The sequence below is a fragment of the Rhineura floridana genome, chromosome 3, assembly GCF_030035675.1.
Source record: "Rhineura floridana isolate rRhiFlo1 chromosome 3, rRhiFlo1.hap2, whole genome shotgun sequence".
Lineage (NCBI taxonomy): Eukaryota > Metazoa > Chordata > Lepidosauria > Squamata > Rhineuridae > Rhineura > Rhineura floridana.
In genome coordinates, this window is record NC_084482.1 from 20,947,443 (window position 1) to 21,019,531 (window position 72,089).

The 72,089-nt window shown below is 44.3% G+C and overlaps 1 protein-coding gene across 1 annotated transcript; it reads left to right on the plus strand.

Moving 5' to 3' along the window:
• Positions 1 to 31,515: 31,515 nt before the first annotated feature.
• Positions 31,516 to 54,328, plus strand: LOC133379497 (keratin, type II cytoskeletal 6A-like). Its single transcript, XM_061614900.1, has 9 exons — positions 31,516 to 32,111; positions 34,435 to 34,649; positions 41,094 to 41,154; positions 42,157 to 42,252; positions 43,286 to 43,444; positions 45,196 to 45,321; positions 46,601 to 46,821; positions 51,991 to 52,025; positions 53,990 to 54,328. Exons 1-9 carry the CDS (start codon positions 31,608 to 31,610, stop codon positions 54,313 to 54,315), a joined length of 1,743 nt encoding a protein of 580 aa, XP_061470884.1. The 5' UTR covers positions 31,516 to 31,607; the 3' UTR covers positions 54,316 to 54,328.
• The last annotated feature ends 17,761 nt before the right edge of the window (positions 54,329 to 72,089 follow it).

Below are 72,089 nucleotides of genomic sequence, written 5' to 3' on the forward strand. Positions count from 1 at the left end.
GTTACTGTGAAATCTCACCATTTTTATTTTGGCATCTTAGTCACCAGTCTATACGTTACTTTTCTAGACTTAGCTAGACAAAGGGCGTAAGCCACATTCACAGACCTGGCATCGATGCACTATGGACAGTGAGGTGAGAAAGAGTCTATGGCTCACACACAACCTCCATTCCCTTCCACACAGAACAGGGATGGGGATTGGACTTCCTGATGTAGTGGGACTACAACTCCCATCATCCACAACCATTGGCTATGTTGTCTGGGGCTAATGGGAGTTAGAGTCTAGCAATATCGGGGGGCAGGTCCCCCATCCTTGACACACAGCTCAGTGATAGAGCACCTGCTTTACATGCATGTCCCACACTGAACCCCGGCATCTCCAATTAAATAAAGAAGGTACAGGTAGCATGTGATGTGAAAGACCTCTGCTTAAGCAACTGCTGAGTCACTGCCAGCCAGAGTAGACAATACTGGGCTAGATGGACAAATTATTTGACCTCATACAGGGTAGCTTCTTATGTCCCTATAGTGTCTGATGTGAGATCTGCTTATACCCAGTGATTTTTTGGGGATAGTACTCACTGGTTCAGAGCACATGACAGCTGTTTTGTGCTGGCAACCATGGCACTTTTATCGAGTTATGAGTATTGACACCTCCTTGTTTTGGAGGATGGATGGAAACTGCACACATGCAAAAGCACGAGAGTGGACATCAAATCCCTCTTGTGCCTTACATGCTCCTTACATGCATACAACTTCAGTGCCAGAGTTGTGTGTAAGCCAGCCTCCTCCTCCTCATTATTTACATTACAACCTCCAAGGAGTTCAAGGTGGCATACAAACATGGTTCTCCCTCTCCCAATTTTATCCTCACAACCACCCTGTGGGGTAGGTTAGGCTAAGAGACAGTGTGTGGCCCAAGGTTACCTTCTGAGCTTCACAGCTGAGTGGTCACTGGCCAACACTCTAACTAACCACTACACCACACTGGCTCTGTCACATCCATTGTCCATTTATTGAGTCTCACCTCCCACTTTCCTGGAATTCCTTATAGAATTCAAGAAGATAATTCGTGCCATGCTTTGTAAAAAAAAAAAAGGCATGTGGTTCTCTGGACTGATAACAGCATGAATCATCCACCGTAAAGGTTCACAAAAGGACAGTGATGGATAGAATGGTAAAACGTATTGGCACATGTGCCAACATTATGAGAGGATATTTGCAAAACAATTATTTTATGATTGCTTGAGAAAAGTTGGAAATACATGCCAATCTTGAACTGAGCTGAGGGGAATTAGTCCATTACTAGGTGTTCCTGCTCAAGTCTTTGGTGTGCGAATTTAAGAATTACCAATACGATTTCTCAGAATTACCAGTATACTTTCATAGTGACTAACAAATCATCATCATCATCAAGTGAATTATGTTTAGTTCATCTCTGATCATAAAGCAAGGCACTCGGCTTCTTCAAGTATCTTCCTCACAGATATTTGCTCACATTAGCTACTCTGGTTCTTTCAGAGATCTTGAGAAGGTGCTGTTTATTTTTATTTATTTATTTATTTGCCTTCTTACTAGGGTTGGGATCCGCTAGCTGGGCCCAATCCATTCGCAGTCCATTGAAATAGAATAGAATAATATTCCTTCCAGAGTTGCTTCCCCCCCGCAGTGCAGGCTCTCCTGAATCCCGATTCCATGGTAGGGTTGCCAGGCTCAGGGCCTGAGAATGATTCTGTATCTTTAAGAGAAGAGACAATTCAGCCAAGTGCAGGTTTTCTTGCAACACTGTAATGGGAAAAACCACAAGGTGAAATTCTGCCTTCCCCCTGCACAACTTTTAAAGATACAGAAGACCTCTTGGTTGCCTTGAATGGGTGCCAGAACAGGTGGAGGACCCTGTAGCCTCAGCTGGGGAGGCGATCGCCCTCAATGGGCAATCTGGCTTCCCTCACTGTCATCTGAGGAGTTTGCAGAGAGGCCCAGTGAGGCCATGCAGCTTCTCTCCCCGCTTTCTAAATTTTTTTTTTAGGAGAATTTTTTAGGAGGAAGGAAGGTTGATACTAGAGATTAACAGGGAATCCTAGAGTGTCTCCTTAATGTCAGTGAGGTGCTCTATGATTCCTTGTTAATCTCTGTAGCATTAACCCTTTACGGATATTCATTTTTTTAAAAATCCGGCATCAGAATATACAGTAGGGCCCCGCTTCGCAGCGCTCCGCTTTCCAGCATCCCACCAATACAGCGGTTGTCAATTGCAGAAAGGCCCTGCTCCTACGGCCCTTGTTCCACTATGACGGCATTTTTCAGGTGTCGGGTGCAATTTTAGACAATGTTAGTCAATGTGTTCCACTTTACGGCAGATTTCGCTTTATAGAGGTGGTCCGGAACGGAACGTGCCGTATGAGTGGGGCCCTGCTGTAAAGAGTAAATCATTGGTCCACAAAGAGAGCATACGGGTGAATTTTAAAAACAAATTGGCCCCAAGTCCGATTTGGGCAGACTTCTTGCCCATCCTTACCTCATACTGAGGGCAAACTTACATTTTTTTAAAAAAGCACATAGTTGTATTCTCTGGAAATTGTATCACTTCCGATTAGGGCATATTTGAATGCTTCCCCACATAAAAACTCCCTTTTCATTAAAAAGCCACCATGCCACTTTCCAATTCTACAGCCTTAACCCCAGATTTTATATTAGCAGGGAATTCTTCTTGTATCACATTGGAGAGAATTCCCACATGATACGTGTTTATATGTCTTTACTGTATTCTTGCTCCCTCTCATCCTCCAGAAATAGAATGTGTGCTCCCTCCAGAGGGAGCCCTCCTTAACATTAGCAAGACGAATGCTATCTTTACACACGCACACACCACACTATAGTCATGAAGAAAAGGTAGAAATGACTGGTAGTTGGCAATGGGGCTTGGTAACAAGCAAACAAAGAACCAGGCCATGAAGCATTCCCTCCCCCCATCTCAAATAAGATTTTTAAATAAGCTCCTGCCTCTTTACTACCTCAGGCACATAGCAGTTTGAAGCAACTCCAGCTTGGAACACTTAAAACAATAAGCCTCCAGGAATTGATTCTGGATGAACACGCTGACCTGGCGTGTATTACAAAGACCTGGTTGGATGAGGCTGGGGGGGTTAATCTCTCCTAGCTCTGTCCTCCTGGGTTCTCTGTATATCAGCAGGCTAGACCCGGGGGTCGGGGAGGCGGAGTCGCAGTGGTCTTTCGAGATACCATTCACCTGGCCAGGTATCCTCTCCCACAGTCCTCAGGATTCGAATGCGTTTATTTGAAGTTGGGTGCCTGGGACAGAATAGGGATTCTGTTGGTGTACCGCCCACCCTGCTGCCCAACTATCTCCCTTCCTGAGCTAACCGGGATAATCTCGGAGTTGGTATTGGAGTCCCCTAGGCTTGTAGTATTGGGCGACTTCAATATCCATGCCGATGTTGCCCTTTCTGGAGTGGCTCAGGATTTCATGGCCTCCATGACAACCATGGGTCTGTCCCAAGTAATATCAGGCCCCACTCACGCTGCTGGTCATACCTTGGACCTTGTCTTCTGTGTTGGATGGGATATTTGTGATCTGGGGGTGGAGGAACTCTCATTAGTTCCGTTGTCATGGACAGACCACTACCTGGTCAGGTTCAGACTTACTGGGACTCAGAACCTCAGCAGGGGTGGGGGACCGATTAAAATGGTCTGCCCCAGGAGACTGATGGATCCAGATGGTTTCCTGACGTCTCTTGGGGACTTTCCTGTCACCTCAGCAGGTGATTCTGTCGAAGCCTTGGCCGACCTCTGGAATGAGGAAATGACCAGGGCAGTAGACACAATCGCTCCTAAGCGTCTCCTTCCGCGGATCGGAGCTAAATCTGCCCCTTGGTTTACTGGAGAGCTGACGGCAATGAAACGCGAAAGAAGGAGACTAGAGCGACGTTGGCAGAAAACTCTGAGCGAATCTGACCGAAAACGGGCTAGAAGCTATTTAAAGACCTATTCCGCAGCAATGCGGGCTCAGAAGAAATCTTTCTTCTCCGCCACCATTGCATCTGCTAGCTCTCGTCCTGCGGAACTGTTTCGAGTGATCAAGAGTCTTCTAAGTTCTGACCCACATGAATATGATGCTGACCACTCAACAGCCCGCTGTCACGAGTTTGCTCGATATTTTGCAGATAAAGTCGCTCAGATTCGCTCTGACTTAGACGCCAAAATTAATACAGTCTCTGTGGATGTAACTTCGGCCTTTACTTGTATAATTAGAATGGATTCCTTTCAACTTGCTCAACCCGAGGATGTGGACAAAATCCTACCACCTGTATGTTAGATCCTTGCCCATCCTGGCTTATAAAAAATGCCAGAAAGGGACTGGTCGAGTGGGTCAAGGAAGTGATCAACGCCTCTCTACAACAGGGCAGACTACCACCCTGTCTAAAGGAGGCTGTAATAAGACCTTTGCTGAAAAAATCCTCCCTTGACCCCTCATTATTAGGTAATTATCATCCAGTCTCCAATATTCCTTTCTTGGGCAAGATAATAGAACGAGTGGTAACCGCCCAGCTCCAGAGATTTTTGGATGAGACGGATTATCTAGATCCATTTCAATCTGGTTTCAGGCCCGGCTATGGGACTGAGACGGCTTTGGTTCCCTTGGTGGATGACCTACGCAGGGAACTGGACAGGGGGAGTGTGTCCCTGTTGGTTCTACTGGATCTCTCAGCTGCTTTCTATACCATCGACCATGGTATCCTTCTGGGTCACCTTGCTGGGATGGGACTTGGAGGCATGGTGCTACGGTGGCTCCGATCCTTCTTAGAGGGGCGAACCCAGAAGGTGGTTATGGGGGATACCTGCTTGACCCCTTGGCCATTGACCTATGGGGTCCCCCAGGGTTCAGTCCTGTCCCCCATACTATTTAATATCTACATGAAACCTCTGGGAGAGGTTATCCGGAGTTTTGGGGTTCGGTGTCACCAATATGCGGATGACACCCAATTCTATTCCTCCTTTCCACCTAATGAAACCAAGGAAGCCCTCCAGGTCCCAAACCGCTGCCTGGTATCAGTGATGGACTGGATGGGGACGAACAAGCTGAAACTAAATCCTGACAAGACAGAGGTGCTCCTTGTCAGTCAGAGGGCGGATCAGGGAATAGGGATTCAACTTGTGCTGGACGGGGTTACACTCCCCCTGAAATCTCAAGTTCGCAGCTTGGGAGTACTCCTGGACTCGACTTTGAGCCTGGAGGCGCAAGTCTCTGCTGTGGCCGGGAGTGCCTTCGCTCAATTAAGATTAGTGCGCCAGCTGCACCCGTTCCTTGACCTGTCAGACTTGACTACGGTAACACATGCCTTAGTTACATCCCGATTAGACTACTGTAACGCGCTCTACGTAGGGCTGCCCTTGAAGACTGCTCGGAAACTTAAATTGGTACAAAGAGCAGCAGCCAGAATGTTAACTGGAGCTGGGTTCAAAGAACATACTACTCCTTTGCTTTACCAGCTCCACTGGCTGCCAATCTGTTTCCGGGCACAATTCAAAGTGCTGGTTTTGACCTATAAAGCCTTATACGGCTTAGGTCCAGGCTATCTGTTAGACCGTGTCTCCCTCTATGAACCTGTCCGGATTTTAAGATCATCCGGTGAGGCCCTCCTTACTATTCCATCTTTCTCGCAAGTTGTTCTTGCCGAGACACAGAATAGGGCCTTTTTGATGGCTGCCCCTAGATTGTGGAATTCCCTCCCTAGCGAGGTTCGGTTGGCTTCCTCGCTATCGTCCTTTCGCGCCCAGGTGAAGACTGTTTTATTTAGGCGGGCTTTGAAAATGTTACAGTTTTAATCTATTTGATTTAATTTATTTTTAATTGTTTTTAATATGCATATTGGTTGTTCTGATTGTTTACTGTTTTAATTGTGAGCCGCCCTGAATTCCTTGGAAGAAGGGCGGGGTATAAGTATTTTAAATAAATAAATAAATAAATAAATAAATAAATAAATAAATGGTATTTGCTAGGACCCACCTGCGTTGGATCCCATCCCTCATGTGCTTTTGACTGATTGTGTGCCGGGCTGCAGCATGACTGCCTACTGAAATCAAGCATCCCTTCATGCCGGGGTAGATTCTGCCAAGGAATGAGATTAATTAATATCCTCTCAAGGAGTGTGTTTTCTGCCAGGTGGTTTAGTCCCACTGGCACTGTGGCATTTGCTTGTTTCTTGCCTGCTACCAGGAGGCAAATGTGCAGTGCCATCCCTTCTCATTAACTCATCCTGCATGATGGAATCAGACTTCCCTTAACGGGCAGACCTTTGCCAGGCAACAGGTCCCATCATGGTCCTGTGGTGCAAGGGAATGGAGCTGAGCAGCTCAAACCCTGGGGATCTTAGGGGCAAACTGCACATTACGGGCAAATGCATACAAGCAATGATTTGGTGAAATGAAAAGCACCCTCAGGAGACTAATCCTGAGCAGTGAAGCAGAAGGGAAGACAGAGCGTCAAACACTTCCCATCCTTTCTCACTCTGAATCACTCGTCAATAGCCATTCTCCCAGGGAAATGCCAGGTGTGTGTTTACAAAGAAACCTTGTGGGGCACATGAGAAACACCTTGACTGAATGTTTGTGGGTGGGACAATGGCTGGCAGTGAAAATGACTACCTACCCTTCTTCACTTGGAATCTCAGCCTCCTGATGCTGCTTTTCATTTAAACAAGCATTCACTGGGGTTTCCTTATAGGTATTTACATTTTACATTAAAGGCAAATTTTGAATGACATGTTTCTAGTGCTTATGGCTGTGTTAGGAAAGCTTCAGAAATTCCATCCAATATGAGCTAGCAGTTCATTATACTTAAGCATGCATTAGAAAAATGCTTTATGTTTACATTAGGCGGGTTGCATTAGGCTGTTGCTATAGAATCTAGTCCACTACAACAAAATAAATGAAAAGGCCAGGCTGGGAGAGATAGTCAAAGAGGTGACTCAAATCACCCCATCCCCGTTAAAATATGGAGGTTGCCAACAGGATATTGAGGAACGTTATTTCTTCCAAGTCATTGATCAGCATTGGCATAACAACTGCCTTATCTGTGATGTATGTGGGTGTAAACAAGGAGAAGTAGGAAACTGATTATATTATAAATTGGGCAGAAAACTGTCGCAGAGACTATCTTATACTTTTTGGCCAAATACTTCCTAGCCTGAACGGCCTCTGTGCCTCCTGCAACCAATGAATCTGGGCCTATGAGATGGTCATGTGGGTAAAAGACAAAATATACCATCCGGAATGTTTTAAGTGTGCTGCTTGTCAAAGACACCTTCGTGTCGGGGACAAATTTCGTCTCTATAAATCAGACATAGTATGTATACAGGAAGAATGGGCTAAGAACTAAAACTAATAGTCACCTATGTGGCATACCTAAGGGGAAAGCACAACAAAATATATAGACATGGTATTAAGGAAGAAGAATGTATTGAATGTATTCTGTTTAAAAATAAAGAATTATTTATTTATTTATTTATTAAATTTTTATACCGCCCCATAGCCGAAGCTCTCTGGGTGGTTCACAACATCAAAACATCAACATACAATTTAAAACCATACATTAAACAATTTAAAACATGGCTCATTGAATTTCCAAAAAAACTATACTAAAACTAAAATACTGAAATACTAAAAATGCTAAAATGCTAAATGCTACAATACTGAAATACTAAAATGCTAAAATGCCTGGGAGAAGAGGTAGGTCTTAACCTGGCACCGAAAAGATAACAATGTTGGCGCCAGGCGTACCTCATCAGGGAGATTGTTCCACAATTCGGGGGCCACCACTGAGAAGGCCCTGTTTCTTGTTACCATCCTCCGGGCTTCCCTCTGAGTAGGCACCCGGAGAAGGGCCTTCGATGTTGAGCGCAGTGTACGGGTAGGTTCATATCGGGAGAGGTGTTCCATCAAGTATCGTGGTCCTGAGCCGTGTAAGGCTTTATAGGTTAAAACCAGCACCTTGAATCGAGCCCGGAAACATATAGGCAGCCAATGAAAGCAGGCCAGAACCGGTGTAATATGTTCGGACTGCCTGGTCCGTGTTAACAATCTGGCCGCTGCATTTTGCACGAGCTGCAGTTTCCGAACCGTCTTCAAAGGCAGCCCCACGTAGAGCGCATTGCAGTAATCTAGTCTAGAGGTTACCAGAGCGTGGACAACTGAAGCAAGGTTGTCCCTGTCCAGATAGGGGCGTAGCTGGGCCACCAACCGAAGTTGGTAGAAAGCACTCCGTGCCACCGAGGCTACTTGAGCCTCAAGTGACAGGGATGGTTCTAAAAGTACTCCCAAGCTACGAACCTGTTCCTTCAGGGGGAGTGCAACCCCATCCAGGACAGGTTGAACATCCACCATCTGGTCAGAGGAACCACCCACTAACAGCATCTCAGTCTTGTCTGGATTGAGCCTCAGTTTGTTAGCTCTCATCCAGTCCATTGTCGCAGCCAGGCATCAGTTCAGCACATTGACAGCCTCACCTGAAAAAGATGAAAAGGAGAAGTAGAGCTGCGTGTCATCAGCATACTGGTGGTAACACACTCCAAAACTCCTGATGACCACACCCAGCGGCTTCATATAGATGTTAAAGAGCATGGGGGACAGAACTGACACCTGCGGAACCAGGTTAAGAATAGCATGGTCTAAAGATGGTTGTAAGGAAGGGACGTTGGAACCAATATCTTTCTATTGATGAAGGGTTGTAAAATAATGAGCATCTCAACCATGGGGGCCAAAGAAGTCCAAGCCCAAATCAAATCCACCTCTGAGACCTGTGGTTGTTACCTAAATACCATAGGATTTAATGCTAAGGATGATTGGGGTTTTTAGATATGACTGACTCCGACACATTAGCATTAAAATGTGTGGTGTTTATTTCTTAAGGTGGTATGGACAATTGGTTACTGTAGGTTTCAATCTACCTCGAGTGACAACAGATCGAATAAGTCCCCATAGTGAAATTACTGAAGGCATTGATGAAGTATAAATAACCCGGTTTGTTCTGGTGGATGGAAGCGTATTGACCAAATTAAGAGACTTCGATCTTTTTAAAAGAAACCTGGCTGGCTGGGAACTTCCCAGAATGTTGTCAAATAAAATGGCCTTGAGGGGGGTTATCCTATGAAATGAGGAACGGAAATGAAGGCCGTTCCGACGGACAGGAAGAAAGTGGTTACTACAAGAGAGGATATGGACTCAGGGGGGCGAATGGAAGGCCTCTGGAAATGATAGAATCCAACAGACATGTCCAGAGTCCTTGCATTTGATCTTCCTCTTCCTCCCCTGCATCTTGGTTAATCACTATGGGATGAGGCATCACTTGCAACCGGGCGCCCCCATGAGAGGCGCCATCCTTAATACTGCTATTCTTGCATTTCAAAGCTTTACATGTCAAGGTTTATAGGGCAATAGCGGAACAGTAATATTTCTTTCATGTTACACTTTGCAACTATATGCGAGCCATTACATTGGGATATGAAACAAGATAAAGGAAGAAAGGGAAGTTTCCAGCTTAAACCGGCTTTTATTCATATAGCCTCTGGAATGTTAAAAGGTCAGGTCACCAGGAAATAAACCGATGTGATCAAAATCAATTTAATATAACTTTTTCGGCTCAACACATCTAACCACAAAGACATTTCTGAAGTAAGCAAACATACCCTCGGGGAGGAGCAACAGAATGGAAAGTTACTAAAAGCATGACTCCTAGGCTGCATGTATCTGTAGATAAAGCTATAAAAAGGGTGCCTGTTTCCGCCCAAGCTCAGACCCCTGCTCTGATAGAAATCGGGTAGATGGTATCCTGTGCACACAGTATTTGCTAATAAATGTGTGTTGGATTCAACTCATGGTCCCGGTCATTTCTCTGGTCAGCAAATAGGAGAAATGGGTATATTTACGTAACAGCTGTGGAGGAAAACTCAAAAACAATGTGTCTGGCAAAGTTTCAGAAACCCATAGAAGTACAGTAGGGCCCCACTCATATGGCGGGTTATGTTCCGGACCCCTGCTGTAAAGCAAAAAACGCCGAAAAGCGGAACTCATTGAAAAGAATGGTGCGCGATGCCCGAAAACTGCCGTAAAAGTGGAACAAGAGTTGTATGAGTGGGGCTTTAGTCTAATTGAGTCTAACTGAGACCGCCGCATTAGCGAATCACCATAAAGCAAAGCACTGTAAAGCGGGGCCCTACTGTAAAGCAGGATTTGCATTGTAGGGAGAAGAGTTTTTGTATGAAATGCCAAGTCTGAAGTGGTACAGTCCAGCTTTGCCACCTTGTTTGCTGTTTGTGAGAACTAGGCCTTTGAGCAAGGATTAGGAACCTCTGATCCCCCAGATATCCAAACTCCCATGAGCAGGCCCGGCACCAGACTGCAGTAGGCCCAAACTACAGCTGCTGAGGGCTTAAATAAGCCTGGCTGCATCAGCACATGTTGACGCCTCTGCAACCATCTTGGGTGATGGCAGGCAGAGCAGACTACAGTAGGGCCCTGCTTTATGGTGCTTTGCTTTACAGCGATTTGCTAATACAATGGTCTCAATTAGATGCAATTAGACTAAAGCCCCACTCATACGGCACTCGTTCTGCTTTTACAGCGGTTTTCGGGCATTGTGCGCCATTCTATTCAATGAGTTCTGCTTTTCAGCGGTTTTTGCTTTACAGCGGGGGTCCAGAACGTAACCCGCTGTATGAGTGGGGCCCTACTGTACTGTGCTGACACAGTGGCACAGGAAGTGGCATGGCCAGGCCTATTTTAAGCCCAAGCCAGCAGCTGCGGGTATGTGTGTGTGTTGCCTGGGAGTCTCCCACTCCACAATCCTTGCCAGCAGTGGGTCATGGGATACACACTCTGTGACCTGATGCTGGTGCAGGTTGTGGAATGGGAGCTACACCTGCCCAGCCCCAGCAGCAGGGCCTCTCTCAGCGATAGGGCCCTTGGCCAGTGCCCAACTTGGCCACCTGCTGGTGCCGGGCTCCCCGTGAGCCCCAGTCAGCATAGCTAATGGTCAGGGATAATAGAAGGAGGTATCCAGCAACATATGGAGGGTGACAGGCCCCACCCTCCTGCATGAGAGAGATACTGGGAGAATCATAGAATGTGCTTCTGTGCAGCACTGGATTATATGATATTGGGGGATTTTGTTTTACTCCTAGATCAGAAGCCCATGGGGATAACTAGATGTTGCTAGAGCTCCCATCACCCCTGGCCATCATCCCCAACCTTACTGGTCCTGGGGCTGATGGGAGTTAGACTCCAACAACAATGTTGGCTACCACATCTCACAGTAGTAATTTTCAACCTTTTGACCTTGAAGTAACCAAAAGGATCCATATAATAAAATAATAAAATTTATCTGGCCGAATTAACGGCCACTCTAGGCGATGTACATTTCCAATAAAATCCAATATAAAACCAATAAAAACATACTCAACCATTAAAAACACCACTCTTTCAAGTGGTCAGCAACATAAAAAACCTAACCCTCCCCAGAAGTGCCATAGGCCTGTCTGAACAACCAGGTTTTTAAGGCTCGACGAAAGCCTATCAAGGAGGGGGCATGGCGGAGATCGAAAGGAAGGGAGTTCCAGAGGGTGGGAGCCACAATTGAAAATGCCCTCTCTCTGGTTCGCCCCAGCCTAGCTTTTTCAGCTGCGGGAATCGAGAGAAGGTCTTGTGTGGCTGATCTTGTTAGGTGGCCTAATTGGTGATGCTGGAGGCGCTCCCTAAGATAAACTGGGCCGAAACCGTATAGGGCTTTAAAGGTCAGTACCAGCACCTTGAATTGGGCCCGGTAAACAATCGGTAACCAGTGTAGATCTATTAACACTGGTGTGATGTGATCACGGCGACGACAGTTCCCAATTAAATGAGCCGCCGCATTCTGTATCAGCTGTAATTTCCGGATCATCTTCAAGGGCAGCCCCACGTAGAGCGCATTACAGTTGTCTAAGCGAGAGGAGACCAGGGCATGTACCACTCGTGGGAGCAGGTGGACAGGAAGGTAGGGCCACAGCTTCTGTATCAGATGAAGTTGATACCAAGCTGCCTGGCTCACTGCCAAAACCTGGGCCTCCATGGACAATTGGGAGTCGAGAATGACCCCGAGGCTGCGGACCTAGTCTTTCAGGGGTAGGGTTGCCAGGTCTCCGGTTTTCTGCCGGAGTCTCCAGCAAAAGTGGGCCGTCTCCGGCCTCCAGCCATATTTGGTGTGAAGAGGCTGATCTCAGGCTTTTGGTTGTCCCCCTCAGGCACGCATGCGTGATTGACACGCATGGCTGCTGGGTGGGAGGAGCAGCCGCGATGGGCGTTTCTGGCTGCGGTTTGCATCGCGGCCGATAGAGCAGTTTGGAATCTCGTTTGGAAGCAGAAGGCTGCAGGTGGCAGGAGCTGGAGCAGGTTGGACTGCGGCTGATTGCAGAGAGAGAGAGAGGCCTGAGAGAGAGAGAGGCCTGAGAGAGAGAGAGAGAGAGGCCTGAGAGAGAGAGAGAGAGAGAGAGAGAGAGGCATGAGAGAGAGAGAGAGAGGCCTGAGAGAGAGGGGGGGCTGAGAGAGAGAGAGAGAGAGAGGCCTGAGAGAAGAGAGGCCTGAGAGAGAGAGAGAGAGGCCTGAGAGGCCAGAGAGAGAGGCCAGAGAGAGAGAGAGAGAGGCCTGAGAGGCCAGAGAGAGAGAGAGAGAGAGGCCTGAGAGATGGGGCTCAGCAGTCTCTGGCCATCACCACACCTTGGGGGAGGAAATTCCATCACACACACACACTCTCACACCCTGGGCCCCCCCTCTTCCTTTTCTGATTGTGGAAAGCTGGTGGTTCCATGTCTGCCACTGCTCCTTGGATTGTTGAAAACCAAATGTTTAAATAAGCAAAATGTATAGCAGGATGAGGTTGCCATGTGATTTTTCCAGCTGGGTTTGTGTGTGTATGGAACTTCAGCAGGTGAACAGGCCCGTCCCCTCATCTCTGTGACAATGAAAGTTCTACGTCTTGAATTTCTGGCTGCCACCCAAAGAAAGCTGGCAGCCCCGGGAACAGGTGGGTGCAGAGTGGGTCTTAAAATAAAGAAAGAATCTTGCAGATGGAAGGCAGGGAAAACCAGGCCAGGTTCCCCAGGAACAATGTCTGTTTCCTAATCCCTGTCCCTGATAAATCACAGTTTCCATTTTAAGCATCACTTGTGTTGGAATTGTGGAAATGCAACTCGATTTGCGTGTTTCCATGTCTGGAGGGAGACAGAGAGGAGACCTCCAGGTTGCTAGGCTGTGCCTTTCCTTTGGTCATATGCTCATCTTCCTTCCTGAAAACTGATACGTCTTAGGAATGCTGACCACACCTTCCAACTCTCTCCTTCCTGCTTCTTCGCTGTCTCTTGAAGAGAAGAGATGTCTTTGCTTTGTCTCTCTCACCTGCAGCATGAGGGCAAAGGCCATGTCAGGTCCATGAACCTCCAATGCAGGTAGTTTACTAGAACTAGAATCCCTTTCCTATCTATTGTGTATTTCCTTCAATGAAGCAAGCTGTTCCTTATTTTACTAAGTCTGAATCCTCAGTTATTGCTGCAGCGTAAAAGTCTGCTACTTCACAGGGAAAGTCTCTCTCTCTCACTCACTCTCTCTCACACACACACATACACACACACACACACACACACACATCAGCGCTGGGTCTGCTCTTGATCCCAAACCTAACTCTGCTAACAAGTTTCTAGTCTTTTTTCAGCATTGAGTTGCCTCCACTCAAGACTCTGGAAGTTAAACCTCTCAGTGTGCGTGCAAAGCCCCCCGCAGCAGAGTAGGAAGCCTCTTTTTGTCTGTCAAGAGCCATTGACCACCAGCAGTCAAATCAACCTGAGGCCCCAGCTGGCTTTGTCTGTGGGTCAGTGGCCTGAGGAGATGCCTTGGGTCAGCTGCCAGCTTGCCCAATGTGCACTTTCAAAATTCTCCTCAAGCAGAGACTGCCCAGTGCTGAACACCCTCCCGCCTGAGAAGAGCCTGTGGAGCAGGTGATATTGGGGGACCTGCAGGCCAGAGCCCGTCCCCCCCTTTTAAATCAAGGGAAGATGGCCGTAACTCAGTGGTAGAGAACATGGACAGTCGCTGCCAGTCGCTGTAGACAGTGCTGATGCTGAACCAGATGGACCAATGGCCTAACTCAGTATAAAGCAGCTCCCTGTTTAAATCACCCTTCATTCAGAACCATAAGGACTAGAATCTTACTTTATTTTTAGGGAAACTGTTGCACATGCAGAAGGGCCCAGGTTCAGTCCTCAGCGGCATCTCCAGGTAGGGCTGAGAGACACCCCTGCCTGAAGCCCTGAGAGCCGCTGCCAGTGCAGACAGCACTGGGCTAGAGAGCACCCATGGGTCTGCATCCAACATTCCTGGGTAAATGAAGCGGATCCTCGCATCTGGTCCAATCCTGCCTCAGGCCAGGGCTCGGAGTCTTAGTTTGCCTTGGCCACCCTGCTTCATCCGCCCGTGCTGGGAGCTGCACAGCAGGAGTTGGGCCCATCTGTTCTCCTGGTACCTTTCAGTAGTTTTCAGGTTCCCTTAAGGACATAAGAACATCTAGTTCCTCACCCCAACCGTAATAGGAAGCCTGCAAGCAGGACCCTTCAGGGAGGAAGGGCGGGATATCAGTTTAATAGATAAATAAAATAAATAAGCGCAACTGGCCTTCAGAGGCATATTGCCTCCAAATGTTAATGCAGCTTCAAATAGCATTTGCCTTTTTTGCAGCCACATCACACTGTTGGCTCATATTCAGTTTGTGATCAACAACAATCCCAAGATCCTTGTTGCATGTAGTATTGCTGAGCCAAGTATCCCCCATCTTAATAACTGCATTTGGTTTCTTTTTCCTAGGTGTAGAACTTTACACTTATCCCTGTTAAATTTCATTCTGCTGTTTTTAGCCCAATGCTCCAGCCTAAGATCCCTTTGAATTTTGTTTCTGTCTTCCAGGGAATTAGGTATTCCTCCAAATTTTGCATCATCTACAAGTTTGATAAGCATTCCCTGCCCCTCCTCATCCAAGTCATTAATAAAAATGTTGAAGAGCACTGGGTCCAAGACAAAGCCCTATAGTAGCCCGCTACTTACCCCCCCCCAGGTTGAGAAGAAACCATTGATTAGCACTCTGAATATGATTGTGTAGCCAACTGTGGATCCACCCAATAGCTGTTCCATCCAGTCCACATTCAGCTAGCTTGCTAATCAGAATATCATGTGGCATTTTGTCAAAAGCTTTGCTAAAGTTGAAATATATTGTGTCCACAGCATTCCCACAGTCTATCAGGGAGGTTTGTTGTTGTTGTTATGTGCCTTCAAGTCGATTATAACTTATAGCGACCCTATGAATCAGTGACCTCCAAGAGCATCTGTCATGAACCACCCTGTTCACATCTTGTAAGTTCAGGTGTGTGGCTTCCTGTATGGAATCAATCCATCTCTTGTTTGGCCTTCCTCTTTTTCTATTCCCTTCTGTTTTTCGCAGCGTTATTGTCTTTTCTAGTGAATCATGTCTTCTCATGATGTGTCCAAAGTATGATAACCTCAGTTTCATCATTTTAGCTTCTGTGATAGTGATAGTGATAGTTCTGGTTTAATTTGTTCTGACACCCAATTATTTGTCTGTTTTGCCTAGAATGCCCTCCCTTGTCCTTAACATGGCTGCAACCATATCTACTCAGAAGTAAGTCCTATTGAGTTCTATGGGGCTTAGTTCCTTAATAAGCATGCTTACAGTTGCTGCCTTCAGGGGCATCTATCTGTGCTCCCATCTAACGTCTCTGCAACACTAAGCTCCTTTCTTCCAATAATGGGCTGGCCCGAGGGCACGTAAACCCTTCTTCCCAGAAGCAAGTAAGCTAGATTAAATGTTCCCTAAAGGCGTTGAACTGTGACCTGGCAGACCAGGGTTTGAATCCCCACCCAGCCATGAAGCTCCCTGGGTGACCTTGGGCCAGTCACTGCCTCTCAGACTCAGAGGAAGGCAATAGTAAACCACCTCTGTCTGAGTACTGCTTACCATGAAGACCCTATCTGGGATCAACTTGAAGGCAGTCCATTTCCATTTTGCATCACCCTAAGCTTGTGAGAAAGAATGACCTTGTCACTTCAGATGGACCTAGGAACACCCTATTTTAGGTAAGATTTCTATTTTAATCTCCAGAGAATTTTTTTTGAATGGTATGCTCCAAGCAACTGTGGTTGATACAATGTATCATGTTTAATGATATCACTAGGGCCCGCCCCCTGACATCACTAGGGCCCACCCCCTGACATCACTAGGGCCCGCCCCCATTTTCTCAGGTTTTTGGATGGTTCCGACCTGGCAACCCTATTCAGGGGTAATTTTACTCCATTAAGTACCAGGTCTATATCTCCCAACTTATTCTTATCTCCTTCCCATCCATTCACTAACGGATTCCAGGCACTTGGACATGGTATCTACAGCCAACCTTGGTGAGGACTTAAACGAGAGATAGAGCTGAGTGTCATCCGCATATTGGTGACACTGCAGCCCAAATTCACTTGTCCAATGTTAGAAATAAGACATTTCCTGTAATTGCCCCTACTTTATGGAATAATCTACCACAAGAAATACGTCTGTCTTCTTCCCTTTTAATTTTTCGTTGGCAGCTTAAAACCTTTTTATTCTCTTTAGCTTTTAAATTGTGAGATATTGTTTTACTTTGTGATTTGATATTAATTGTTTATAACTGTTTTGTTATGCCGCTCTGAATTTCTCTGGAAAGAGAGCAGGATAGAAATTTTTTAAATAAATAAATAAATAAATCTCCTGATGATGGCCCCCAGCGGTTTTACATAGATGTTGAATAGCATGGGGGAGAGGATAGAACCCTGTGGCACTCCACAATTGAGAGGCCAAGGGTCTGAGACCTCATCCCCTAAAGCCACCCGTTGGTGCCTGTCAGAAAGATAGGAACGAAGCCACCATAAAACGGTGCCCCCTATTCCTAATCCTTCTAGGCGATCTAAAAGGATACTGTGGTCAACAGTATCGAAAGCCGCTGAGAAGTCCAGGAGGACGAGGAGGGTATGTTCTCCCCTATCCAACGCCCTCCTCATATCATCCACCAGGGCGACCAAGGCTGTTTCAGTTCCATGTCCAGTCCTGAAACCCGACTGGAATGGATCCAAATAATTTGTTTCATCCAAGTGTGCCTGCAATTGTTTGGCCACCACTCGCTCAATCACCTTGCCCAAGAATGGTAAGTTAGAGACTGGGCGGAAGTTGTTTAACTCTTGAGGATCCAAGGAGGACTTTTTCAAGATGGGATTGATTATTGCCTCCTTGAGGGCTGATGGCATTGCACCCTCTTCCAAGGATGCATTTACCACTGCCTTGATCCTTTCACCCAGCCTCACTTTACAGTTCATAATGAGCCATGATGGGCAAGGATCTAATAGACAAGTGGTTGGCTTCACAGTCGAGAGCACCTTGTCCACTTCCTCAGAAGGAAGAGGCTGAAAACGATCCCATCGGACCGGAATGCAACTGGCCGACTCTAGCTCACTTCCTGTATCCACAGCATACTGAATCATACTTTTCAGGCGCTCAATTTTATCCGCAAAGTGTTTAGCAAATATGTCACAGGAGGCTTTGGAGTGTTCTATGGGTTCCTGGGCAACTGGACCGACCAGGCTTCGGACCACTTGGAACAACCTCCTGGGACAACACTCTGCGGATGCAATAGAGGCATAGCTCCCTTAATGCATCCTCCTCCACATGATCATAACTGTATGGAGGGGAGAGACTGGATCAGGTCTGTCTGTGCCCACTGGTTCTGCCATCAAGTCCCCACTAACCCTAACCCTCCCCTCCCCCATGCACACACTGGGTGGGGGGAATGCTATGTCTCTAGATGGGAGAGTGCTCTTTGCATGTGAGCTCCCCCTTCCCAAAATATGGGTTTGTACACAGTATAGTGCTAAGTCAGGGTCCCATTTGTGCAAGGATTACCAGTAACACAATGGGACTTCCCCCTCCCCTCCCCTAAATCTGATCTATGGGTTCCCCCAATCCTCTGGAGCAGATATTGGGAGGGCATGAACAGAAGGAGGAGAGGAGGGAAAGTCCCGTTGTGTGAACACTTATCTTTGCGCTAACGGGACGAGTTAGTTTCATACCTCCCATAAGACCCTGGCAGGGCAAGGTTCTGCCACGTGGTGAGGGAAGCCTACATGTATACAGCAGGGTTCCTTCTACAGATGTGACCCCACAATGTGCAGATGGTGGGCAGGGCCATCAGGCACTGCCTCGCTCTCTCCCTCCACACAATTGTGTTCAGGTCTCCTGTGGAACCACATGTTGGGGTGGATTCTGTGCATGTTGCAGGGAGCAATGTTGGCTCAGGCAGAGTGCTGGCTTAGATCTGTTGGGCTCCTCATTGCCCCTGCATAAACTAAGGGTGTACTCAAGAGCAGACCCAATCTCTCCCGTGGCTGCACTTGTAGGGGGACAGATAATGTTGTTGATGATGATTTAAATTTATATTCACTAATAGGCAAAAAACCTTGCGGTTTAAGAATGTACCTATAGCCCACAGATATTTCTACCAAACTTTAAAAAGCAGGGAAATTGGGCAGCTATAGTGAATGCACCAGGGGACCAGGACACCTGAACTCCTCTCTGAGTTATTGTACTGCCCTACAAAGTTGTCAAAATGCAAACACGATTTGGGTTGGTCTTTCACAGTCCAATCCACTTGCTGCGTAGCTTGGAAGAATTTGGTAACATGTGCCTCTGAGTATATGGTGAGTGGTGGCAACACTTGCCATCTCCAAAGATGGAGAATTATATTTTTGTATGTTTGTTGGTGTTCTTCTTACTTTGCTTCTTTCTTGTGTTGCTAATGTTTCTACAGAGAATCTAAACTAGAAAATTTTATTTCCCTCATTATTCATCCTAGAAATCTGTGTCAAATTTATTTTTATTAATTTCAAAGCCTTTTTATTGGTCAATGTCATATGATGGTGAAGATAGCCTTTTTTGTTTCAAACTGGAGGTTATGGTCTATTTCTATTTTGGGTGCATTAACAGTTGGACCTGAAACTGCAGTTTAATGTAAAATCAGACTGATTACAATATGCTGCTACTTTAGCAATGACTCTAGTTGTTGGAAAAAAGAGGATGCATGTTTTCAGCCTGCTATGTTTAAACCACTTTATTTAAGGCAAGGTGTTCACGATCAATTAAAAACATGGAGCACACCTAGAATTTGGTAGAATATATTTCACCTCCCACTGTTTTATCTTGTGCAAATTGAGACACTTCTCAGGTCTACTGGAGACTATTTTGCAGAAGTCAGTGCCATTATTCCACAGTTATGTTTGGAGTTTTTTTAGTATAAATTTTGCAAAGTGTTGCTGTACTTCACATATTCATAGAAACAAAAGTAAAAGAAAATGATTTCCTATAGAAAATTTCACTAAAATTGCAAAGTAAATCAGACATATTTAAAGTGACCATCTGAACTATATCAACTGTCTTAATAATGTTGCTTCCTCCCGGCTAAAACAAGATCAGCACAGGACATATCTTCTTTCTATTATTTGGGCTGATTACAGGTGTTGCCTCCACTCATCATATGCTCAGAGGCACATGTTACCAAATTCTTCCAAGCTACACAGCAAGTGGATTGGACTGTGAAAGACCAACCCAAATTGTGTTTGCATTTTGACAACTTTGTAGGGCAGTACAATATCTCAGAGAGGAGTTCAGGTCTCCTGCTCCCCTGGTGCATTCACTATAGCTGCCCAATTTCCCTGCTTTTTAAAGTTTGGTAGAAATATCTGTGGGCTATAGGTACATTCTTAAACCGTAAGGTTTTTTGCCTATTAGTGAATTTCCCTGCTTTTTAATCCGGGAGGTAAGAAATGGGATCCTGTGCAAGTTTGCTGAGAATGGATTGATCATTTGCATGCTTATTGAGTTAAGTGGGATTTACACACACACACATGGCAATCATGCTTAGGATAGGTGAAACTGACCACAGGGGATGGGGAAGGGAGGAGGGGGAGGAGGGGGGGTGGAAAGGCAGAGGGGAAGATTGGGATGGGAGCAGGCAGGAGGGGAGAAGAAGGACAGATGTGGTCGTTTGCATGTTTATTGAGTTCAGTAGGATTTACTCCCGTGCAATCATGCTTAGGATAGGTAAAACACTGGGGGGGAGAGACGGAGGGCTGGAGTGGGCAGGGAAGGCGGAAGAAGGAAGAGGGGAGGAGAAAGGGACAGGAAAGGGGAAGGAGGGAAAAGGCAGGTCTGATCATTTGTATGATTATTGAGTTGAATCGGATATACTCCTATGCAATCATGATTTGGATAGGCAAAACTGACCAGGCTGTGCCTGCTAACCAAGACGTCTTCTGTATCTTTCACAGTTGGGCAGGGGGAAGGGACAATTCTACCTTGTGGTTTTTCCCATTACAGTGTTGCAAAAACACCGGCACTTGGCTGACTTTCTCTTCTCCTAAAGATACAGGATCAGTCTCAGGCCCTGAACCTGGCAACCCTACCTCCCACCCAAATTTAAAACAAAGCTGTCCCTGGCCACATCCACACCAGGCCTCGATTACACTTTGGACAATCATTATTTATTTATCTATTTATTTAATGTGTCTATATACCACACCATAGCCGAAGCTCTCTGGGCGGTTTACAATAACTAAAAACATTAAAAACAAATATACAAATGTAAAAACACATCTTTTAAAAACAATTTAAAACAATTTATCGTGGTTTCTCTCAAAGCCATGGTTCAAAGCCAATCATGGCTTCTCTCAAAGAATCCTGGGAAGTGTAGTTAGTGAAGGGTGCTGAGAGTTGCTAGGAGACGCCCTGTTCCTCTCACAGACCTTTAATCAGAGTGGCTGACTGTTAACCATTCTCTCAGGGGAATAGGAGTCTCCTCTCAGCACCCTTCACAAACTACACTTCCCAGGATTCTTAGAGGGAAGCCATGACTGTCTCAAGTGAAATCAAGTCTGGTGTGGGTGTGGCCCTCAGATTAGCCAAGCCCAGCAGCTGTGAGGCTTTTAGAACACTGACAGTTGGTCCTTACTGAGCATGCCCTGTGTTATAATAGGCTTCCAGCCAAAATTTCTTAAATTAATTAAAAATCAACCAGGCATTTTTTTAACTTTTAAACTGCAGTAGATGAAGGTCAGAGTATGGGGCAAGGTCAGTATTAGGATTACAGGTACTCTGTGAACATGGCTGATTTTAAATGTATTTCAACAGATTATGAGAACTTGCAGAAAAAAGTCCAAAAGGGCTCTGGAGGGTTGCCTGTGGGACAAACTTTCCCTGACCAAGACCCAGGATGGAATTGCAGGACAGGAATACCTCAAGCCCTGCAAAATTATAAGCACCTAATCCTCCATGGTCTAAGGAATGCTATCCCAAAGACTGTGAATGTAAATAAATTATATGAGGTCCGGCAAGGACCCACAGAGGACCCACCATCCTTCCTAAATAGACTTTATATTGCCTTCCGGCAGTATAGTGAAATGGACCCAATGACCCCCGATAACGCCCGGCTGGTGGCCACAATGTTTATTGGGCAAGCCGCCCCAGACATAAGAAGGAAGCTTCAGAAGTTACCGGGCGCACAGGCTTTGCCAATAGTTCAACTGGTGGAGGTAGCTTACAAGGTGTATGTAAACCGGGAGCAAGTTGACAGGAAGGAGAGGGAGAAGAGATGGAAACGAGAATGCATGGTATTGGCTGTAGCCATGGGAGCGCGACCAAAAGAAGGGCAACCGAAAGTCTGAGGAGAAAAAGAGAGAGTGCACGATTTTTGGAAGAGTAAAGGAAGGTTTAAAAGACTGGAAATGGGGGGGCAATATGGAAAAAGCACTTAGAGAATTAAAATCAGCCCTGAGTCAACCCCCAGAGCTTGCCTTGCCTAACGACCAGAAGCCCTATAGACTCTATGTTAATGAGAACAATGGAGTGGCTTCAGAAGTATTGGCTCAAAAGTGGGGCGACGGGTGGAGACCCTTGGGATTTTACTCGAAGATTTTGGACCCAGTAGCAAAAGGCTGGCCGTCCTGTTTACGCGCAGTAGCCGCAACAGCAGTATTACTGAAAAAGGCTGAGAAAAATTGTTTTGGGAGCCCCCTTAAACATTCAGGGACCCCACGATGTTGCAAAAATCCTAGGATCAAAGGCAGATAAAGTATTGAATCCTTCCAGGCAAACAGCATACGAGCAAACCTCGAGGGGAAGGCGAGGTTTGACACTTTCGGTTTGTAATACTTTGAATCCAGCTATGCTGATGCCAGAGCCTGGCGACCTCCTACATGACTGTTTAGAAGTTTTGGAGCAGGATATTTCCATTAGACCAGGGCTGTCAGACGTTCCACTATTAGAAGCTGACCAAGTGTTTGTAGATGGCTCAAGCCGCATCTATGCTGGAAAACGCCTTACAGGAGCAGCAGTAGTAAAAGCAAATTCAGTAGTTTGGACAGGAAGACTTCCTGGACACTGGTTTGCCCAGCAAGCAGAACTATTTGCAGCAACAAAAGCCTTGAAATTATGGAGAGGGAGGAGAATAAATGTATACACTGACTCAAAATATGTGTTCGGGACAGCCCATGCTTTTGGAGTTTTGTGGTAAAGATCAGCAGAGAAACCAAGTTAAAATGGCCTGAGGCTTTGCCATTAGCTTTGACTCGACTACGATCTACACCAAGGGGTGAGACTAAATTAACACCTTATGAGATGTTGTATGGCAGACCTCCTGATTTGGGTATAAACAAGGGGCAAGGAGTATCTTTGATAATAGGGGAAGCACAGTTACGAGAATATGTAATTGCCCTGCAGTCTATTTTACATGATCTCCATAGGTACGCCAGAAAGCTCCAGAGGTTGCCATTGGAGACGCCAGTCCATTCTTTTCAGCTGGGAGACCAGGTGTCAAGTCGTGGATCCACTACACCCAAGTGAAGGCAGCTCCACCCGAATGAGAAGAACTCCCTGAGAGTGACGCACCGGAAGCCGTCACACAAGGACAGAGGTGGACAGTAAAGCCTGTGAAGGACTTAAAGTTCCTGTTAAAAAACAAGCATGAGCCGAAGGTTTCAGTATGTTATCAGGTTGGTTCCTTGTATGTGGAAGTCAAGTGTTTTCTTATATACCAGCAAATTGCACTGGAGGACCCTGTGCTATAGGGAGGCTGTCCCTAGCCTTGCCCACAAAGGAACAAGGAGAGGTTCATAAACAAGAAATACTGACCCCTAAAGAAAAGGAGCGAAGAAAGAGATCAGTAATACAGCTAACCCCAGAATGTGATTCAAATGTTAACCTGAAATCTGATAGTGAAATGATTGCAGCAGCATTTTTTACTCCAGGGGTAGCGGCAGCCATGAATTTTAACATGATAAAAAAAATTGGCATGTGCAATGGCTAAAGGTTTGAATTTTACTTCACAAGCACTTAAGGATCTAGCCTCAGATGTTAAAAGCCTTAGAGAAGGAACCCTAGAAAATCGAGCTGCACTTGATTATTTGTTCCTGACACTGAACATAGGGTGTGAAGCTGTCAAAGGGATGTGTTGCTTTAATCTGTCAGATCATTCTAAACAAATAGAAGAAGACATTCAAGGGCTACAGCACTTGGCACGGAATATTGGGCAAGACAAGGGAATGGATTTTTCGTGGTTAACGTCATGGCTTCCAAGTTGGGGTTGGATAAGACATGCGTTTGTGATTCTTTGTATAATACTATTAATTTTGTTGCTTCTTCCATGTATCTTGCCATGTTCCATCATACATCTGACACATGGCAATCTGACACATGGCAATGCGATGAAGAATTTAGTGCAAAGGCAAATGATGGTCAGGTATCAGAAACTAACCCTAGGGGATTGTATGATTTAAATTCTCTAAACGCTTTTTGAGGGAGGACTGTTAGAATGGCAAATTTTGAATTTATTTCCATGTGAAATAGATCTTTAGTAGAAGCCAATGTTAAGTTGTCTGACATGCAAGGGTTAAGGGATGAAGGTCGACACTGGAACAACAAGTGAGATTCACATACAACTGTATCATCTTGTGTGCTGTGTGTAACTATGCCAGGCTAAGACTCCCAAGACTCCCACCTATGTGCTTTGTGCAATCTGCCTAGTGATAGAAGAATATATCTATGCTTGTGAGAACTGTAATTTTAGACCTCACTGGACTGGCAAGAGCTGCCCGTGAGTCTCCGTTTGCAAACGAAATAAAGAAAGCTTTGGTTTGAAACCTCAAGTCTCACGTTGTTTGAGTATTGGGATCTCATCCAGCAGTACGAACCTCGGAATTGTGTGTAACATTATGAGAGAGGGAGAAGAACTTTTCTCTATCCACTTTCTCAATGCCACGCATAATTTTATACATAGAGTATAAGTACACGCATAGAGTGTCCTTATTTGCCCTGGCAGCTCAAAAACTACGAGCAAACTATATATCGAACTGACACCTCTGGGGGCCCTATGTGGTAACAGTAATCTCCATAAGGTCTTTTTTTAATCTATAAGGATCCTTTACCGTGAACTGTATTACTCTTTCTTAATTTTTTTTTTAATAATTCTTTTTATTCAATTTTTTTCAAAAGACAAACAAAACAAAGTCAAAAAACATAACAATACAACAAAAAAATAAAAATAAAATAGTTGACTTCCGATTTGTCGCAGATCAGCTATAAGTATATAATATGCATCAAACCTGTCCCTTAATGTATACATACAGAATCACTTTTCTCCATAGGCTGTCTTAGTTAATCGTCAAATCCCAATATCATCATTTTATTTTGATCTTTCAACAAAAAGTCCAAGAGAGGCTTCCATTCCTTAAGAAATGTATCTGTCAATTTTTCTCTAAGTAAACATGTTAATTTATCCATCTCAACTAAGTCCATTAATTTCAATAGCCATTCTTCCGTTGTTGGTGTTGATTCCATTTTCCACTTTTGTGCATATAATAATCTTGCTGCCGTAATCATATATAATATTATTCTTCCATATTTCTTTTCTATTTGTTTATCCATAAAACCCAATAAAAAAAATTCTGGTTTTGACTGAATATTTATCTTTAGAATTTTTTGCATCATCCTACCTATCTGTGCCCAAAATGATTTTGCCTTTTTACACAGCCACCACATATGATAAAATGATCCTTCTTGTTGTTTACATTTCCAACAAACATTAGAAACATTACTATACATTTTTGACAACTTTTCTGGAGTCATGTACCAACGGTACATCATTTTATAGAAATTTTCTTTAAGATTATAGCATAGTGTAAATCTCAAGCCTTTTTTCCACATATTTTCCCATTGATCCATTTGTATGTTATAACCAAAATTTTTTGCCCACTTTACCATACGCTCTTTTACTTGTTCTTCCTCCATATCCATTTTCAGTAAGAGTTTATACATTTTCGCAATTATATTTTCATCATTTGTACACAAACCTATTTCAAAATCAGATTTACTTATTTCAAACCCATACATTTTCTTGTCCATTTTATATCTTTCTAACAATTGTAAATAGGCAAACCATTGAGAACTATATCCTTCCTTTGTCAGTTGTTCTCTCTCTTTCATTATATATTCCCCATGTACATTTTCTAATAGTTCTTGATAAGTTAACCATTTCTCTTTTCCAGCCATCTCTCTTCTGTAAAACGCTTCTTGACTTGAGACACATAATGGTATTTTCGAATAAAACCTTGGTTTATATCTATTCCATATTTTCAACAGAGGACGTCTTATAAAATGATTATTAAAGTCTACATTTACTTTTACTTTGTCATACCATAGATACCCATGCCATCCCCACTTCAGATTATGACCCTCCAAATCCAATAGTCTTTTATTCCTCAATAAAATCCATTCCTTTATCCAGACTAGGCAGCAGGCAGCAAAATAAAGTCTCAGATTTGGTAATCCCAGTCCTCCTCTTTCTTTGGCGTCTTGTAGTAGTTTAAATTTAACTCTTGGTTTTTTTCCTTGCCATACAAATTTAGAGATATCTTTTTGCCATTGTTTAAAAGGTAAATCAGAGGATATTACAGGTATTGTTTGAAACAAAAACATCATTCTCGGTAATACATTCATTTTTATCACAGATATTCTACCCATTAATGACAATTGTAGTTTATCCCATTTTAGCAGATCTTTCTTAATCTCTGTCCATAATTTTTCATAATTATTATGAAACAACTTTGAATTTTTATTTGTCATAATGATACCTAAACATTTCAACTTTTTCTCTATTGTAAAATCTGTCTTGTCCATTAACTCTTTCTGTTCCCTTAAAGTTAAATTTTTCACCAACATCTTTGTTTTTTGATTGTTGATCTTAAATCCTGCTAACGGTCCAAATTCTTTTAATTTGTCCATCAATACATTAATTCCTTCCAAAGGGTTTTCTAATACAATTATCAAATCATCAGCAAATGCTCTCAATTTATATTCTTCCCGGAAGTGAGTGCTCAGCTGATGATTGTCTCTGAGAGATCTCTGCCTCAGAGGAAGCTTTTTTCAGTTAAAAGCCAGCCAAGAGGAAACTTTGACTGGCTTAAATGTTCTCCAAGGTATAGGAGAACCGATCAGATCTTCCACAGGACTTCGTTGAGCTGTCGGCGGCTGGAATTGATCAGGAAATCCCTGAGATAAGAAGGCATGCCGAGCGGCTGAAGACGGAGTCAGGACTTCCATGCAAGCTGTACTGGAAAAAAGCGAAGCGTTTTTTCTTCTTCTTAAAAACGTTCTTAACCAGCGAGCCTACTTCTGTCTAAATCTTATCATTTGGCTTAAATTACTACAATAAAAGGGATTTGTTTACGAATCAGCAATTGAGAAATCTGGGTGAGTCATACTTTTTCTCTTTTAAATATAATTAAGGAAGAAAGAAAATGTAAACAATTTATATTTTTTTACGACAAAAAGCTGGCCTGAATTTGGACTTTTAAAGCTTAAAAACGGATGAGAGGTATTTATTATTTGATGGAAATATATTTTGGACTATTTTTCTCCTTGGACTATTTCTTTTTGGACGAATCTGCTGTTCATATATGTTACTAATCGCTTGGTGTTGTGAACCAGAATTGTTTTGCATTCCTGGATGTAGATAAGAACTGTGCTGGCCGGACAATAATAACAGGCCTGGAATATTAACTCTTTTGTTGGTGGAGGAAAAAAAAAGAAATAGACTGCATCTAGGTTTTGGAACAGTGGTTAATATCAGAAATTAAAGGCTTCTTATGAGAATGATAACTAGAAAAACAGCTAAGGCTCAGGAACGAAGAGGTTCAATTGATCCACAGGAAGGGGCTATACCCCCAGATATGTTTCAAAAAATAATGGAAGGGATTAGTGATCTAAAACAGGAAATGAAAACTGAATTGATAAATATAAAAGACTATATTAAAACACAAGTGGATGAGATTAAAGGGACAATTGGGCAAATAAAGGATGCAAAAAATACTAAAGAAAAGGTACAAATCTTGGAGAATAGAACAGATATATTAAATTGACTTAGAAAAAAATTTGGACTACATGGCTGTGATTGACATGAGAAATAAAGAACATTGTTTGAGATTCCGTGCAATCCCTGAGGAAACAGGTGAAGACATCAGAGATAAAATTGTTAATGCTTTAGTAAAATTTCTGGATTTGAATGAAGATCAGATGAAATTTGAAATAGATAAAGTTTATAGAATTAATTCCAGATATGCAACAATGAAAAAAATTCCAAGAGATGTGCTTGTTCACTTTATAAAGAAGATGACCAGAGATATGGTATTACAACAACATTTTAACAATACCTTTAAAATTGATGGTAAGGAAATACTGGTGATGAAAGAAATTCCTATTAGACTTTTACGAAAGAGAAAAGAATATGCTTTCCTTACAGAAAAACTTAAGCAATGCAAAATTCAATTTAGATGGGATGTTCCAGAAGGAGTGATTTTTACATTCAGACAACAGAAATATCGATTGAATACTGTTCAAAAAGCAAGGGACTTCTTGAGAAAAGCTTCAAAAGACATGGAAGAAGATAAACTTAAAGATGTGGATATAATTCCTGGGAAACAAAGTCAACAAGAACATGCAGAGGAGGGGAAGGAAGATGATGGATTAAAAGGAGCATCAGGCACATTTTAAAATACACGCTTAAAGATGGATTACAAATATCTAACTTGGAATATAAATGGAGCCAACACGGCGCAGAAGAGAAAGAAAGTGTTTCATTATTTGAAAAAATTAAAATTGGATATAATTTGTTTACAAGAAACTCATATTAAGAAGAAAGATTCCAAATATTTGATTTGTAAAAATTTGGGTGAAGAATTTATTTCGGCTGGACCAAAAAAAAAAAATGGAGTTGTTCTTTACATTAACCCACAATTGCTTCCTAAATTGGTATTACTGGATGATAGTGGTAGATTTGTGGGGGTTGAAATTACTTTACAGGGCACAAACATTTTGATAGTGGGTATTTATGCCCCCAATGAAGATAAAACAAGGTTTTACACAGGACTTATGGAAAAATTGTCAGAGTTTTCATATGATCATTGGTGCGTCATGGGTGATTGGAATGGGGTAATCTCACCAAAAATTGATAGACTTTCTGAAAAAAATATTAAAGAGACACAGGGTAAATTACCGAAGATTTGCTTTGAACTGATGGAAAATTTAGAATTGGTGGATACCTGGAGATATATAAATGATAACGCAAAGGAATTTACTTATTTTTCAGAAAGACATAAAACATTCTCGAGGATTGATATGATTTGGATGTCTAAAATTCTAGCGAAGGATATTTTTAAAATGGATATATTACCAAAAACTTTTTCGGACCACAATCCTGTGATATTAACTTTAAAAAAAAAAAATCTTGGATTTAGATGGAGACTAAATGAATCTTTATTACAGAATGACAAAGTAGTACAAGAATGTAAGAAGAAATTAAAAGAGTTTTTTGAACATAATTTACATAAAGGAACAGATGAAAATATTGTTTGGGATACAAGTAAGGCATTTATGAGGGGATATTTTATTAAATGTAACTCTGAATTAAAAAAAAAGAAACAACAGAAAATGCAATTAATTTTGGAAGAAATAAAACAAAAAGAGGAAGAATTGAAAAAGAATCCAACTAAAGTTTCTATTGTAAATCAAATTAAAATGTTACAGAATCAAGTATCAATGCTGACAGTTAGAGAAATTGAAAGGAAACTAAATTTTGCTAAACAAAGGACTTTTGAATTTGCAAATAAACCAGGGAAATGGTTAGCATATAAATTAAGAAAAGAACGTCAAAAAAATCTTATATTAAAGATACAAGAAGGAGATGAGATGCTGACAGATAATGTAAAAATCAAAAAGATTTTTCATCAATATTATTCAACATTGTACAAGTGTCAGGAAATCCCATCTGAAAAAATAGAAGAGTATATATCTAAACAGAATTTGCCTAAAATTACAGACTTTCAGAGACAAGCTATTAATGGCCCTATCACGTCAAGAGAGATATCTGAAGCTATAAACAAAATTAAATTAGGAAAGGCGCCAGGACCAGATGGGTTATCTGCAATGTACTATAAATGTTTGGAGGAAGAACTCTTGCTACCTTTACAGTATACAATGAATTCTATTCTGCAAGAGGGAAAGATACCGGATAGTTGGAAAAATGCTAACATAACATTAATACCTAAAGAGGAGGAAGATTTAACTAAAACAAAAAATTATCGGCCAATATCTCTATTGAATAATGACTATAAAATTTTTACAATGATCTTGGCAGAAAGAATGAAAATAATATTGCAACAATTTATCCAGGAAGATCAATCAGGGTTTTTACCTAAAAGACAATTACGTGACAACGTCAGGAATGTCTTGAATGTGTTGGAATATTTAGAACAACGAAATGATAAACAAGCAGCTTTGATTTTTTTAGATGCTGAAAAAGCATTTGATAACTTGAATTGGAAATTTATGTTTCAGGTTTTGGAGCAAATGGATTTTGGAGACAATTTTATAAAATGGATCAGATCGATTTATACATCTCAGAAGGCTCAGATAATTGTTAACGGAGATTTAACGGATTCATGTGAAATACAAAAGGGTACAAGACAGGGATGTCCATTATCTCCCCTTTTATTTATTCTGGTCTTAGAAGTGCTGCTGAGAGATATAAGGCAAGACAAAAGGATTCCGGGATTAAAGATAAAAAAAAAAAGACTCTTTCTTAATTTTAAATGGACTGTTTTGGCCTTTTAATATTAACTGTTTTAGCTCTGTTCATTTTAAAACTGAATGTGTGTTGGACTTGTGCGATGGCCTACGGCTCTGCAAATAAAGTGAAATGCAATGCATAGTTTTGAAATGAGCTTATGGGAAGCCTCAGAATGGCATGGGGGGATATTTTCCATTTAACATTGCGGAATGTGAAAAATCCCCGCTTGACTATAGTATACAGCCACTCTCGTGGCTGTATAATTTAATTCATTAGATTTATATCCCACTCTTTCAAGCTACCTTTCAAGGACCACTTGATCTGCTTATTAAGGATCCTCCGATGGATGGTAAAAGTCCTGCTTGCTGTAGTGCTCAGGTTCTGCTTGTGGGCTTCTCTTTAGGGGATACGGATGGTCACTGTGAGAACAGAATCCTTGCCTAGATGGGCCATAGGTCTGATCCAGCAGAGCACTTCTCATGTTCTTAAACCGCTGCTCCATAGCATCGTTTTAGGCCTTCCTTGACTTCCGCTGTTCCTAAGCAGAAGGAAGAAGCACAGGTCTCAAGGTAGTACTCGGAAAAGACAGTCTTTTCAACTACAGCAGCAGAAGCAGCAAATGCTCTTGCCCAAGGCAGCTGCTGGGACTGGCCTGGAGCCTGGAGCAATGTACTGTGGGTTTTCAAAGAGAAGATGAATGCTGTTCCATGCTTGCTTTGAAGAGAAAGCAAGGAAGAGTACCACTGAACCAAAATTACCCTCGAGGCCTCTCACGATTCATGACATCTCTCAGAGGCACTATGGATTATTTCAAGCCAATAAGTGGGGAGGGGGAAAGGGGGGGTTCTCTTATATCTAACTTTTAAGTAAGATAGTGAAGAATGATCGTCCGCAATTAAAGCAACACTTTTTAAAAAGAGAAATTTTAAAAACCACTTTGTTGGAATTTGTTGATTTTTGCTGAGGTGTGGAGGCGGTGGTGGGAATGTTAATTAGTGTACATGAGTTTTGTGCCATTAAAGTCTGCAAGCCAAGCATTTTTTGTGCCTTGCTTCACTTCAAAGGAACACTGAAAGGATGTTAAAAAGTTTTTGTTGCTGCCAGAGATAACCCAGCCCACTAACGAGCTTATTCTTAATTAATTACCTAATTCTAGCCAAGCCCATCATCACATACATATGTATATATAGAGAGGGGGGACCAAATTTCTGCCTCAGAGAGGGGTCTGGTCTCTCTCTCTTTCTCTCTCTCTCTCTCTCTCTCTCTGTATCATAACCCACTGGCTACGTTTCCTTCTGTATTCTTCGAATCAGACACAATGAGTAGGCAATTCAGTTCTAGGTCCGGGGGTGGGGTCAGGACCTCCCGTGGCCACTCTTCCTCCACTCTGGTCATTCCCGGTGGGACACAAGGCAGCTTCAGCTCGGTTTCTTTATCCCGAGGTGGGAGAAGCAGTGTAGGGCTAGGAGGTGGCTTTGGGAGCAGAAGCCTCTACAGCCTAAGGGGTACCAAGAGCATTTCCATTGGCCCTGGTATGGGTGTAGGTGGAAGCTACTGGAGTAGTGGGCTTAGCAGCGGTGGTGGAGGATTTGGAGCCGGGGGTTATGGCACTGGGGGTTATGCACTGGGAGTGGGGGGCTTTGGTGGTGGAGGAAGGATAGGCCCTATTGTTCCTCCTGGGGGTATCCAGCAAGTGACCATCAATCCCAGCCTCCTGTCACCACTCCACCTAGAAATTGACCCAGAGATCCAGAAAGTACGTGTGCAGGAAAGGGAGCAGATCAAGACCCTCAACAACAAGTTTGCATCATTCATTGACAAGGTGAGTCAGTTACAGCAATGTTCATTATGAGGAACTGTGGAGGTTTGTGGTAGAGTTTTTAGGAAATGAATGAATGAATGAATGATTTATTTATTGCACTTGTATACCGCCCCATAGCCGAAGCTCTCTGGGCAGTTTACAGCAACCAAAAACATTAAAACAAATATACAATTTAAAACACATATTTTAAAAATGATTTAAAACACAATTTAAAAATTTAAAACAATATAAACAATTTAAAATAATTTAAAAAAAGCTATTCAAGGGTATTCTGGATTAAAGTGAAATCCAGGCATTATTCTGTCTGACCAAGCTTTTAGTTTCTCTTCCTCTGTGGTTTCCTACAGCATGTTTGGAACTGTAGTTCGTTAGATAGCCACAATCTCTTTCAGAGGACTACAGTTCCCAGATTTCCATGGGAAGAGGGAATGACTATTAAACCATGGTGTGGATTTGCCTATTGGTTGTTGTTGCTGCTGCTGCTGCTGTTTGCCGTAGTAAAGCAGTTGCCATGCCCCATTCCAAGAATCTTCCAGCAAATTATAGCATGTTTTATGTTTAGTAGACAGAAGAAAATGTTTTGAAACCAGTCACAGTTATGTGCAAGATCATTTATTTTCTGATTCATAGATGTTATGGGTTTAGATCTGGGGTCGCCAATATAGTGTCCTCCAGATGTTGTGGACTACAACTCTCATCATACCTGAGCCCTGAACATTGGCTATTCTGGTTGAGGCTGATAGGAGTTGAGAGGGCAGTGCGTTGGCTATCTCTGATTTAGATGATTGATTAAATGATTTAGATGAGTTGTTAGTGTGGTGTAGTGGTTAGAGAGTTGGACTGGGAACTGGGAGAACAGGGTTCAAATTCCCACTCAGCCTTGAAGCTCACTGGGTGACCTAGGACCAGTCACTGCCTCTCAGCCTAACCTACCTCACTGGGGTTGGGAGGATAAAATAGAGAGGGGAAAACCACGTACACCGCTTTGAGCTCCTTGGAGGAAAGGTGGTATATAAATGTAGTAGCAGTAGCAATAGCAATAGCAATAGTATTTGCAGCAGGGAAGCAGAATGGTCTGTGAGCCTCACTATGAGCAGGTGTGGGGCATCTTTGACCCTCTAGATGTTGCAGAACTACAACTCCCATCAGCCCCAGCAAGCATGGCCAATGGCCAGGGTTGATGGGAATTTTAGTTCAGCAAAAATTATAAAAATCTGGAGAGTCAAAGATGCCCCACACCTGATACAGAGGCTGGCCTACATTCTTGCTTGAATCTCCCATGTTGTGCTGCTGCTTACCCTCCTGCTCAGTAGACTAGAGCACTGTTCTTCAAGCTTGGGTCTGCAGATGTTCTTGGACTACAGCTCCCATCATCCCCAGCCAGCTTAGCCACTGGTCAAAGGATTATGGGAGTTGTCGCCCAAAACATCTGGGGACCCAACATTGAAGAACACTGGACTAGAGGCAACAAATGGCAGAAGGGTGGCATAATGTACTATAGTACACACAATTATCAAGTTATGTAATACTTTGGACTTTACCTCTGGGTAGGATTGAATTTTTTTTCCCAACTAGCCACAGCTGCTGTACCTAACAGGACCTTAATGTGAGACTTTGGCTGGTGAAAATGTTTTTTCTCTATGCCAGTGATTCTCAAACGCTGCACCGCAGCACACTGATGTGCCGCAAGAGGTGGCTAGGTGTGCCACGAATATTATGAAAGTATATTTTAAAAATGAGAAGAAACCCATTTGTAGAGATTTATTACATCTATGATCAATAACCATGCTTAATTTATTAAAATAAGGTAAATAATAGTTTTCTATAGTTTAAGTTATTTTTATTCATAGTTTAAAATATATTAATATTAATTAATTAATATTAATTTTGTACACAAAGTGCGCTGGAAAATGTTTATGTGTTTTACAGTGCGCCGCAAACCAAAAAAGTTTGAGAACCACTGCTGTATGCTGTGAAAACCCAGTTTCTGCATGCAAGCTGCTGTTAAATGCACAAGAACAAGCATACCTGTTTTTCCATTGTCAGTTGGCAACCTGACCTGCTCAATGCTCCCAGAAATGTAGCTGTTATAAGGTTAGGTGGTGTAGAGTGCCATGAAAATGGCAGAGGGATTGACTGCTCATAATAATAATAACAACAACAACAACAACAACAACAACAACAATAATAAATAATAATAATAAATTTTTATTATGTGTAATTTATTATGGCTGATGTGTAATATGGAGGAGGCTCTCATTCTAGGAGGCCTTTGACTCAGAGTTTTCAGGCTCTACCATTACATGTCTCTAATGGGTTTCAGGTACGGTTTCTGGAGCAGCAGAATAAGGTTCTGGAGACCAAATGGAACCTACTGCTGGAACATGGAAGCACAGCTCCTAAGATCAGCCTTAAGCCACTGTTTGAGTCTTACATCAATAATCTCAGGAGGCGAGCAGACTCCCTGATGGGTGATCAGGGGAGACTGAATGGAGAACTCAGAAATGTGCAGGATCAAGTGGAAGACTATAGAAAGAAGTAAGTGAGCCTTGGGGGCCTGCATGGGGAGGACACAGCATCCACATCAATACATGCAGCAGAATGAAAGGTGCAAACTCTGGAAAAAGTGGCCTGAATGGTAGCATTTCAGGCCATTTCCCCCTTAGTAAAAACAAAACAAATCTTCCTGTAAGTAGAAAATGAGCATATGCTGTAAGTGGGAAAAGTAGTAAAGCCCAGCTCCCTACCTGCTGCACTCATGTTCTACTTGCAAGCATGGATGTTGTTGTTTTTCATGGAGGTGTCTCGGAGCATTCAAAAATGCAATTCTACACCTGCTGTCCGAAGTGGGGAGAGTGCCCTGCAGGTGGGGAATGCACTGCTGTGCTCAGGTTCTGCTTTGGGGTTTTCCATGGGCATCTAGTTGCCCACCATGAGAACAGGATGCCAGACTAGATGGGCCACTGGCCTGATCCAGCAGTTCCTCTTAAATTCTGAAGTAGTGCATTCCATTCTACTGCCATTTCAGGACTCTGACCAGCTCCATGTGCTGTTGTGTGTTGATCCAGCATTGTGAATGAGCTATGTCCAGATGCTTTCTTGCCACACAGCTGTACTGTATTTTTTATTTTCTTCTTTTTGGCATGGATTCCACCTTGTGGTTTTGGCTAGAGAAATTTTCATTGCATATTAAAGAAATGAGAGCAATTTAAGCAAGCATTTACAGGATCGTAAAAATGCAGCTTGGCTTACAAAATAAGACAAAAAAGAGAGGCAGGCTCTGGTGCTTGGTAGATTTATTGAGGCTCAACGCATTTTGGAGTAATCCTTCCTCAGGAGCAATGGAGATCTGTTTCTTTTTCTCTGCCTGCGCAGTTCAAATTCTTTATCCAGCTCCACACAAAACGAACACCACAGACCGAATTCTAGGGCTGAGGCACTTGAGACAGACTTTTAGAAGCCCTACATAAATGGGGTAGTCATTAGTCTCTAACTTGGGGTTTTTGAAAAATGGTATTGCATGCGCTCCTTCTTATGTGTGTCCAGGGTCGACACCAGAGGGCGACCAGGTTGGGCCCTGGCCAAGGGCCCCCAAAGGGTGCCTCTTTAGGGTGGGAGCGTAAAGCTCCTCTTCCGTGATCCTGGTCAACTCCCAACCCTCCTGCAGATCGCAGAGAGGGAACTCCCAAGCACCCCCCCATCCAGACTGCGCGGGCTTCAATAAGCCTGCCCACACATGTGCATATCTACCATCACCCAAGATTGCGGCAGAGATAGCGTAGCACCCATCTGGTCCATCAACTAAGATGGCAGCGGGGGCTTCAGTCCCTTAGGGAAGCCCCAGCTACCATCCTGGGTAATGGTAGGCATGCGCGCGCAGCGCATATGGCATTCACATGAGGCAAAGGGAGAGGTAGGCAGGGTGTGCGGGCACCATGGGCCCAGGAAAGGCTGGTGCCCAAGGGCCCGGTCATGCCTCGTGCCAGCCCTGTGTATGCCATACACACACAGATACACATGCATGCTGCCTGTATCATGCCCCCCAGCAGGACCCACCAAATGTGATCTGTTTTGATGCAGCTACTTGACCCTACCTTTTCATCCTATCTCATCTCAAGAGAATTTCAGCACTAGGTTCAAATTAAATTAGGAGGATGGGTGTGCACGAACCTGATGAGTCTCAATTGGATGGCCTGGGAATAGTAGTGTGAAACCTGAGTAGAACTGCAGTATCCCAGAGAAAGGTGTTTCAAGGACGAGGCAGGAGAAGGGGGAAAGTTTATTACTATAAAGACATTTATGTTGCGCACATTACAGGTGTGCATATGATAACAAAGCTGGCTAAGTAACTGCGGTTACCTATCACCACTGATAATAAACAGTTGACCATAGAAGGCAATGATCAGACAAAGGCTGTGAACCTGCACACAGAAAGTCTGCTTAACTTCCGCCAGAGTTTATGTAGCTAGCTGTGTGCATGAAGTACTGTAGCCAGAGAGAGACAGATGGTCCCAGAAGAGACAAACCAACTGTATTCAAGCTCTGTGTTCTTTAGATGTGGTATGGAACGTAGTCCCAGCGCCTTCAGTGGAACTTATTTCTAAGTCATGCATTTAAGAGTAGTATGTAAGGTTGCAAACTAGATTTGTAAGTAGCCACTTACCTACTTATCTGGGCCACAAGAATTGTCTCTAGATGAACTGGCACAGGCTTTTCTGCAAATAGGATGAGAGGTCCCCCCCCTTTCCTTTTGGATTATTGATGTGTCACATCACAAATGATTTACACTGGCATCTGTGGACAGCTGAGTGAGTCTTACCCCCACCCCGAGCTCATAACTTCCGTGGATTTATTTGAAAGGCTTTTATAATCTACTGAATGGCTTATCTTTGACACCAAGGCTAAATAAAATGAATAGTGTCAAAACATAACATCACAGGAGGGAACTTCTTCTTCTTCTCATCCTTGTTCTTGGAAGAACAAGATCCAGGGTGTGGATCCAGGGTGTGGTCAATGCATCACTGCGGGAGGGAGTGGTTCCAGCTGCCTTGAAAGAGATGGTGATCCAACCACTCCTGAAAAAGCCCACCTTGGACCCACTGGTTTGTGACAACTACCGACCAGTTGCAAATACCCCCTCTGAAGGTGATTCAGAGGATTGTGGCGCAGCAGTTGCAGGTACTCTTGGATGAAACAGGTTGTCTTAACCCATCTCAGTCTGGGTTCAGGCTTGGTTATGGGACTGAATCGGCCTTGGTCACCCTGATGGATGATCTTTACCAGGAGAAGGACAGGGGGAGTGCATCCCTGTTGTTCTTACTTGATCTCTCAGTAGCTTTTGATACCATTGACCATGGCATCCTTCTGGGCCAACTTGGTGAGATGGGTATTGGAGGCACTGTTTTACAGTGGTTCTGATCCTATCTCCAAGGTTGCTCTCAGAAAATAGCATTGGGTGACTGTATTTTGGCCTCCTGGCAGTTGTGCTGTGGGGTGCCACAGGGTACCATCTTGTCCCCCATGCTGTTTAACATCTATATGAGGCCCTTCAGAGTGGTCATCAGGAGCTTTGGTGCAAGGTGTCAGCAGCATGCTGACGATACCTAGCTCTATTTCTCCATAACATCTGAATCAGGAGAGGCCGTGCAAGACCGCTGCCTGGACTCGGTGAAGGGCTGGATGAGGGCCAATAAACCCAGTCTGAATCCTAGCAAGATGGAGGCACTGTGGGTTGGTGGTTCCCGAGTTCAGATAATTGGTCAGTTGCCTGCTTTGGATGAGGTCGTACTTCCTCTGAAAGAGCAGGTCCGTAGTCTGGGGGTGCTCCTGGGTCCATCTTTGTTGCTAGAGGCCCAGGTGACCTCCGTGGCTAGGAGTGCCTTTTTCCAGCTTCGGCTGATAAGACAGCTGTGGCCGTTTCTGGACCGGGATAGCCTGACCACTGTTGTCCATGCACTGGTAACCTCCAGGCTGGATTATTGTAATGCGCTCTATGTGGGGCTGCCCTCGAGGTTGGTCCAGAAGCTGCAGCTGGTGCAAAATGCAGCAGCGAGACTTCTCACTGGGGCAGGGTATCGCCAACATGTCACCCCGTTGCTGAAAGAATTGCACTGGCTGCCCATTTGCTACTGGGCCAAGTTCAAGTTTCTAGTTTTGGTGTACAAAGCCCTATACAGCTGGGGACCAGGATACCTGAAAGACCGTCTTACCCCTTATATGCCCAGTCAATCACTGTGCTCTGCAGGTGAGGGCCTCCTGCAGATACCATCTTATCAGGAGGTTCGTTCTGCACAATATTGGAAACAGACCTTTAGTGTGGCAGCACCTACCCTGTGGAATTCCTTCCCCTTGAATATTAGGCAGGCGCCATCTCTGCTATCTTTTCGGCGCCTTTTGAAGACTTTCCTCTTTCAACAAGCCTTTTAAGTTGAGACCTATCCCAGTCTGCATATGTGTTAGAATTGCTTGTTAATATGTGTTTTTTAAATATGTTTTTAACCTTTTTAAAAAACATGTTTTTAAAGCTTTTTTTAAAAAATGTTTTGAATGTTGTTTTGTTTTAATATATTTTAAGGTCTGTTTTTATGATGTTTTAAATTGTTTTTAGTGTTTCTGTTTGCTGCCCTGGGCTCCTGCTGGGAGGAAGGGCGGGATATAAATCAAATGATGTTGAGATGATGTTGTTGATGATGATTTAAATTTATATTCACTAATAGGCAAAAAACCTTGCGGTTTAAGAATGTACCTATAGCCCACAGATATTTCTACCAAACTTTATAAAGCAGGGAAATTGGGCAGCTATAGTGAATGCACCAGGGGAGCAGGACACCTGAACTCCTCTCTGAGACATTGGACTGCCCTACAAAGTTGTCAAAATGCAAACACAATTTGGGTTGGTCTTTCACAGTCCAATCCACTTGCTGTGTAGCTTGGAAGAATTTGGTAACATGTGCCTCTGAGCATATGGTGAGTGGTGGCAACACCTGCCATCTCCAAAGATGGAGAATTATATGTTTGCATGTTTGTTGGTGTTCTTCTTACTTTGCTTCTTTCCTGTCTTACTAATGTTTCTACAGAGAATCTAAACTAGAAAATTTTATTTCCCTCATTATTCATCCTAGAAATCTGTGAAATTTATTTTTATTAATTTCAAAGCCTTTTTATTGGTCAATGTCATATGATGGTGCAGATAGCCTTTTTTGTTTCAAACTGGAGGTTATGGTCTATTTCTATTTTGGGTGCATTAGTAGTTGGACCTGAAACTGCAGTTTAATGTAAAATCAGACTGATTACAATATGCTGCTACTTTAGCAATGACTCTAGTTGTTGGAAAAAAGAGGATGCATGTTTTCATCCTGCTATGTTTAAACCACTTTATTTAAGGCAAGGTGTTCACGATCAATTAAAAACATAGAACATACCTAGAATTTTGCTAGAATATATTTCACCTCCCACTGTTTTATCTTGTGCAAATTGAGACACTTCTCAGGTCCACTGGAGACTATTTTGCAGAAGTCAGTGCCATTATTCCACAATTATGTTTGGAGTTTTTTTAGTATAAATTTTGCAAAGTGTTGCTGTACTTCACATATTCATAGAAACAAAAGTAAAAGAAAATGATTTCCTATAGAAAATTTCACTAAAATTGCAAAGTAAATCAGACATATTTAAAGTGACCATCTGAACTATATCAACTGTCTTAATAATGTTGCTTCCTCCCGGCTAAAACAAGATCAGCACAGGACATATCTTCTTTCTATTATTTGGGCTGATTACAGGTGTTACCACCGCTCATCGTATGCTCAGAGGCACATGTTACTGAATTCTTCCAAGCTACACAGCAAGTGGATTGGACTGTGAAAGACCAACCCAAATTGTGTTTGCATTTTGACAACTTTGTAGGGCAGTACAATATCTCAGAGAGGAGTTCAGGTCTCCTGCTTCCCTGGTGCATTCACTATAGCTGCTTAATTTCCCTGCTTTTTAAAGTTTGGTAGAAATATCTGTGGGCTATAGGTACATTCTTAAACCGTAAGGTTTTTTGCCTATTAGTGAATTTCCCTGCTTTTTAATCCGGGAGGTAAGAAATGGGATCCTGTGCAAGTTTGCTGAGAATGGATTGATCATTTACATGCTTATTGAGTTAAGTGGGATTTACACACACACACACACACACGGCAATCATGGTTAGGATAGGTGAAACTGACCACAGAGGATGGGGAAGGGAGGAGGGGGAGGAGGGAGGGGTGGAAAGGCAGAAGGGAAGATTGGGACGGGAGTGGCTGACTGTTAACCATTCTCTCAGGGGAATAGGAGTCTCCTCTCAGCACCCTTCACAAACTACACTTCCCAGGATTCTTAGAGGGAAGCCATGACTGTCTCAAGTGAAATCAAGTCTGGTGTGGGTGTGGCCCTCTGATTAGCCAAGCCCAGCAGCTGTGAGGCTTTTAGAACACTGACAGTTGGTCCTTACTGAGCATGCCCTGTGTTATAATAGGCTTCCAGCCAAAATTTCTTAAATTAATTAAAAATCAACCAGGCATTTTTTTAACTTTTAAACTGCAGTAGATGAAGGTCAGAGTATGGGGCAAGGTCAGTATTAGGATTACAGGTACTTTGTGAACATGGCTGATTTTAAATGTATTTCAACAGATTATGAGAACTTGCAGAAAAAAGTCCAAAAGGGCTCTGAGTTTTTTTCTCTTTTTAACTTTGAACTCTCGATTCTCTCTGACTGTTTTGTGTATCCCCATGAAAATTGAAAGGGTTGTTAAGCAAGCGTTTCTGAGTTCAGAACTATAAGTTTTGTAAGGTTTTGTTTTGAAATGAGCTTATGGGAAGCCTCAGAATGGCATGGGGGGATATTTTCCATTTAACATTGAGGAATGTGAAAAATCCCCGCTGACTACTATAGTATACAGCCACTCTTGTGGGTTTATAATAAGAAGAGCTAAAATCCAAATGCATTTTTTTCCTTAATAGATATGAAGATGAAATCAACAAGCACACCGCTGCTGAAAATAATTTCGTTGGCCTCAAGAAGGTGACTTTTTTTAAAACAACCACAACAAACATTTGCATTGTTAAGCAGAAAATGCTTTAATCAGTACGAAGCTATTTTCAAGGGGAAATGTCCCTTTGTCCCAGCAGTTAGAGGTATCAAAAATTAAATGGAATCCAAATTCCAGCTCAGCTGGCTATTCTCAAAATACTTGTCTATTGACCTTCACATTGGAGGAGCAAAGGCTATATCTGCTGTCAATCACAAATCTAAAGTTCTAGCAACTACCACAACAGGAGCCAGAAAAAATGCTCCACAGTTAACATCAGTGAAAGGAAGATCTTATCCGTTATCTTTTGACATATAGTGCACTGATTAAAGCTACAATCCTACACCCACTTCCCCTGAAGCAATCACCGTAGAACTCAATTGGGATTGGCTTCTGGATAGGCATGTATAGCATTGCACTGTAAGATACTCTTCTGTCAACCAAAAGGCCCTTGGTTCAAACCTTCTGTCTTGTCAAGAGCTCATGAGGTGGCCTACAGCCAGCTGCTATCGCTCTGCCTTCACTGCCCCTCATCTGCAATATAAGAATAGTTATACTGACCTACCTTACAGGTTTGTTGTGAAGACTGGTGAAGTAATACATGTAAAGCTCAGTATATACAGCTTTTCAGAGAGTTGTTGCACAATAGCTAATGGGACAAATAACGGGGAAAGACCATTGCCTTCTTCATTGTTCACTTTATGAGCTTCCAGAGGCATGCTGGAAAATGATGCTGAACTAGGAGGGTTTACAGTTCAATGGTAAAGCACATGTTTTGCATGTAGAAAGTTCCATGTTCAATGTCTGGTATCTCTAGTTTAAAAAAACCACTGCTGCCAGGAAAGACCTGTGTCTAATATCCTGGAGAGCTGCTGCCTGTTAAAGTGGACAATATTGGGCTGAAAAGACCAATAGTCTAACTAGGTACAAGGCAGCTGTCTCTTGGTTGGCTCTTCTTGTGGGTTTAACAGGATATGAATTCTACACTCTTTCAGAATGTAGATAGTTCCTTCTTGGGCAACGTAGAGCTGAAAGCAAAGGCCGATAGCCTGCAAGATGAGATCAACTTCTTGAGACATATCTTTAAGGAGGTAAGTTCTTAACTTTCTTGATCCATGGAAATCAGAGAGATGCAGAACTAGGTGAAATCATTATAAGCTGGAATCGGATAGGATACAGTAATCTCAGGGCTGAAAGTTGTGTTAACTTTTGCAGGAAAATGTGGCCTGACTGCAGGTGTGCATAGAATTCCGTTGTGAGTCACTTTTCATTATATGTCTGCCACAAGGGTATACCTAAAACTAGTGGCTGCTCCATGTGCCAAAGTGGTTAAGAAATTATCCCAGAATTAATTTGGAATCTGCTACGCTTCTAGTATACATTCTAGATTCTATTTCAGATCCCAGAATTGTCATACTGGGCTCTCAAATAAACACTGCAACAGATGCCAGGCTTTGCCATGAATGTGTAAAGGCTTCCTGCACTTGGTTTGAGCCAGTGATGTCATTTATCTCACTCTCAGTGATGTCATTGACCCATGTCAGTGCAAGAGTCACGACTTGCACATAAGCAGAGGCCTCTGACTCCATGTAGGAACAGTGAGTCTAAAATGGTGTGTGTGTGTGTGTGTGTGTGTGTGTGTTCCCAGAATGCACCAGGTAGTGCTGAACTCTGCTAAGACTCTTGTGCCATTTTCTGGACAATTTTCCTAGTGGACCAGAGAATCTGCTCCTGAATCCATTTTGCTCCACCAGAAATTCTGCAAGATCTCTAGCAGCAAGCTATATGGCCTGGGTCAGCAAGTGCATGGTCTCTTATTGTGTGCATCAGCACGCCACTGCAAACCAACTCCAGGAATGTTTTGCAGCAGGATGGGAGCCCAATCACACAGTGAGGAGAGGGATCTGCTCTGTGTTTTGAACTGGTGCTCTACACATATACAAACATTTTCTATGTGCAGAGGTAGTTTAGGATGACCTCCATGTGGTGGTCCTATTGCAGGTAGACACCCTCATTCAATGCTCCTTAATCATTATGTTTTCATGAGGTAATCCTTAATTCCCTGAACTATCCTTTTGTGGACGGACAGATGGGTGAATGCTAAGATCTTACTTTCCCATGCAGAACATACAGATACTCCGAGAACGCAACACCAGTGTTGTCCTACAAATGGACAACAACCGAGATCTAGACCTCAACAGCATCATTGCTGAAGTAAAAAAACAGTATGAAGAAATTGCTAACAGGAGCCGGGCTGAGGCAGAATCCTGGTATCAAAGCAAGGTGAGAACTTGTGTGGCTTTACCATTGCTACTTGCTGAGTAAGGACAGGCCTGTGATCCATGCCTGGCCCTATTTTTTATTTCAGCCAATAGGGAAGCCTAAAGCAAGTGTGAACAAGTTTGCGCTTATCTTCTCAGTCTGCATTATGAGACCCCTGAGAGACTTCCTAAGGCATTACGCTCAAGGAACTTTGCATAATGGCTACTCTCAGTCTCTCTAGGTGCTGGGATCTTTCCCAGTACTGCTCCCAGAAATCAATTAACTGAACTGAACATGGGCTCACAGATCCCCTTATAATAGGCTGTAACAAGCGCTGCCCTTTAGACAGCTAGGGAGGAATGTATTTTATTTCTGTTTCATAGTAATTATTTCTGTGTGAATCTAGGCATATTAGCAGCACGTGCATATTTTATGCATCTATGTGTCCACGTTTGTCTCTTCTTCCTGGTGAGGCATTTCCATACTCTCCCTCCCTCCTTCCCTCTTTCTCTTTTGCAATGTGTAAGTGGCCAACCTGGGGAACAAATCGTAGTGGGTGTCCACATCTCTCTTGGGTCACATTTACATCCACGCTGTTGCTCTCACTCCCAATCCCCCTGAGCTCTGCAATTTCATTCTTTCTTTGGCTCTACATAGCACACCACACATTTAAAGCAGATTTACTGCACAGGGCTGCCCCCCAAGAATCCTGGGAAGTGTAGTTTACAGGTTAAACTACACTTCCCAGGATTCTTGGGGGGAAGTCATGTGCTTTGAATGTATGGTGTGGATATGACCTAGGAGAGCCAAAGAAAGAATGTACTGGTGGAACTCAGGGGGAAGTGAGAGCAACAGGAAGGTAAGGATGGGCAAGGAGCAGGGGGTCTAACAGGAAGACTGCTAAGAAATAATGTGACAAAGAATTCTAAAGCCACCATTCTGAATGTGATGTTTCAATGCACACTGAACTTCTTATGAAAAACAACCGGAAACCTCACTGGTTCGATCTGCAGACCAAAAGATTTTCAATCAAAAATGTTTCATTTTAGTGTGGATATTTGTATAAACTGGATCCCAATTCCTAATTTTGAAATCGGGATTGGATACAGAGGATCTGGTGGATCCCAGATAGGCAAAGGGTCCACCACTCACACAGCATGGCCATCCAGACATCACTTTGTATGGAACATCCGAGAAGATCATAGGGCTCCCCCCAGATGGCCTGGAGCTCCAGATCGGGGTGGGGCAGTTAGATGCAATCACATTTTCAATATGGTTTGTGCCTGGAGAAAGTTTCAGGGCGGTGGACATACTGCTTCGGTTCCAATTGGTGCATGCTCCATAACGTCCTGCTGAAGCCCCATAACCTTTTATACCAAACATTTGTTGCACTATAGTGCAAGAGTGCCCCTTCAGGCAATAATGCAATAAAGCTGGGGAAGCATCACAGAACAACTAACACAGCAGAATGATGTGTGGGTGGTCCAGTATAGATCCACAATTAATGCACAATTATTGCATCAATGACATGTTGCAGAATATTACTAATTAAATTTATATCCTGCCCTTCCTCCCAGAATACTTCTGCAGACCCCTCCCCTCCTAGTCTGGAGGGGCCCATAGAGGGAGGCAGTGCAGGAGAGTTCTCATTTTGCCTCTTCCAGGTGAAGGTGGCCCACTTCGCTCACCTTTCCTAAGAAAGGCCCCCTTCCCCAAATCCTAAAGTTTCAAATACTAGCTCCATTACTAAGGAATGTGTTTCTGCATTGCAGTTTCAGGAACTTCAGACTACAGCCATTGGTCATGGTGATGACCTGAAGAACACCAAGAATGAGATTGCAGAGCTGACTCGAGTCACCCACAGACTGGAAGCAGAAATTGATAATGTGAAGAAACAGGTGGGGGGGCCGTTTTAATATAGCAACGACTGCATCTGTTGCATGTGTGTGCTTCATTTTTTCCTGCCTCCTTGTTTGCAAGTTTCGGCTGGGAGGAACCTTTGCTCAATGGCAGAACATGCAGGCTGTATGCATCGAGGTTGCAGGTTCAATCTCTGGCATCTAAATGCTCTCAGGCAGCAGGGCTGGGGCAGACCTCTGCTTGAAACCTTAACAAGCCACTGCCTGTCAGCAGCCCAGACAATACTGGGCTCAATAGGCCAATTGTTTGCCGTAATAAATTAATTTCCTCAGTCTAGCGCTCAGCCTCCACTTCTCCCGCCTTCCCCTCCAGAGCTCAACATTCCCACTTCCTTTAGTTTTATCTTATAGCAGGGGTCCCCAGACTTTGGTTCATGGACCGCCAGGGAACCACAAGCTTTATTCAGGTGGCCTTTGGCGTGTGTATGGATTTGCAGTTCAAGACAGGAGACAGCACGTTCAATAGTCGTGTTGATTTTTAACGCTTCTTTTATTTCTTATATTGTATTTTATTGTATTGCAATTCTATGGAATTCAGATTGTAACACACAATAAAATACACTATATAAGAAATAAAAGAAGCAATAAAAGTGCAACTAGAAGCCATGCAGCATCTAGCACAGCTGGGGGGTAAAGAAAGGCCAGGGAAGGAACTGGCAATCCCACCCCATATATACGGTCTGCCAGAGCTTGGAAAAGTTACTTTTTTGAACTACAACTCCCATCAGCCCCAGCCAGCATGGACACTGGATTGGGCTGATGGAAGTTGTAGTTCAAAAAAGTAACTTTTCCAAGCTCACCGTCTGCCTAGTAAATGTCGCAAGACGTCACCCTAAGAGTTGGAAATGACTCACACTACAAGTGCGGGGACACCTTTACCTTTACCTGTTCCACGAACATACTGCCTACTCCTTCATCCCTCACCACTGAGGAAAATATTTGAACAGTAACGGTTCCAACTGTTTGCTGAGGCCTGCAAAACACCACCAGCTAACTCTTTGCCTTCTGACGCCAACATGAGAGCCAATGCATAACAATGTGATCATGTGGTTACTGCAGTCACCTGGTTGAAACAGGGTCCGGTGAGTGTGCCTTCTGCAGCAGTTGTCTGAAAGTGCTGATTCTTGGCCAGTGGATGCTTGACTAATCTATAAGTAACGTTGCACAAGGGAATATTGCATATTGTGGCATATGTAAAATAAGCACCCTTGAAAGGAGGAACCTACTGAACAGATGACTTTTCTAAACCTTGCTGCAGATTGCCCAGCTCCAGACAGCTACTGCTGATGCTGAACAACGAGGGGAGTTGGCTCTGAAAGATGCCAGAGTGAAACTCGCTGATCTGCAGCATGCCCTTCAAAGTGCCAAGGATGAGCTGGCACACCTACTGCGGGATTATCATGAGCTGTTGAATGTCAAATTGACCCTAGATATCGAGATTGCTACATACAGGACTCTGCTAGAAGGAGAAGAATGCAGGTGTGTGCCATCTTGCGATGGTTTGCTTCATACCATTTGCTGTAGCCTATGCATTTGAAGGAAATAGGCATGTTTAGTTCAATATGGCTAAGCCTGCATATTTGGTATGTATGTATTCATACTGAAATCTATACATATTCTAAAACCATCCCCCCTCCCCATATTTGGTTTTCTGTAACCTTCAGCAAGAAATTTGCCTGGCTTGTTTGCTTACTTCAGGATGTGAAATGCAGCCTACCCACCCATTGCTCCTTCTCCCAGGAAACTGATATTTCCTCTCTGCTTCCTCCAACCATTGTTCACAGGCCCATCTTACTTAGCATGCGGTATTCCTGCTGCCATCCTGTCTCTGGATTCCCTACTCTTTGGCTGCTTCATCTCCATCGCTTGGGCTCTCTGCTCCTTACTTGCCCTCTCTGACCTTCTATTTCCCCTTCCCAGCATCAACGAACCCTTCTTCTTGTCTGGAGTAACCAAACCCACAGACAGAGTTCCTGTGCATTTAAAAGTAGTGTCAGGGAGGGTAATTCAGCAGGTGAATATTTGCTCTTCTGCATGACTGTCAAAGGTACAAGAAACCTGCCTGTCTTTGCATCTGCTGACCCTACTGTTGTCTCTAAAATCTACATGATGCATTTTGCAGCCAAATTGATGTTCCACTTCCAACATAGAAATGTGTGCTATCTGTCAACATAGACTGATCCTTCCTCCACACTCCACTGTACCATGCAGAACTCATAAACATACTATGCCTTCATGGTAGCTTCGCCAATAGTTAGAGGGGGATTTCAAGTAATAGGCAACAGGCAGTTTATACACAGAAAACGTGGCATAATTTGCTCTGTGGGATTATGCAAGAGAATAATTTAGGTGGTGGTGCACATTGTGTCTACTTTTTATTACATTTAGTCATGAGTGCACTTATGCACAGAGATTCTATTATATATATTTGCATGGCATATTTCTGATAATATAGAAATGACTCATGTTTAATAGAGATATTAGGGCTCAGGCAATATCTCTGTGCATACTTAAGAAGTATTGCATGCTGTTATATATCGTAAGTAACACTGCGTGCATATGTCATAGAATCTGATGTTTCCACATATATTTTATTTGCATTCATATTAGCTGAAGAAGCTTATAACATAGGGTGGGTTATTTTTTAAAAATGCAAATGAATAATACATGCACAAATATTTTATATGCATATAAGTAACTCCATGTTTGTTTATTAGTTGATATATATCTGATACATTTATTCCATAATACTACTTAGGGACTATTCACAATAGGAATTCTGAAAGTTCTGCTTCCATAAATCCTTGCCCCTCCTATAAGGCAGTTGGGTATAAATATTCAGCAGAAAAGCTTTTTGCACATGCACAGAGACACTTTTAAAAATTTCTTTATAGCTAATAAATAAAATGCATAAACCCTAGGGATGCCTTCTGGCACAGAACTCTACTGAGTCATGCCCAAAACTGAAGTCTGGTTCTCCATTTCTCCTGTGACTCTTTCAGTTAAGATTCAGTTAACCTGCAGCTCAATCTTATGTGGTGTCTGCTCAGGTGAATGGGATTTACTCCCAAGTAAGTACATCTTCATGAGCTACTTTTGACATCCCAGCTCATTAGGCCAGGTGTAAGGAGGGTGCAGATGTAGCTCCTCCTAGCTGTGGCTTCACCAAGCCACTTTCTCCACCTGCTGTGCGGCCTTGCGTTGTGTGTGTGTTTTTAACCCCACAGCAAGTAGAAGAAGATGATGGGCACGAGAGGTAGAGATCCAACGGGGTGGGAACTGCACAGTGGTTGCATGTGGGGCACTGCCTTGAGAGATCTCTGGGCAAGGCCCTAGCAATGTCAATTAGGCCACTTTGGGACCAAACTAGATGTGTTGTGGGAGTTCCATGACTGGAGTGCTTGACATCTGTTTCAACCAACCGGCCCCCAAATACAGCTGCAGGACTTTCTGATTCAGACTGAGGCTATAAAGCAAGGAGAGAGTCTTATACCGAGTCAGACCATTGGTCCATCTAGCTCAGTATTGTCTACACCAGATGTGGGGAACCTTTGTCCCTCCAGATGTTGCTGAACTACAACTCCCATCATTCCCGATCACTGGCCATGCTTACGGGGGCTGATGGGAGTTGCAGTTCAACAACATCTGGAGGGACAAAGGTCCCCCACATCTGCACTGACCTGCAACGGTTCTTCAGAGGCATTTTGGGCATTGAAATGGTAGCTACACTGAGCTCCCTGCTGCAGCTTAGCCTGCAATCCAACACATGTTTTCTCAAAAGTAAGCTCCATTGGGTTCAGTAGGTCTTACTCCCAGGTAAGCATGTCCTAGATTGCAGCCTTAGAGTTTTAGTCTGGATTTAAAAAAAAGGGGGGGGGAGGAGAGGCAGGTTAGGTATTATTGACAAGCCCTATCAGAGCCTTGAGAGCCAGTGTAGTATAGTGGTTATGTATGGTGGTATATGTAGTGGTTATGACCTGGGAGACCAGGGTTTGAATCCCCACATAGCCATGAAGCTCACTGGGTGACCTTGGGCCAGTCACTGCCTCTCAGCCTCATGAAAACCCTATTCATAGGGTCGCCATAAGTCGGGATCGACTTGAAGGCAGTACATTTACATTTTTTTTATCAGAGCCTTAGAAACTGCCTAAGGATACCAGATGCTGTCACGTACCAGCTCTGGATGCCATTTTCCTATTACCATAAACGATGGTGACATTGGCTGTATCTACGTCTGCAGGCTGTCAGCTAGGATTGTTAATTACTATAGCTGTATATGGATATCCTAAGCAGACACTGTTGGACGTTGACCTGACTGTACGTACCAACAGCCCGACAGTTCTGCCATATTGCTTGTTTCTGTGCTTTATCAGGAACTAGGGGGCCATTGCCTTATCAGTTAAATGGAACACAGAAAGCTGCCTTTACTAAGTCAGGCCATTGGTCCATCCACTCATTATTGGCTGTTCCGACTGGGAGCCGCTCTCCAGGGTTTCAGACAGGGGACGTTCCCACCCCTACCTGGAGATGTCAGGGTTTGAACCCGGGACCTTCTCTGCATGCAGAGCATGTGCTCTACCACTCAGCTGCAGCCCTTCTCCTACATGAAAGTGTGTAATGCTCCAGGGGGGCATTAACTCTTAGTCTAAATATATTATAGATCCCTTAACCCTAACCTCAGGTACGAAAGACCTGCTGATAGTTATTCAGTGGCACTCTGTGCATGCTCAGAGGAACATATACCTTTATTATTATTTGTTTATATGCCAGACTGATATCTGGCATGCAGAATAGATCCCAGGTATGACTCCTACTGAAACCTGTTTCAGCTATTATTCTCCTGTAAAAGTGTGCCCACTTATGAAACCACTCACCACACGAGGGAGCTCTTAGATGATTGCACCATGGCTGAAGTGCCGTTGCACAATGTACTAATAATCAAATCTTAAAGACAGGTTTTGCAACTGGGAAAGGGATAGGGAGTGTGTGTGACAGTCACGGGGAGGGAGTGGTTACACCATCGTTATCACATAGTCCCAGCCAATTAGTACAAAATGTTTTCCTTTGGGTTCTAGACTAAACCATACAATGACAGCAACTATGTATTGCGGGCTCTCAGAGGTAAAAGCACTGGCTTCACCAGTTCAGCATGTGCGTCCTTGTGACGCCCTTCCCTGGCTCTCCCTGTCAGGTTCCTACCTGCTCATGGCTACTGCCTTTCACTAGGCACCACCAGGGACTCCACCAGTCCGGACTGTCCTTTTTTATGGTTTCTCTCTCCGCTCTAGCACAGATCTCAATAGATCCCCCTGCTAGGCAGCACCACCAGTCACGTTCTACAACCAATGTTCCCAGAGACCTTGCCTGAGTCTCTCTATCCGGTTACATTCGTGACTGCATGCCTATGCTGTTCCCAACCCCCTTGTATCAATGCAAATAACTCATAACTCGGGGTTGCTCTGGATACTTATAATGTTATCTTCTCCTCTTCACCGCTGCCACCATTTGTTACTGTTTCCCTTCAGCCTTGGTTATTACCTTACCCTCCCTTCTGGTCTGTGAAACCCCAGCCAAGGATCAGGCCTTTGGTAAACCAAAATAGTATTTATTAAATAACATTAATAACAAGATAACTTTGATAATGATCTACAAGCTTATGGTTTCATCTATTACTGTGATATTTGACTTATTACCAATCCGAACTCCACCTCCCTCTTTCTCCACACTCTCCTGACATACACCAACTCACACCCACCTCCAAACTCCACCAAAACAACCCACTAACGTCCACCAAACACCTCTCAAACAACCCACTAACGTCCACCCAGATTCAACTGTCATCTCAGCCATCCAAACACTCAGCCAATCATCCAGCATTCTACTGCTCATTTACTCCCCCCTCCTCTTTCATTCCACTTACCACATATCTTCTATACAAACAGCACTTACCATATATACATTAATACAGGAACATAACAGTCCTCCACCCCAGGATTGTGAAAAATGGTTAAGCCTGCAGCTGGCAAGCAACCTCAGAAACCATTGCTACTTTCACCTGGCAGCCCTGATTGCCAGAGGCAGGGATACATTTCCACATCAGTTTGTGTTTTTTTAAAAAAATAAGTCCTCACAAAAATGTATCAACATTTTAATGCAGAATTCTCCTAATATACATATTTTTGTATATATTTTTGTCAAATATATAACCCATTCTGGCAGGCAATTCCCCCTAATATAATATGTTTTTATATGTCATTTTCACAGATGCTTTTTAATGTATACTTTCCCCTAATATGCACCTTTTTGTAGACCTTATTTGGTTGGAGAATTGCAAATTTCAGAGAAGTGAAAATTTTGACGGATAGCTGTACATTGTTTCAACGCTAAGAGTTTTAACACAAGCCAAACGGAATTTCTCCCTCTGCTGAAGTCTGTTAGAGTGGTATAACGTTGCTTTAAATGCCTTGGTGTGGATTTGGCCTTGTCTTGCCCCTTTGGCAACTGTTTTTGTGTCTTATCTGATATCCTTATGTTGCCAGTGTACTGTCTCATAGGATTGTGCAATAATGGGCCTTAACTGTTTTGTTCATAAACATTTTATATCCTTGAATCATTGGCTGACTTATATTCAATGTTTTCTTTCACCAGGATGTCTGGCGAATTCACTACCCCTGTAAGCATGTGTAAGTATTTCAGTTACACCACTTGTAACTATGAATGCTCATGATATTGTATTATTTCCTATAGAGTTTACCCCTGTGTGAGAGTCCCTTTGTTCACAACACACACACACACGTCTTTGGGGGATTCTGGTTGTGGGGGAAGAATGTTCCCAATCCAGAATTGTGCAGGACTTCTGGAGTTTCTTTTAAGAGCTTCATAAAACCATCGAAGGAATGACGGGATGGGGAAGGACCACAGCGCAGTGGTCGAGCATCTGCGTTGCATGCAGAAGGTCTCAAGTTCAATCCCCAGCATCTCTAGGTAGGGCTAGGACAGAACCCTGTCTGAAATTCTACAGAGTCATTGCCACTCAGCATAGGCAATGCTGAGCTCAATGGGTTTGCCTTATACCAAGGCAGCCTTCCAATGTTGCTATGAATCTCAACAAGTTCACTTACGTCACATCCACACCATACATTTATAGTACAGTTAACATACATTTACAGCAGATGGCTTTCCCCAAAGCATCTGTGGAATGGTAGTAAAGTAAGGTGCTGGGAACTGTAGCTCTGTGAGGGGTAAACTACAGTTCCCAGGACTCTTTGGGGGAAGTTGTATGCTTTACATGTGTGTTAATGTTTAAATGTATGATGGCTGACAGACTCTTTGTCAGGGATTGTGTTTCCAGAACTTCCAGGGAACGCAATCTCATCACTTCTATGTGGGCAACTTGAACAGAAGTTTTCTTCAGGAAACTGATGACAATTTGAAGGAGGGTCCCTGCCTGTGGAGTGTACACTCACCCCCACTGTCGCCTCTAGAAAACAGGTTTTGTAGGTTTTTGTATTGTTTCAAAAATACAGAAATGTGTGGGTATGAATGAGTGTACACCAAGACAATGATACTTCTCTTTTACCTCCCTGAAGCCCCCTCCAGATTTTATGCCCACATGCATTCTTGAAACAGGACTAGTGAAATATGGTTATCCTTCCTGGATGTGAAATCTGTGAGAAACATGTGGGAGGGCATATTGGTAGTGGCATTGATGTATCAGTCAAAGAGGGTATTGTCCTGAAAAAACTAGAAAACTAATGAATTTCTCAATTGAATCTCTGGGTAGACATGCCAGGCCCTCAAACAATAAGTCTATACTATTGCACACACACACACAGTGACCAAAATTCTGATGGTGGTCTTCTGGAGATGATTGCTTTAGTATTTTAAGTGCATGTTTAATGTTATGAATAGTTTAATTCTATTTTAACTGTATATTTTTGTATGTTTTTTACCTATGTGCAGTTTTTATTTGTAACCCGCCCTGAGTTCCAGTTTTGGAAAAAGGGCGGGGTAAAAATAAAGACTCATTCATTCATTCAAAAAGAAATCTGGGAGCAGGCCAAAGAAGAAGAAATGGTTACAACCGAGAGATATACCATTTCTAGATACAATAAATTGTGTTGCTTTAGGAGTAATGGAACCAGCTAGAATGAAGGCAACCCTTGACTTAATCCTGAGTAGCGTCAATAATCTGGTGAAAGATATGTTTTCATACTGTTTGGTGCAAATAAGTGCAAGGTGTGATGTCTGTCTGGTCAACAAGCAGTATGAAGGCAACTATAAAAGGCAAGAAGGCTTCACTTGGAAAACAGAAGTCTTGCCCAAATATGGAGGATAAAAAGAAGCACGAATTCTGGGAAAAAGAAATTCACGTTGACAAGAAGGCAAGTGGGGAACAAAAGAATTAAAGTATTAAAGCAAAAAAGCATTAAAACTTACAATAAGAAATGTATGTAAATACACCAGACACAGGAAAAAAGTCAATGAAATGGTTTGACCACTTGGCAGGGTGCTGAACTTGACAGATCCTTGATCTGATTCAGCAGTGTTCTTTCATGAAACAAATTTATAGTGTTTTGTAAGCAGTGGAAATTACTTAGAGACTCCTCTGGAACATCATTTAGCAAAAAACATTCTTTTCTTGCAGCGGTGATCAGCAGCACCTCTACCATTGGTGGAAGCAGTTACGGCCTTGGTGGCAGCGGCGGAGGTCGAGTGAGCAGCGGAGGATTTGGCCTGGTTGGTGGCAGCGGTGGCGGCGGAGGCAGCCTTAGTCTTGGAATAGGTGGTGGTGGTGGTGGAAGTTCTGCCAGTTATGGTGTGAGCAGTGGGATCACTGCAGGAGGGAGCAGTTACAGTTCTGGAAGTGCACGAGTCTTTGGTGGGGGACTGAGTGCCGGAGGGGGAGGTGGCTCCTCAAGTGTGAAATATGTCTCAACAACCTCGTCATCAAGCAGGAAAGGAGTCAGATAAAATGGAAAACACACAGACGCATATTCAACCATTTCTGGAAAAAGCTCCTATTTGTTCTTATTGCCAGCATCAATACCCAATCTCCAAGCTAGTTGTCCATTTTTTTGTGAGAAGTTAAATATTGCCACAAATGGTCCCCCAGATGATCACATGTGAGCATGTAGTGGTTATTCATGAAAAATGCTTTTACATGGTGGCCCCCAGCCTATAGCAGGCAGATTCTGTATTAAGCACCATACTTCCCAATTAACATAATCATTGTGGCTGCACAATCGCATAGACCCCACTGAAATGAATGAGAGCAAAACTGGCCCCTGACCAAAGAGCATTCCCTCCTCCCCCTTTTTGGGGATTTTTCTCGTTGATGGTGTTAACAGTGGCTGCAGTTCAATGATTCAAGAGGACCTTCCCCTGTAGTGTGAATGAATCAAGACCCTTATATTAAATTGTGTTGGTCGCTGCCTCTGTTCCAAACTGCTACTGTGCACAGTTGTTGGGAAAGAAAAAAAAATGGAACTGACCTGACAGTTTAAAATCATAAAAGAAATCTGACAAAACTGGCAGGAAACTGATTTCAAAAATATTTTAAAAAGCGCAAATATGAATTTTGGGGGCCATCTTTTTTTTACATTGAAGGTAAATAATATAACAAATACCTAGATGCCATTGCCATATTGCAAATATTTTGGGACATTCTTCAACTAACATAGAGCGCTTTAATACCCTGCTGATTTCAGTGGGAGAATTAAGCATGTACTTCAGCTTCACTCACTGAAACAAATGGGGCTGGAAAAAAATGTTTTATTTTGGCTGGATTGTGATCCATGTTTTTTTTTTAACCTAAAGAACTGGATTACTTCAAGTGTGGACATTCACTTTAGATCATAAGACGCATTTCAAATTAACTCCTGCTAATGATGACTTGTTCTAAGCTTTTAGCCTGCAATTGAGTATAAACTGACACAGAATGAGTAAGACTGTGCTGAATTGTAGCCTTACTGTCTGTGCACATGTCACTTATATGCCATTGCTCCATTTGCAGCTTTATGGAGTGCTGATCTTCTGGAGCACAAAGTGTGAAATGCAGTGTATTCCATCCTTCAACCACAGCAAAACATATCCATAGTTCCCATTAAAATTATATCAGTTAGAGTGACCCTTTGTATGTATGCACTTGCATGTTTACGATTTCTAAACGCTAACCCAAGCCCCCTTCCTCATTGTCTCATTTAAAATGTTGTCCATAGTCCTGATTTCCAAAGAAACAACATCCTCTGGTTAGGTCCTTTGATGCTGCGCGCTTAGCTGGGGTAAGGGCGCGGCTAGACAAGGATAGCCCAGCGCAGTTGAATTTCTGGCTCCTGTGGCAAGCAGGAGCGCAGAAATGACTGGCTTCAATGTGATGGTAGGGAGAACTGTAGCCGGCTAACGCGCTTGCGAAAACCCTCTCCACAAAAGGGGGGGACGCCCCCATCCAGCTCCCATGCCCTTTCTGCCTTCTTTCATCACGGCAGAATGGAAAAGAAAAAGGGGGAGGGGAAATTGGGATGCTCGCGCTGTTGTCTTTCCTTTCCTCCCTTTACTTTCACTTCTTAAAACATGTTGTTTTTTTCCTTGCTGCTTGGATCGGCTGGCTGTCCTTGTCTTTCATAGGATTCAAAGAACCTAATCTGTTCCTTTATGCTTTTAGCATAAGTTTAAGTCAGGGTGAAGAGATCTGCTCTGTTTGTTTAAGCAAGAGAGATAGAGAAGGGGAGGGTGAGGAATAGGAACGGGAGATTTTTGCCAGAGAGGAAAAAGTATTTTAAAACCGAGCCTTGAAGAAAGAGGAAGGGGGGCTGAGGAACATCAGAGCTCCCACACACACATGTACTACGCTCTCAAGGAATGCATCAAGGACTTCAGGGACAGAACCGGGGAGACTCTGGGTCTCGGTGCAAAACCTTGAGTCCAAGAGATTCCTTCCTGGTTTTGGATCAGAGTTCTTCCACATAGCTTCAGCTGTATTCAACCACCCATTCCGGATATAGGATAGGTAATCTCTCCTACCTTTCACCTCTTATAGTAATAGGGTCCTTTGATTTCTTTAGTTTAAAGTTATGAATGGGTTAGGATCAGAGCTTGGAAAAGTTACTTTTTTGAACTACAACTCCCATCAGCCCTAGGCAACATGGCCACTGGATTAGGCTGATGGGAGCTGTAGTTTTACGGCTGATAAAACTGACGCTCCTGTCGAAACCCTGGTCAATCTGTGGAATACGGAAATGACCCGGGCAGCTGACACGATCGCCCCAGTGCGCCCTCTCCTTTGCAGAGCTCAAGTGGCTCCGTGGTTTACCCCGGAGCTAAGAGTGATGAAGCAAGAAAGGAGACGGCTTGAGTGCAAATGGAGACGAACTCCCGACGGCTGTGGTCTTGTACTTGTGAAGGTCTCTACCAGGCTCTATGTGAAGGCGGTGAGGGCAGCAAAGAAGCAATACTTTGCTGCCACCATTCAGTCATCTTCTAACCGCCCAGCGGAGCTTTATAAAGTTGTTCGGGGACTTTTACATTCTGGTCCCCAGAACGCAATAACATCATCAATAGCCCGCTGCAATGAGTTTGCGAGACACTTCCAAGATAAGATCACGAACATCCGCCGGGACCTTGACTCCAATATTGTAGCAGTTGATCCTAATGAGGTGTCCAGAGCACAGTCGTGTCCTGTTTTATTGGATGAGTTTCAGTTGGTACAGCTCGAGGATGTGGACAAGGTGCTTGGACAGGTGCGGGCGACCACGTCTGCCCTGGACCCTTGCCCCTCGTGGCTAATAAAAGCTGGCAGGAATGAAACAGCCGGATGGGCCAAGGAGGTGATTAATGCCTCTCTACGAGAGGGAGTGGTACCACTTAGTCTGAAACAGGCGGTGGTGAAACCACTCCTAAAAAACCCCTCCTTGGACCCTGAAAATTTTGACAACTATAGACCGGTAGCAAATATTCCATTCCTGGGCAAGGTTTTAGAGCGTGTGGTCGCTCGCCAGCTCCAGGCTCTCTTGGATGAAACTGATTATCTGGATCCATGTCAATCGGGCTTTCGGCCGGGGTTTGGTACAGAAACAGCCTTGGTTGCCCTGTATGATGACCTCTGTCGGGAGAGAGACAGAGGGAGTGTAACTCTGTTGGTTCTCCTTGATCTCTCAGCGGCTTTTGATACCATCGACCATGGTATCCTTCTGGGGCGACTTGCACACTTAGGAGTTGGAGGCACTGCTTGGCAGTGGCTGTGCTCCTACCTCGAGAGTCGTCTCCAGAAGCTGGTGCTTGGGGAGCATTACTTGAGTCCCTGGGTACTCCAATATGGGGTCCCGCAGGGTTCGGTTCTGTCCCCCATGCTTTTTAATATCTATATGAAGCCGCTGGGTGAGGTCATAAGGAGTTTTGGAGTGCGTTTCCAGCAATATGCTGATGATACGCAGCTCTACTTCTCCTTTTCATCTTCTTCAGGTGAGGCTGTTGATGTACTAAATCACTGCCTAGCCGTGATAATGGACTGGATGAGAGCTAATAAACTGAGACTCAATCCTGACAAGACTGAGATGCTGTTGGTGGGGGAGGTCTCTGCCCAGATGGATGATGTCCGACCTGCCCTAGATGGGGTTACATTCCCCCTAAAGGAGCAAGTCCGTAGTTTGGGGGTCTTATTAGATCCGCTCCTGTCTCTGGAGGCTCAGGTAGCCTCGGTGGCACGGAACGCGTTCTACCAGCTTCGGCTGGTAGCCCAACTACGACCCTATCTGGACAGGGAGAACCTTGCCACAGTTATCCATGCTCTGGTAACCTCTAGATTGGACTACTGTAATGCACTCTACGTAGGGTTACCTTTGAAGACGGTTCGGAAACTTCAGCTGGTGCAGTATGCTGCGGCCAGAGTTCTTACTGGGATTAAAAAATATGATCATATAACCCCTGTCCTGGCCCAGCTGCACTGGCTACCAATATGTTTCCGGGCCAGATTCAAAGTGTTGGTTCTTACCTATAAAGCCCTTAACGGCATTGGACCGCAATACCTGGCGGAACGCCTCTCCCGCTATATACCTGCCCGTTCACTACATTTGACATCGAAGGCCCTTCTCCGGGTTCCAACGCATATGGAGGCCCGGAGAGTAATAACCAGAGCTAGGGCCTTCTCAGTGGTGGCCCCTGAGTTATGGAACGCCCTCCCTGATGAGATACGCCTGGCGCCTTCTTTATTATATTTTCGGCGCCAGGTAAAGACCTACCTCTTTGCCCAGGCATTTTAATTTAATTTTATTTTAATTTGTCTTTGTCTTGATTTTGTTTCTATATTTTACAGTGTATTGTTATCATGTTTACTGTATTTTAATCTGTTTTTACCTTTTGTACACCGCCCTGAGAGCTAGAAAGCGATAGGGCGGTTTAAAAATCTAATAAAATAAAAATAAAATAAATAAAATAGTTCAAAAAAGTAACTTTTCCAAGCTGTGGTAGGATATTAATGATTAATGCTGTCATGCAACCAAGTAATTCTGTAATGCTCTCCTACTCTTTCCTACTCAGTCCTGCAATCCAGGGAAACAGGTAGCCAAGTTCTGAATGTAACTGGAACAAGTGTAATTTCCTTTTCTTTCTTACTATGTTTTGCTGTCTCTTGTTTTAAAGTGAGTGGGAAATGTCCTTTAAATGATTTGGGAAATCCAGAGGTTAAGGTATAGAAATTCCCTGGCACATTGTTACCCCCTCCCCTTCTGTCCTAGGCAACAAAGCTTTGGCAAACGGTGGTTGTGATTGTAACACGGCAATTAGCCAAAGTTGATACTGTAGAGAAGGTTAACCCATTAGTGGCCAGAAGCTACTAAAGGGGGTTCCCTAAACTGGGTCCCATCCATTTTGAAAGCTCTTGATCAGCAAAACATATCCATAGTTCCCATTAAAATTATATCAGTTAGAGTGACCCTTTGTATGTATGCACTTGCATGTTTACGATTTCTAAACGTTCTAAAATGTTGTTCATAGTCCTGATTTCCAAAGAAACAACATCCTGGCTTTTGAAATACAACAAGTGATATGTAGTTTGAGCTTGTAATTTTTTCTTTATGTTATGATGTATTCCGTCTGTTTATATTTTTGCTTAAGAAACCTATAAAATGGGTAAACAGATAATAAACAGGGTTCTCATTCGTGCCAGGCTGTGTGCCTGTGTTAAGACTGGGGCCACTCTTGATCAAGAGGCTGTATGTGTGTGTGTGTCTTTACTATGGTACCTGGCCAAAAGCCTAGCAGTCAAACAGGTTTTCCTCAGCTCGCACTTCCACCCGGGAATTGAGGTGAGCAAGTCACCCTAACAAGCTATTGCTCTATACAAGTCTACATATTTTATCAAGCAACTGAGTTTTCACTTAGTCTACTTACTGTTCATTGTTTAATTCTGCCTTCAAGCAAAAACAAACAAAATATCTCTGCTAGTCTGATGTGAGACTAGGTATATAGCTAGGGACCAGCCTATTTCCATTCATTGCCAATTAACCATGTGCTCAGTCAGTCATGAGCCCCTCTTATTTTTGTTGACTTCTTTTTTATATAAAAAAGCAGTTTGCATTTATACGCGCTCTTCCCTAAAGTATGCATTTTGTACACTTTTTGTTTTACTTATTTATTTTACTACTGCATTTATATACCACCTTTCCTCCCAGAAGCTCAAGATGGCCTACAAACATGGTTCTCTCCCTCCCAATTTTATCCTCACAACAATTCTGTGAGGTAGGTAAGACTGAGAGGCAGTGACTGGCCAAAGGTTACCTAATGAGCTTCATGGCCCAGTGGGGATTTGAACGTGGTCTAGGTCCCAGTCCAACACTCTAACCATTATACCTCATTGGCTCTCCTATTGTACACATTTGTTCCCTAAAGTGTGCATTTTTGCACACAGTTTTGAATTGGTCAAAAGTCTGTGATCCAATTGATAGATCTGTTCTGATCCACACACAAGCCCAGGACTGGTGAATTAAGTCAAATGTGGAGTCCAGCAGTCACAGACTGGAGCGAAAAATGCTGGTCAACAACAGAAAACACTTGCTGGCTGAAATCTCCCCTCTTTTCACTGTCTGACCCAAAGACTATCTTAAGTCAGGAATGAACCTGGCTCTTCCCTAAATGTTTGAGGGGCAAACCAGATACGAGAATTTGGGTCAAGTCGCATCCCTATAAAGAGCATTTATGGTGGGTTTAGGGGACAGCATGGAAGCAGGAGGGGGTGCTTAATCTATTCCCCATCCATGCTATTTTGCCTCCCAACTGGGGGTTATTTCTTGTCTCAAAGCCTAACGGGGAGGAAATGGCTGGACAGAACGGTTTGTGGTGATGGGGGAGGGAAGGGAGACAGCAAGCAGGCAAGGGAAGAGTTCAGCATATGCGTTGCATATTTCAGTAAAAACATACAGGTCTGCCATCCTCAAATCTAGTTTGGCCCTGAGGCCACAGAGACAAATCCAAGAATGTGATATGACAAAGAGTATAAAGGAAGGATGCAGTGCAGCCCTGCAGAACTGCTGACATTGGATGCCATCTGGGCTTGGAGAAGTCCTGGGCTAGGAAGGGTGCTTGTTTCCCTGTGAGGTTTCATCCATGGGTCTCTGGTGAAGCCAAGAAGGACAATATGGAATCAAGGACCAGAACTGTACTGGACACACCGAGAAGGCAAGGAGGAAAGGAGGGTTTGAAGCAGTAGTGAGGAACACCTGCCCTGTGGGGACTCTCCATATAGCCTGTGGGCTCCCCTTCTCACCCTACCCCTATACAGCATTTAGGGTGGCTCTGCCCACTGCTGGCATGTGGCCAGACCTTGGAAAAGTTACTTTTTTGAACTACAACTCACATCAGCCCAATCCAGTGGCCATGCTGGCTGGGGCTGATGGGAGTTGTAGTTTAAAAAAGTAACTTTTCCAAGCTCTGCATGTGGCCCCTGGAAAGTTAGCCTTGAGGGACTGTGGCCCTGAGGCTGAAAAGGGCTCCCCAGCCATGGTTTAAGGCAAGGAAAAGCTGGTTTATGATGTCGTGGGCCAGGGTTGAGGCAGCAGGGCAGGAATCATGGGCAGAAGGAGAAGAAGTCTGTAGGCATGACTTTTGCTGCAGGATGCAGCTCAGGATTGTGGAACCTCTGGCCCTCCAGATATTGCTGAACTACAAATCCCATCAGCCCCAGCAAGCATGGTCAATGGCCAGGGATGATGGGGGTTGTAGTTCAGCAATATCTGGAGAGCCAAAAGTTCCACACACCTGGTGTAGTTATAAGAAACATGGAAGTGGGGACCACTCAGGGAGGCGACTCTATTGAAGGAAAAAGAGATGCATGACATACCTCCAAGCAGGCTCAGGGATAGAAAGAGACTGCTTAAAAGCGTGTTTAAGAAATGCAATTAAGTCATCTCCGCTGAAGACCAGCCAAGACTGGGAACCAAGACAAGTTACTGGCTGAAGTTCACTAATCCTGCTGCAGCACCCCTAGCACAATGTCTGCATGGCAGAAGGAAGCTCAGCTCCAGTACAGTCTGATGAAGCATGGGATATCAGGGAAAGATTACCACTACTCCTAAACATATGTGCATTTTTTTCAGAAGGATGTCATACTGAGATAATAATTAGGGCTTAATGCCAACTAACAGCAGACAGACTTGCATCCTGATTCCAACCAGGTTTGTGAAGACAGAAGCCTGATTGATTTCAAGGTGGCTTACTCCCAAGTAAGCGTGCACAAGATTACAACCTCCATTGCACAAAATGGAGGCCGGACTGCCAAAGTAATTGCTGTGGCTGCCATTTGTAGCAGAGGCAAAAAACAAAAGGTTAGGAAAAAAGAAGTTGCGCTTCTGCCACTGGTGAATCCCACCCTGAGAAAGTGTCAGAGAATTTCTCTTCCCCCTGGAGAAATCTGATGAAATGGTCTCCCCCTCCCCACGTTCGCTGTCCACAAATAAGACGGAGAATTTAAAGAGGCCGTTTGTTCACAGCCCTAAATGGAATATCTAGGGAATGCAAGTGTCAATGGATAACTGCTTTCTGATCTGAAGATTAGATCAGAAGCTACAAGTCAAGTCAGTTTGCATCACAGTTCACAAAGACTGAATACCTAAATGAATCCATGAGGACTAGATGAGTGACGAACATACATCCCATGCTATTGCCATGACCTACATGCATGCCAAATTTGATGTGTGAACCTTCTGGGAGAAAGAGGATTGTGGCATGAAGTCTTTTACTACAAATGCACACACCCACAGGAGGATTTGGCCATACTGCCTTTGAAGTAGAAGCCTGATATATTAATTATAAGGTTTCATGATGCCCATAGCCATATGCATGATATGTGTCGATAATGAAAGTGCCCTCAAGATACCAGGTCCACCTGGCTGTGTCAAACTGCTAGAGTGAGAATGTTCTTAGGACAGGAATGGAAATGTGGTCTGCTCCATTTTGCTCCTTTTTGTGAACCTCAAAGTTGCCAAAAGTTGCCAAAAGTTCATGTGGTAGCCCACTTGGGGATCCACAAGGCAGGAGAACATAGTGGACAAACAATCCAACCTAAATCTCAGTCTCAGAGAAACTGCAGTGGGTCCGGGGATGGATGGGCAAATCATTCTATCTTCAATCCATGTCACTGTTGCAAATGTGTACTCATAAGTCATGGATCTTAAAGTGTTCACTGTTTTTTATATGTGCAGTTGTTCTATATATGTTTTTATTGTATTGTGAAATTGCTATGGGATGCAGTTCATAAATGAAATAAATAAGTTTTGATCTGCACATTAACCTGGTGGTGGCAGGATCAGGTCAGTTCCCATCAGAGTTCACAAAGACTGAGTTTATTTATTATTTTATTTATATCCTGCCCTTCCTCCCAGCAGGAGCCCAGGGCGGCAAACAAATGCACTAAAAACACTTTAAAACATCATAAAAACAGATTTTTTACATTAAAACAAAACATCTTTAAAAATGTTTTTTTTAAAAAAGCTTTGAAGACATCTTAAAAAAAGGAAAAAAAAGTTCTTCAAGCATCCCTAGTTCCGAGGGTAGCATTTGTGGAAGGGGACAACCGCTGCTGCCATCTTGCTTGGTGGCACGCATGAGTGCTATGCGCTAGCATACTTGCCATCAACGAAGGTGGTGGCAGGGGCATCATAAGCCCTTTATGGAAACATCGTCCATCATCTTGGTTGATGGCTGGCTTGCACCTGCAGCACAGCCAGCATTTACTTCAAGGGAGAGGTAAGTGGGGCATGCAGATGGGCATTGCGGGCCTGGTAGTAGTAGGGGGGGTGCCTTGGAGCTCCCTCTCTGTGATTTGCGGCAGGGTCAGGAGCTGACACTGCTGCGGATCATGGAAGGAAGCGCTACCCACCCATCCACAGGGGCCCTTCAGGGGCCCTCGACCAGGGTCTGACTTGGCTGCCCTCTGGCGCCAGCCCTGATTATAAGTTCAGGGACATGTGTTAATGAATTCTTATTGTTCTACTATTGTTCTGAGATTGTTATAAATTATCTGATCTGATGCAATCGATGCAGAATTAGAAAAAATCCCTTGGGGACAGGCCTACATCCCACATGCCACAGCTACCCTGGGTGCACTGTGTCTGCGACTTGGTTGTCTGTTGTCTGACTGAGACAGAAGTCTCAGAGTGGACTGTTAGAGCAGATAGCAGCTCATCCCTTAGGCTTCCTAGACTTCCTAGGCCCAATTGCACTGCTTAGAAGAAGCCTAGGCACAGCCCATGGTGGGCTATTTATTTATTTATTAAATTTATATCCCACTTTTCCTCCCAGTAGGAGCCCACGGTGACAAACAAAAACACTAAAAACGCTCTAAAACATCATAAGAACAAACTTTAAAATATATTACAATATATTGAAAAACATTTTAAAACAAAACATCTTTAAAAACATCGTTTTAAAAAGCTTTAGAAACATCTTTTTTAAAAAGCTTTAAAAACATCTTAATAAGCAGTTCCAACACAGATGCAGACTGGGATAAGGTCTCTATTTAAAAGGCTTGTTGAAAGAGGAAGGTGCCAAAAAGATAACTGAGATGGTGCCCGTCTAATATTTAAGCGGAGGGAATTCCAAAGGGTAGGTGCCACAACACTAAAGGTCTGCTGCCTATGTTGTGTGGAATGGACCCCATCCAAAGCAGGCAACTGACCAATTATCCGAACTCGGGAACCACCAACCCACAGCACCTCCATCTTGCTAGGATTCAGACTCCGTTTATTGGCCCTCATCCAGCCCACCACTTAGTCCAGACACCGGTCCAGCGCTTGCCTGATTCAGATGTTACAGAGAAATAGAACTGGGTATCATCAGCACACTGCTGACACCTCACTCCAAATCTCCTGTTGATCGCTCCCAAGGGCTTCATATAGACGTTAAACAGCATTGGGGACAAGATGTGGCACCCCACAGCACAACTGCCAGGGGGCTGAAAGATAATTGCCCAATGCTACTATTTGAAAATGACTCTAGAGGTAGGGTTGGAACCACTATAAAACAGTGCCTCTGATACCCATCTCACCAAGTCAGCCCAGAAGGATACCATGTTCAATGGTATCAAAAGCAGCTGAGAGATCAAGTAAGAATAACAGGGTCACATTCCCCCTGTCCTTCTCCTGATAAAGGTCATCCATCAGGGTGACCAAGGCCTATTCAGTCCCATAACCAGGCCTGAACCCAGATTTGAATGAGTCAAGTTAATCTGTTTCATCCAAGAGTACTTGCAATTTCTGCACCACAACCTTCTCCATCACCAGTGGATTCCATTTTTCTCTGGGGGAGGACCATTTTAATCTATCTTATTCTGACATAAGGCATACAAAGGTCTCGGTTTAAGGTGATGGCTACCAACTCGGATGGCTTTAAAAGAGGATTTTTCAAATTCATGGAGGGTAAGGCTATCAGTGCCTGCTATCCATGATGGTTATGTTCTGTCTCCTCTGTTGGAGGCAGTATGCTTCTGAATACCCAGTTGCTGGAAACTGCAGGAGGGGAGAATCCTGTTCTGTGCTAAAGTCCTGCTTTGGGGCTTCCCGTAGGGCCATCTGGCTGGCCACTGTGAGAACAGGATGCTGGACTAGATGGGTCATTGGCCTGATCCAACAGTGCTCTTCTTATGTTCTTGAAGTGTGTGTGCAGGCATGGCTGCAGTGTACCAGGCACAGAGAGGTGGACTAACAAGGGAAGTTAAGCTTTGTGAAGAGGTGCTTAAGAAGCTGCTTTATGCTAAGTCCAACCGTTTGTCCGTCCAATTCCGCATTGGCTCTTCAGACCGATTCCACTCCAAGGTCTCAAACAGAGAGTCTTTCCCATCGCCCGCAACCTGGCCCTTTCAACTGGAGATTCCGGGGATTGAAACTGGGACTTTTGCAGGGCCCGCCCTACCATTAGACAAAGTGAGGCAATCGCCTCAGGTGGCAGATGGTGGGGTGCAGTAGCAGCTCCAGCCCCCTTGCTGTTCCTCTAAGCCCCCCAGGGATTCCTGTCTGTTGGAGTACAGAGCTATGAATGCTGCAGAGCATGTCCTCCCCTCCTTCCCCATTAGCCTGCTGCCTCAGTTGTGGTGGAGGACCCTGACCCATCGCCAGTGTTGAATTAAGGCCTCAACTGCACTATACTTTTAAAACAGCATCACACCACTGAGAGTTGTTTGGAGACCCCTATTCCCCTCAGAGAGCCACAATTCCTGGAGTTACCTGGGAAGAAGGCCTGGCCGTTAAACCACTCTGAGAACTATAGCTCTGTGAAGGGGAATAGGGATCTTCTAACAACTCTTAGCACCCTTTACAAACTACAGTTCCCAGCCATGACTGTTTGAAGTGGTATGATCCTGCTTTAAATATGTAGTGCAGATGGGGCCTAAGATTCCACTGCCAGTCTGGTCAGGATCTGTAGATGGAATGGGGATGGGCACCAACTTGTCCTTCACCTTAGCAAGCACCATGGCTTGGGCCAACTCTAGAGCTCTACCACTGAGCTTTGTCATCCTTAAAAGTAGAGTAGGGTTTCCCCTACCACTCGGCAGAGTAATGTGACCGCTTCAGGCAGCTGATTTTGGGTTTCATGAAATAGCAGCAAATTATTAGTTATATAATTTATCATTATTGCATTTTTTTTTTTACTGGCAGGATGGGGGAGAGGTGCTTGTGGGATTTTCTGTCTCAGGTGCCAAATAGTTTGGCTGGGGTTCTATGTGCCTGTCTTTGGGGTGGGTGCGGAGGAGTTGCAGCTCTGCCTCAGCAGTAAAATGTCTTGGGCCAGCCTTGCAGGGGCTCAACCAGGATATGGGCCCGGCACCTCTCAGACCCAAATCATACCACTAAACCAGTAGTGGGGAACCTGTGGTGTTGATGAACTTCAACTCCCATCAGCCCCAGCCAGCATGGCCAATGATCAAGGAGGATGGGAGCTGTAGTCCAGCAACATCCAGAAAGCTGCAAGCTCCCTACCCCTGCCCTAATCTGACGAATAGCTGCTCTTCACTTTTCTCTCCACTCACACAGAATGCTGGACCTGCTCTTGTGAAAAAGGGCCCTGACTTTTGGTCTGACCTTGGCACCTGTCGCTATCAGAAATGCAGCTATCTATCTTAGAGTCAAACATTTGCAGGCATGTTCAGAAAGGACTTTCTTGCTCGTAAGGTTTGATGTTATCAGGGGAACACTCTTCCTCTTATCACGTTCGTTCCTTCATTATTTAAGTAGTGGGTTGGCCGCTACGCTGGCACAGGATGAATGGAAACGCTCGAGTTCACAAGGGAAAGAGATGGAGCAGGCAGCAGCCTCATCCCTGCCCATCAACCACCTTAGGTGTGTCCTCCTGAGCGTTATCCAGGGTGGCACCACAGGTTTTGGCCATCCTAACGCTTCAGGATGTGGAGTGATGACAAGGGCTTCTTTTCTGCTTAGGGAAAGGGTCATTATGCCATCTCTCTCTCTCTCTCTGAGTAGGGAACCTTTTGCAGCCGCCACCTGAGAGCTGAATTCCCTTCTAGGTAACCTTCTGATGGCCACATGCCAGTAGTGGGTGGGCCCAGAGGGAAAAGTAGGTGGAGCAATGGATGTAAATTTTACCTTTGTACAGTAGGCTAGTTTCTGCACGTCCCCACACGCCTCTCTTTATCCTCCATCCGGGCGACCAAGTAGCATCATCAAAGTTCAGGGACACATTCTAGACAAGCAAAAACACTCAGGGGTATGAAGCAAGGCCAGCGAGGGATTAGTGGCCTAGGGAGAGTTCTGAGGGCCAAACAGAGAAGAGCGGAGGGCCGCACTGGTCCCTGGGCCTGAGGTTCCCCACCTCTGCACCCTCTTCCTTTCTCCAGACATACATACAAATGCACACATATGGGCATGCCGGTAGGAACTGTTGTGGGTGCAATCTGACCTGGCTACCACATCATTTAACTCCTGAAATGTTTGGGAAGATGCCAGAGCCATTAACTTTCCCCTTTTCTCGGTAAAACTGCAGAAGCAGGCCGAGCATGAAAACTACTTCTCACCGTCTCTGCTCCTCTTCAGTTACTGCAGGATAAGTTAATGACAGGTGGCATGAAGGGTACGCTGCCAAATCAAACATTAAAAGGGGTGTGTGGAAAGGATGGGGGGTGGAGTTCTCTTGTCCCATTTCAGCATGCAGGTGGGGAGAAACACGTTTGAATGCTCCCCACTTCAGAAGAACCCCTCCTCCCTTCATGTAAAAAGCTGCTACTTCAGGGAAAGAATTATTGACTGCCCCCTCTCTCTGTTCCTGCACAAGGTTTTTCATTATGGGGAGCACTCAAACATGGGATTTTCCCACCTATATGTGCAACACCTGCACTCTACACTTAAAGCACTGTGGGTTGCATTCAATGTGGCACTAAGCTGCTGCTTCCTTCAGTGCAAGGATTTCTCCTTGTGTAATGGGACATTCTGCCCCTCTTCTTCCCCTGGGCACCCGCCTAAATCTGTTCTGGAGGTTCCCCCAACCTTCGGAGCAGATTTGGGGGCGATGTGAGGCCTGTGTGGGGAAAGGCTAGCGCTAATCCTTGTGCTAGCACAATTCTGTAGTTGGACCCTGCTCTATAATACTACTTTGCACAGCCATGGCTTCCCCCAAAGACTCTTGGGAACTGTAGGTTGTTAAGGATGCTGAGAGTTGTTAGGAGAGCCCTGGGGGAAAGCAGCAGACCCAGCCCATCTTGCTGTTCTTCCGAAGCCCCTGCATCGGGATCAGTTTCAGCTTATGCAGCCAGCTGATATGCACAAGGTGCTGGCAGGTACACGTCGGACCACACACCGTCTTGTCCCTGCTAGCTTATTAAATCTAGCAGGAGAGGGTTGACTGGTTGGGTCCAGAGTGTGGTTAATGTTTCATGAGGGGGTGGTCCCTGCAGCCTTGAAAGAGGCGGTGATGAGGCCACTCCTAAAGAAACCAGCCCTGGGCCCCTTGGATTGGAATAGCTATCGACCAGTCGCAGATACCCCATTCTTGGGGAAGGTGGCAGAGAGGGTAGCAGTGGGGCAGCTGCAGGCATCCTTGGTCCCTTCCAATCTGGGTTCAGGCCTGGCCATGGGACTGAGTCAGCCTTGGTTGCCCTGATGGATGACCTCTTTAGAGAGCGGGACAGGGGGAGTGTGACCTTGCACCTGCTTCTCGATCGTTCTGCAACACCATGGACCGTGGTATCCTTCATGGAATGGGAACTGGGAGTGCCGTATTACGGTGGTTCCACTCCTACCCACAGGACTGCGTCCAGAGAGCAGCATTGGGTGATTGTCGTTTGGCCCCTTGGCAGTTGTGCTGTGGGGTACCATCTTATCTCCAGTGCTATTTAATATCTATATGAAGCCGTTGGGAAAGGTCATTAGGAGTTTTGGGGCAAGGTGTCGTCAGTATGCTGACGACACTCAGCTCAGTTTCTCCATAACATCTGGATCAGGAGGGGCTGTGTGGGATCCTGGACCGGTGCCTGGACACAGTGGTGAGATGGAGGAAGGAAAATAAGCTGAGCCTGAATCCTGGCAGGACGGAGGCACTTTGGGTGAGTGGTTCCCATGTCCAAGAAGTTGGTCAATGGTCTGTCCTGCATGGGTTGCACTCCCCCTGAGGAAACAGGTACGCAGTCTGAGGATCCTTCTGGATCCAGCTCTGCCACTGGAGGCCCAGGTAGTCTCAGTGACTATAACTGCCTTTTATAAGCTGCACTTGGTGAGACAACTACAACCACTCCTGGGCTGGGAGAGCTCAGCCACAGTGGTTCAGGCATTGGTGACTTTAAGACTGGATTACTGCAATGTACTCTATGTGGGGTTTCCCTTGGACTTGACCTGGAAACTGCAATTAGTGCAGAGTGCTGCAGCCAGATTACTGATGGGGGTGAGACCATGTCAGCATGTTATGCCTCTGCTCAGAGATCTGCACTGGTTGCCAATTTGTTATCAGGCCAAGCTGAAGGTGTAACTACTGGCATGTAAAGCAACAGCTTTGGACCAGATTACTTGCAAGACGGCCTTACCCCGTATGTACTCATTCGAGCACTTCGCTCTGTGGACCAGACCCTGAACAGGTGCCACATAATATTTGTTCCATGCTTTTTGTGTGTGTGTGTGGCAGTATCTGCTCTATCGACATCAGGCAGGCACCTTTGCCTACAAACTTTTTTGCTGTGTAGGTAAGCCTTTCCAGACACGTAGATGTTGGTCTTTTTTAATTGTTTTAGTTAGTAGCTGTTTTAATTGTTTTAAATATGTTTTTGGTTACTTGTTTTTAACTGTTTTATTGATACTTTTAATGTTTTTTGTAAACCACTTACAGGTCTTTACATTCAAGAGGTATATAGCCTCTTCACACAGCACATAGTTAAACTATGGAATTTGCTCCCACGAGAGGCAGTGATGGCCACCAACATGGATGGCTTTATACAAATTCATGGAGAATAAGGCTATCAGTGGCTACTAGCCATGATGGCTATGCTCTGGCTCCACAGTCAGAGGCAGTATGCTTCCAAATAGTAGATGCTGGAAACCAGAGGAGGGGAGAGTGCTCTTGCACTCTGATCCTGCTTGTGAGCTTCCCATGGGCAACTAGTTGGCCACTGTGAGAACGGGATGCTGGACTAGATGGGCCATTGGCCTCATCCTGCAGTGCTCCTCTTATGTTCTTATCAGTGTTGTCAAATAACTACATAAAAATAGGTTGTCAGTTCATTTGCAGGCCCAATTCCAGATGCTCACACTTGGGTTTAAAGCCCCAAATGACCCACGCCCCACATATCTGAAAGACTGCCTTCTACCCTACAGACCCTCTTTGATGTTAAGATTCGCAGAAGGGGTTCTCTTGGTAGTTCCATTGCCCTCAGAGGTTTGCGGTGTTGGCTTGGCTGGGAAGAGGGCATTCTTTGTGGTAGCCCCTAACTTATAGGATTCCCTTCTTCCAGAAGTGCATCTGGCACCCTCACTGTACAGCTTTTGTTGTATGCTGAAGATGCACCTCTTCACCCTCGCTTTTGACACTTGAGATATATATTTAGGATCCTCTCTAGTTTAATTTGTTTTACATTGTTTTTAATAATGTATTTTATATTGTTGTGGGCCGCCCTGGGACCTACTGGTGACAGATGATAAATTTAACAACAACAATGGTGCAGATGAGGCCCAAGTGGTACAGTCCCTTGAGGTCTATTCCAAGTGTCCCATTCCCCTCCTCCCCATATCAGCTCTAGTATAATTTAGGGTTATTTATAATTTTCAGTGTCCTAAGTTGTCTGCAGACGCAGTGGCATACCTAGCGTATTTGACACCCAGAGTGGATCATTTTTTAACACCCCCCTCCTCTTAATAGTCCCCTTCCACCAAGACCCTCTGCAATTTTGAAGTGGTCCTTGGGGAGAAAGGTTTGGGAACCCCTGTGCTAGATTCCCCCCCCATGAACTACAAAAAGACATGTTTAAAAGTGGAAACATTTGACTCCTCTCTACTGGCATTCCCACAGTAACAACCTCAATGTGATTCCTGCTGCTGACCTCAAAACTGTCTTGGAATTTATTTAAAAAGCTCCCATCCTGCTTAAACCATGAGCGGGGGGGGGTATTTTATTTGCTTATATGATGGCATCACTGGGCCTAGTTCTTTAGAGGGTACAAGAAGAGAGGTCCCTGCCCCCAGGAGCTTCCAATCTAAAACTTCCACGGGGGCGGGGGAAGCAGAAGGCGGCCCGTGGAGGGTTACTTACAGCAGGGTACGGGAACTCACGGGGGGGGGGATTGGCAAACCGTGAAGAGCAAAAGCACTCTGCACTCACTCAGCCTCAGAGGCACCTCTTTCAAACAAGAGGGTGCTCACCAGCATTGTTGATGAGAAGAAGCCGCTGGAGCCGGCCAGCCCTGCTGTGGAGCACCCGCTCAGCCTGGAGCATGCGCTGCAGCCCCTCATCTGAGGCCAGGTTGACAGGCAGGCCCTGCACGTGCAGCACTGGGCAGGTGATGTGCAGCTAGCCCTCCAGCTCGCCCAGGGCACCGGCTGAGCGCACCAGCAGCAGCAGGGCCAAGCCAGGCGCCAGCTGCGGGGCCAGCAGGCACGCCAGACTCCGGCCCAAGCCCCACGAGGCTCCTGTCACAATGAACATGGCTTGGCCCAGGCCACCGCCACCAGGCTCGGCCTCCATAGCTGCACATCCAGCTTCATAATGAACACTCCATCTTGCACCCCCTTATTGACTGCACCCGGGGTGGGCCGCGCTCCCCCGCTTCCCTC

Coding starts and splice junctions, on each gene's coding strand:
- LOC133379497 (XM_061614900.1), top strand. CDS start 31,608: ATGAGTAGGCAATTCAGTTCTAGGTCCGGGGGTGGGGTCAGGACCTCC. Junction 34,650..41,093: donor GTGGAAGACTATAGAAAGAA/GTAAGTGAGCCT, acceptor TTTCCTTAATAG/ATATGAAGATGAAATCAACA. Junction 42,253..43,285: donor TGAGACATATCTTTAAGGAG/GTAAGTTCTTAA, acceptor TTTCCCATGCAG/AACATACAGATACTCCGAGA.